General features: G+C 38.6%; 1 protein-coding gene and 1 long non-coding RNA gene across 3 annotated transcripts; one reads left to right on the top strand and one right to left on the bottom strand.

The window, feature by feature from the left end:
- Nucleotides 1–28754: 28754 nt before the first annotated feature.
- Nucleotides 28755–36028, bottom strand: KLF4 (KLF transcription factor 4). Of its 2 annotated transcripts, XM_007424041.4 has the most exons (5): nucleotides 35512–36028; nucleotides 35186–35309; nucleotides 32066–32996; nucleotides 31808–31972; nucleotides 28755–29122 (listed from the first exon to the last, which is right to left on the bottom strand). In XM_007424041.4, exons 1-5 carry the CDS (start codon nucleotides 35514–35516, stop codon nucleotides 28947–28949), a joined length of 1401 nt encoding a protein of 466 aa, XP_007424103.2. In that variant the 5' UTR covers nucleotides 35517–36028; the 3' UTR covers nucleotides 28755–28946. The 2 variants fall into 2 exon arrangements, with proteins under 2 accessions (XP_007424103.2, XP_025019756.2); XM_025163988.2 differs by having other exon boundaries at nucleotides 31808–32996.
- Nucleotides 36029–36371: 343 nt separating this feature from the next.
- Nucleotides 36372–51807, top strand: LOC148213855 (uncharacterized). Its single transcript, XR_015793760.1, has 3 exons — nucleotides 36372–36621; nucleotides 37891–37948; nucleotides 47882–51807. It is a non-coding gene; the product is annotated as an uncharacterized LOC148213855 (long non-coding RNA).
- The last annotated feature ends 20282 nt before the right edge of the window (nucleotides 51808–72089 follow it).

Genomic DNA, 72089 nt, shown 5'->3' with positions numbered 1-72089 from the left:
TGCATATTTTAAAAAACCCTGAAATATGTGTCTTTTTTTCAAATGGATAAACTGGATGACATACACCTTGTTTTGTGCCTATTTCTTCCAACTATGTCAGGAATGTAAAGCCCACCATGGAATGTTCCAAGGTACATATTTCTCTCTCAAGCCAGGAACTAAGGAGATCTGAAGGTGGAAGTAGGGTGCCATATTTAATGAAATGCATGAAAAAATACATCCAAACGACCAGCCAGATGTTTCCAAGAGGTGAAAGATTACTACAATATTTTATTAAAGTCTGGAGGTTGAGTCATGGCAACTCGACTTCTTTTCTTTTTGGTTAGAGATGTTTTGCTATTTGTCCAAGCAGCTTCTTCAGTCTAAAAAAGGTGGTTAGGGGGACCCCATAAAAGTCTTCCAGGGTGGCTGTTATTCTTACTAGCATGATAGGCTTGTTGAAGGGACAATAGGAGATGTGATTAGTAGAGTCTTTGAGATGTAGATGTCTTACTCCTAGTCCCTCACTCATCCCCAGAGGGATGTTAAGTGTTGCCTTCCTAGTGAACTTTGGAACTGTTCTTAATCTTCCTGGGGACTGTTGAAAGGGCAGCCTGGAAAATGGGAGACAAGTTGTGTCTGAGGCCTCCAGCTCTATTGAGGGAAGGATTTTCCACTTTGGCATAAATGGATTCCTTCACTCCTCTCTCAAACCACCTATCTTCTCTGTCCAAAATGTGAACATTATTGTCCTCAAATGAGTGTCCTTTTTCCTTTAGATGAAGGTAAACTGCTGATTCTGTTCCTGTGTTGTTGCTTCTTCTGTGCTGGGCCATCCTCTTGTGTAAAGGCTGTTTGGTTTCCCCAATGTAAAGCTCTGAGCATTCCTCACTGCACTGGATTGCATATACTACATTGCTCTTCTTATGTTTTGGTGTTCAATCTTTAGGGTGTACAAGCCTCTGTCTCAGTGTGTTAGTGGGTTTGAAAAACACAGGTATGTGGTGTTTTCCAAAAATCCGTTTTATCTTTTCTGACACCCCAGCCATGTAAGAAATGACAAGATTCTTCCTTTGACTCTGATTCTCAGCTCTGTCTGCTGTTTTTTTGTTGGATCTAGAAGTAGATTTAATAAAGGCCCAATTTGGATACCCACAGGCTTTAAGGGCTGTCCTCAGGTGTCTGTTTTCTTTCTTTTTGGCATCTATGGTGGTGGGGATGGTTTCTGCCCTGTGGTGTAATGTCCTGATGACTCCTAGTTTGTGCTTCAGTGGATGGTGGGAGTCAAACTGCAGGTATTGGTCTCTGTGTGTGGGTTCCCTGTAAATCCCTATTTCTAGCTTGCCACAGGTCCCAGTTAAAACCTCACAGTCTAGAAATGCCAGCCTGTTGTCCTTGGTGTCCTCTCTAGTGAACTTAATGTTTGGGTCTATGGTGTTGAGTGAGGGACTAGGAGTAAGACATCTACATCTCAAACAGTCTACTAATCACATCTCTTATTGTTCCTTCAATGAGCCTATCATGCTAGTAAGAAGCATAGCCACCCTGGAAGACTTTTATGGGGTCCCCCTAACTTTTTTAGACTGAAGAAGCTGCTTGGACAAGTAACAAAACATCTCTAACCAAAAAGAAAAGTCCAGTTGTCATGACTCAACCTCCAGACAATTCCACCTGGATGACTGAGAATCTTCATAAACATATTTTATTAAAATATATATATACCCTTCTATATTTTTGCCACCATCTTTTGACCAATTTTTTTTTCCTGAAAGTTAAACTTGAAGTTCTTCTGAACACCTCTCTCTCTCTAAACTCAGCTTTTTTGGTACTAGATGGAAAGAAGATGAAATTTCAAAACATTTGAGAAGTTTATATAGAGTTGATTCCTAATTTTAAATACCTACTGTCCCAATTTTTTTTGACAACTTATTTTTCTTAACTCTTACCTTCCAGTTTCCTTCCCAGATAAAGTCTTCTTGAATTCTTATAGAAATGAAAAGGGGGCTTCATTTCTGTCAGTATGCCATGAGTGATCAGACTAAATTTATCACAACAAAACCTTTTCTATATCGCCTGGGATTTGGGATTTCATAGATGGTAAAATGGGAATTTGACTTAAATACAATATCTTCCAGAAGAATTCAGAACATGAGACTCTTTGTGCTCAGATACTCTAAGGTGACTTATAGGCTTTGGTTTTATAAACATCTAAATGAAGTGTTAGGTGGGTTTTCAAAAGTGTTTTTGCATAAGAGAAGAAGCTGTTTGGGATGGAGATGGAGTTTCAATTATATCTTGACCTCTCCAGGTTCCAGATAACTGAATGATAGATTAGGAGGAGGAGGAAGGTTAACTAGTTCAGGAGGTCTCATTCTAGGGTATGAAGAGGGTAGATGTCCCCTTGTCCATTTCAATAAAGGATTTCAGTGAGAAGCTTCCAAGTATAATATGTCTTTCTCCACCTGATCAATTACTATCTCATATAAGTATATCCTCTGGGGAAAAAGACTCTCAGACAATGGTGATACCAGCTTTTATCTCATCAATAAATAAGAGGTAATCTGATGGCCAATTATTTATTGACAGAAAGAGTATGCCACAGCATGGCTATTTTGGTTAGCTTTCATTTTGACCAGTATCCCAATCACCATTGTAATTGCTTGACAGCATTTGCTTACATTCCTCCCACTCCCCACTTCTCAATTTTTTTTTTTTTCAATGAACCTGCAGTGGAGTGTTTATGAATGGAGAACCATGGGCAGGCTGAGCTCCTCTCGCTGCTCCGTGTCCCCATTTCACACACGCAGCATCTCATACCCATGGGAAAGGAGAGTCTGAGGAACAAGAGAGATGCTGCTGCTGCACCACTTTGCAACCTTTCCAGTCTCCTGCCACTCTCTTCAGAGACCACAGAAATGAACCTTAGATTATTTTACTGTGTAGTGTTATTGTTTATTATTTTTCTGTTGCTATCCAAATGCACTGTTGATCTTGCTGTTTGTCACCGAAGACAAATTCCTTGTATATATTTTATACTTGGCCATTAAAGTATTCGTATTCTGTATTAACACATACACACACACACACACACACACACACACACATTGCTACCTTGTCTGGGTTCAGATTACATGTTGGACTGTGGTTTCTGTGAATGTTTTGTGTGTGTATATCTTTGAGTCAGTTTTTGACTCCTGGCAACTGCCTGGACTAATCCCTACAGTTTTCTTGCCGAGGTTTTTTGGAAGTGGTTTGCCCTGGCCTGCTTCCTAGGGCTGAGAGAGCACGACTGGCCCAAGGTCACCCAGCTGGCTTTGTGCCTAAGGCAGGGCTAGAACTCACAGTCTCCTGGTTTCTAGACAAGTGCTTTAACCATTACACCAAACTGGCTGAATTAGCATCCTGCAAACCATAGTTTCAAATTAAGGATGTCACATTTTTAAAACCACAGATTAACCCACAAATTTGCTAGGTGGGGTAATTAAAGAGATACTAAGAAGTCACAGCAGAAAGAAAGAACTTTGTAGGAACAACTGATCTTGTAATTCCTCCACTGCTCCCTCATCTTCTTTTCTTAATCACGCTTGTGGTACCTTTATGTTAAACACGCACCTCTGTTTTAAATAGCACCCTTGAAACACCTTAAAATTGCCTCTTTGCTTAAAACATTAAGGAAATTAAGTGCTGCTGCTTCTTTCCATGTCAGTACTTGATAGTAATGGGAACTTTTCCTTAGAGGGGTGGGTGACTTTCAATTTTTATAGTTTCATGGGATAAGCCTGTTCTGTGTCAAGCCTTTTGCTGGTTTTCCATTCTTGACCTTGTGTTGAGTTATAAAGAAATAAATACATCTCATAAGTCATTTTGTTGAGCTTGTTACAAATGCAAGAACTGGCAATTCTACAAATCTGTCAAAAAATGGAATGAAGTGTCTTTAGCGTAAACTGAGACTCAAGTCTGAACAATGACTTCGAAAAACTGGAAGGAGACTTCTAGGGATCTTTTTTTAAAGTAGCTGATCACGAGATGAATGTTAGTGCTTCTAGCAGCTGAAAAGTATTCATTTATTATGCCACTAAATAAAATCCAGGGAGAATTAAAGGTTGATCATATTCTTGGGAAACATATAGGAACAAGCAAGCCATTTAAAATACCTGGGCACCTTATGTCACTCACTGAAATGTTTTCAACCATTTCTATAAATGTCAGGCTGTAATCCCCGTAGATATCAACCCCCCCCCCCCGCTTTTTCATCTAGCAGTATGTTTCCTTGTTTGTACCTGTTGAATATTGCAGAAACATACAACTGTTGTTTTAAGCAAATATAGTGTCTCCTTGCCAACAGGAAAATCCTGTTTCAGATAGCTTTCTTTTACCAAGATGCCATGATGCATGAAAATGTTTGTGTGTTGCCACATCAGAATAGGGAACTGCTTTTCCAATTCTTTTTTTCCTCCCCCCCGCAACACAATCCTGTCAGTAAGATAGTAGATTAATTGAACAATGTGAGATGGCAATAGCAGTCTATAGTGGCTTCTATGGAAGCCATGTTTATTTCTAATATGTTTGTGGGTCACCTTGGAAGAGAATCAAATTAGACCAGATTTTAACACCCTTCCCCTCCCCTCCCCTCCCACTCCAATTTAGCAATGGCAAGGTGCTGTATGTTGTACATCAGGATCAAGTGCCTGGGTGACAAATCAGCCAGGATATCATGTTATAATGGTTCCTAACTGATCAGAAGTCTACTATTCTGTCCTGTGATAGTCATGGTTTCAGGTCCTGCAGAGTTTTATCTTGTCTCCTATGCCTAACTTCTCTGTGAAACGTCTAGGAGAAATCAGCAAGCTTATAATCAATATTTTGATAGGCTGGGTAGGGGAAAGTAAACATGCTCAGAACAGAAAAGGGGCACGACTTTGGGTTTCTCTGGCTAAAGATTTGAAAATTAGTTACTGTCTGTTCCAAATAGCTATGACTACTGGCTCCTTCCCAAAAGTTGTGGCACAGCAGAGATGGTGCTATTCTACCAAGGATATTATCCTCCATGATAGAAGTTCTCCTTCGTAGATGTCCTCCATGAAGTTCTGAACGTTCTTTCAGAAGTGAGGTATATTATAACTGGTAGTTGCAGAACAGTCTTTGTAACTTTATTTCCAAGTTCTAATACATGTTAGTTCTTCATCCCCAAATTCCTCAGATACCAAGAGAAATTAAATATTGCTATCTCTGTGTTCCTTGTGTTAGTTATCCAGTGAGCATTTTTCAATTTTGTTGTCTTTTAACATTAGAAAAAAAATTTCTATCTGCCAGATTTTCTAGACCTCTGGCTAGGTTGTAATGTTAGGGTTCACCTTACACAAACATTTTAGTGTTTTAACATTGGATTGACATTTAAGATTCCTATAATTTCCTTTACATTTAATTACTTTTTTGCTTTGTGTATTGTGCTTATGCCACAGTCTGCGGAGACAATTATTAACATTATCACTATAACTGGACTTGGAAGATGTGTAGACGTCTGTCTAATGCATAAATATAACTCCATCAACGCTCCCGTAGTTAGGGTGCAGACTTTGGCTTAGACTCTTGGTTTTATCTTTCCATTAGGTTCATATCCCAGCATCTCTAGTTTTAGAAAACAAATTCTCAGGTTCTAACACAACTACAAAAGCAACTGTACTCTGTTTCATTCTCAAGATAGCAACAACAGACAAGTCAAAACCTTTAGGGTCAAATAAAGTGACATTGGAAAGGAATTTGACCAGCAAATTAAAGTGGGAAAACTCTTAAGAAATGCTGAGATAATCTGAAGCAAGATAAATAGGAATAGCCTCGTTTCTCTAGGGGCAGCCCCAGATCTGTAGCAGCTATTAAGTTTATGACAGAGATGTATGTGTGAAGAAATGATTCAAAATTTGGTTTTAAAAATGGTAGAACTCAAATCTAAATATCACTGTCACAAGCACATAAGGAAGCACACAGTTTGGCTTTACGCGGACAACCAGAGTTCATTTCTACTGCAATATATGCATGATTATATGATTCTTTAAAAATTCTGTACACTGCCTTGACCCTTATTTTATTTATTTATTTACCTTTTCCTGAGAGTAAGCTTCATGAACCCCACAAAATCTTGTGTGTGAATAAACATATATAGGATCTTGTAGCAAATCTATTTCCAAACATTACACATTTTTGTCAGCAATTCTCCAGAGGGCAGCACAGAGTTATTTTAATAGTTGGCTATACCAAGTACCCCAGTTCCTTCTTAGCTGGTGATGCTTGGTCTGGAGACCAAAAGTTGAGATGACGACTTTCTTCCTTGTTTCATTGTGATGGGTGCAAAGAGCCTGATGCTGTTGCTTAATTGCAAAGTCACTGGAGGCTCTTAAGTGGCATTGCAGTCTGAAATGATAATAATATGATTGTGATCTCTTCAAGGGATTATTTTTAGATTATTTTTTTCTTTAAATCATGAACACATGTCTGGAAGCCAATGTCAATGTCAACAAAGAACTCTGAAAGCAAACAATTCTGATATGGTTTACAAATTTAATTCTGTATTGCGTAGAAAAACGGCTTTCCTTAGATTCTAATTAAAACCCTTTATATTGTATGATGTCCCTTAGTCTGAGGACTTTACTGGAGACGCAGAAGAGTTACAGCTGCATGCAAAACCATGTATATTTCAACAAATCCATAAGCGAATAGAAGCTGGCAAAACTTTTGCATGGTAGAAAGTTAAACACAACATCTTTCTGCAGATTGGAATCCATACTCTCTGTTTATGTGCAATCGTTTACAGATTCAGAATAAGAAAACAGTGTATGTGGCAGGTCCAAAAGTTTGGGCAGCCTTTTAGAGAGTATTTTGTAACAGCTCCTTTGGCAGAAATAACAGTGACTACACATTCCCTGTAGTTGGCTAAAAGTCCTTCTATTCTCACTTTGGGGATTTTTCTGCATTTGCCCTTGCAAAACTCTACTAACTCAGAAATATTCTTAGGTCTTCTTGTATGTAGTCCATACTGGATCTCTCCTTGCACAGATTTCCATGAATATTCACATCCAGGATCTGTGAAGGTCTTTTCAAAACTTTATTTGTTTACAGTGATGGTGGATTTGGAGACGTGTTTCAGATTTCTTCTGGGCTTCCAATAAAATGCTCTGACTCTGTATTGTGCTGTTTTCCTATTCTTTCATCAAAATTCAGTACTGTCTCCACATATCATGTTAAGCCCCTTTTTTAACCATAGTTTATTGAAGAAGCCAAAATAAACTCAGATTCATGGTTGAGCAATGGAATAATGATTTTCTTGGTCAGTTTCTGATTTGTTCTCCCTCCTTTAATTTTTTTTTTTTTGGTCTCACGACACTCTGGATTGGTTAGAGGTCAAAATGGAATGGATTAAAAAGAGCAAGCTATGTGCCCATGTTCATACATCATATAATCAATAAGCCAACAACAAATTAATATCAAATTTACTGTTCTCCAATATCCCAAAGTTGTTTTGGGACTGACTCACATCCACATATGAAGCTAAGCCAAAATCAAGCCATTTGTTGTGGCTTAGTGTGACATCATAATGGAATATTGTGTTTTCTAGCAAATCAGGAGAAAGTGAGAATGGGTTGGTTTCAGGATGCCTGCTAGGCTGAACCAAGGAGTCCCCAAATTGGAGATACCATTTTCAAGCAAATGCGTTCTAAATAACTATGGTTAAGATCAGGTTGTATTTGGAGTAAGATTAAATAACTATCTGGCATAATCATTTGTGGAACATTTTTTCAGTTTCCCAGATTTTAAAAGGCAAAGGGCTAAGTTTGTGCTTCACTCTGTCTGAATTACACCCTTTCATTAGAGTGGATAAACTCTGCCCCAGCTGAAGATTAGAGAACACATATACAAAGTGGGTTCTCAGCTTGTAATACCATGTTCTTTCTCTTCTGTTTTAACCACAGAGGAATTCAATATTGTATATGGGTATCTCTCTGAATAATGTCTGTAGTTGGGCATTTATGAATGCAGATATATGCCAGGGAAACCTCTGTTATTGGAGGAATCAAGACTCATCACTCTTACAGCTTGTGTAAAGATAAGATGGCATGAAACATCAGCCAGTCTGGTTTTTGGAGTTGGTGATCAGCTCTGTGCACTTTGGGGAAAAGGAGAGAAAGCATGTTTTTTCAGATATGCAAATGTATCTCCAAGAAAGGAAAGGAAAGGAAAGGAAAGGAAAGGAAAGGAAAGGAAAGGAAAGGAAAGGAAAGGAAAGGAAAGGAAAGGAAAGGAAGATACAGGATTCTCCTTATTTTTTCTTCTTATTCCAAACCCAAAGAGAAAGATGTCTAATGTGAAAACCCATATTCCTCCACAAACGTTATCTGTGATGAATAGGCACAATAGCAAAAGTGTTACATGACAGAGCCTTTGTAAGGCCTGGGACCTTAACACAGGTATATCAGTGTGTATGTACGCATGTGTGTGCCTTTGGGTTGGACAGGCAAGATCAGCCTGATCCTGCCATTATAGGGTGATCAAGACAGAACTAACATGATCATATCTGGAAAAATCCAGATGACCATTACAGGGAAGCAAATAGCACTTTTTCTGTCCCACTGCTGTCATCTAGTGGTTATCCAGCTTTTTTGCAGCTGTAAGTCAGGACCATCATTTCCGGTTAAGGGGAAATTAACAAAGATTTGCAATAGTTAAGTTGCCTAATGCCTCTTCAAAGGATAGAGTGTGTTTTAAGCATCTCTCTTGCAGATCCTTTTGGTATTTCCTAAGATCTCAGTTGAGAGTCCTTGGGGGTAGACCATGACTTTTCTATTAACAAAATTAAGTTGTAACCTCAGAGGCAATCTTGGGATCAGTAGTATCAGTTCCTAGCTGCTCCTTCTGGACTCCCAAGCTGTTCTTCCTTGAGGAGTTGAGCTGTGTAGACCTTGCCTTCATAACATAGTGGTCTCCCTTGGAAGCAGTGAATGACACAGTCCCATTCCTAGTGGTGAAATAAGGCTTAGATGCCAGGGTGGCTCACCTCTGATCAAAGAATGGGGAGGAAGTGTCATCTTGGCCTTTACCTTAGGAACTAAATTAACTTGGGATGTAGACTTAAATGGAAGTCTGCAGGTTTGGTAGAAAATCTGCCCTTTCTAATAAGGAACTGTGCATAGTTTAGACTCCCATTCATGTAATGACGCTTATGTGCAGTAGCTTTCTGCTCAGTTCTCCCTACACCTGAACCAAGCTGATGGGTGCAGGGATATTGGCTGAAAGGCCATGAGCTAGGGCTCCCTTCCCCTCCTCCAAGCAGAGAATGAATGAGCACAACTTGTAAAAACAGCTAATGGTGCCAGAACATATACCTGTCCGCCCCATTCTTACAGATACAAAAGGATTTGTATTTTTTTTATAATCATTAGTGTCTGCAAAAGTTTAACTGAATACTATGCTTGTTTTATTTTGCTTGGGGACAGCTATTCTTGTGTCCCTCCCAAATTTCAGAGCAGTTCACAACATCACCACCACAGCTATCTAACAAATCAAGTCCAAAACCCAGATAGCAGTTTTAGTAGTTTAAAACTGTTTAAAATAGTTTTTAACAGTTTTTAAAAAGCAAACAACAGTTTTAATAACCAAACAGCATGAACTAGAACCACCAAGAACCTCAGGACTGGGCAGCATAGAAATAAATAATCATAGTAATTAATAAATAAACCTTGTTAGCATTTGGATGGAGTATCATCAGGAAATTCCAGGGCTGTGGCTGGACTGGGAAGTTGGGGGGAAAAAGAGCATTCTGGAGAAAGGCAAGGGCAAAAAACATGGGGAGACTTTTGTTAATGGACCATTAAGAAATCATTAAAGCAGAAAGAGGAGGTCGCGTAGGCCTCTCTCAGAAAGGAGTTCCAGAGCACCAGGGTTGCTCCATCTCCCAGAGTTTAATTTTTCTTCCCATGAACAGAAATCTGGAGTAGAAAGGACCATGGTTTCAGTGGCATAAATAAAGTCAAGCCAAGCTGTGTTGGGACCCATCGTGCTATGACGATTTGGACATTCTGTATGAGGTGCTGCTGTTTTCCACTTAATCATATTCTTGATTGCTGCAATAATGTTATTCCCTTCTTTTTAAAAGCTGATTTGAAGACTGAATACTAGAATATGATATTTTGGAATATTAGTTTATATTTCAGGTGCAACTCCCTCTCCAGAGCACTGCTAATTAAAGGACAGAAGAGAAATGAAAATGAATTGGCAACTGAAGTAAAGACACTCAAATCCTGTTCACACGTTTATGCAGGGCTACCCGTTTACCAATTCAACAGATTCAAGTGGCAAGTTTGAATATGTGATGAAGCCCATCTGAAAATGGAAGCTTGAATTTGAGAGGAAAAATGGTATTCTGGCTTCAGTGACAATAGTTCTACTAGGAGTTTCTGAAATATGAAGGTTTGTTCAGCCATGGAATCCTCCAGTGTGATCTAAAGGAGCATGACTATTTATTTTATCAAAAATAAGACCCAGACCAGATTAATACAGGCAAGATTTACATTTTGTTTCTGCATCAGTAGTTTTCCAGTTGCAGTTACTATTTGGTGGGGCACATATTAAAAATTGCACCACTTTACCAGATTGATCACATACTTGTATGTTATTCATATGGTGTGACACACACCAGCATAGTATTCTAAATGAGTCAGATGGTCATATTTTATCATTTGAATTGATAGCATAAGAGTGTACCACCTACAACCTATGGCACAGAAATTGAGAAAGAAGATTTCACGCCAGTCTAGAAGAACGTGGTTGGCTTTGTAGGCAATGCAGTTCCTATTTAAATTCAATAAATTCATTTTCCTAATTGCTCATTATTTTAGTTTCCTCTCTAATTCTGCTACTATTCTAGTTGTGTGTGTGTATTTAAAATTCTGATAACTACATGTACAATTTTGCAGCAGGTGTTAAGTATAAATTTAGTGTAATTATTCATAGTCACAATGAAACATAGTTTTGAGGATAATGAAGCCATTGATTTCTTGCCTAAAAACCTGTTTTCCTTGCCTGGGGTAGGGGAAAATTGTAAAACAGGTTCTACACATTTCCAAACACTCCCACTTAGATGAACACATTTAACTTGGGGAACCACATTCACAAAACTGGGATAAATTTAGTTTGGGGAAAAAATGGAAAGAGAAAAATAGCATTGGAAGAACAGATTGGGAATGTGTTGCGTGTCATGTGAGTGAGCCAAACATTATAGTACTGGAATAAACCTCTGATATGGAATTATTCCCAGAAGCTGAATATAAACAACCAGTGCATATAAAACAATTATATGATCAGAAACTTGTGCAGCTATTTAAAAAAAAAAACTCCCCTACCACTGAAGATTTTTCTTTTGCGGAAGCAACAGTAAAAAGTGTGCAGGATAATTAAGATACACTATATGAAGTCTTTATTTTATATGGAGTTTGAATTTGAATTTGGGGGAAATGAGGTTTGCTTCTCATCTTGTGTCTTTTGGGATATCATATCTTAGAGGCAGCAATACTTAAAGGCATACACTTTTAAAATATGCATTTCAATTTAGAAAGAGCAGGGCGAGCACTTTAGAAGATAGGGGTGGAGGGTGGAAGAGAATTTTCAGCCAAACATCTTTGTTGTTTCCTCATTCCAGATCAGGAAGATTCATAAAGAAAATCTGATGGCAAAGAAGCAGATGGAAAATGTTTCCCACCACTTTTAATGAAGATAAGGTTTATCCTTAGATTTATTTTTTCTTTAGGAAAAAAAAAATCTTCAGCCTAATTATACCTAGGATGATTTGTATTTGCGCCATCAGATTCATTTTCCCAGGCGCAAGTCAACCTTAATTTCTAAATTTATTTCAGGTATCAGACTTACCCAAGTAATATAATTTAGCTTAGAAATGAATAATTAAAATAGCCTAGAGCCAAGAGAGGTAAAAAGTCTTTGCTTCTTAAATTAATTGGTTATCTAGATATGAGCCACAACCAGGGTTAAAAATTAAAGATTTGCTGGATCTAATCAAAGATCTACCTCATTCAGCATTCTTTTTCCAGCATTGATTAGGAGAATATCTTTTAGAAGCTTATATGTTTCTTACTCAGTGTCTGTCTCTGCACTTGATGTTCAAAGTTATATTACTTCTCAACATGGGGGTTCAAAGTTGTATGAGGATTCCCTTTCATAACTGATGGTCTGAACTCAGCTTCAAAACTTACTTCAAAATGCAGGCAACATTTCCTTTGCAGAAATATAATCAGCACTTTCCCATCCACAGAAAAATTGAGGAAAGCTGATATGGATCAGAATCCTTTCCTGCCCCACCTGTGACTGCATTTGATTTACGCTCTTCTGATTTTGTCTTATTCACTGTCCCATTGACAATTTGAATTAGATGGGCAAGTAAAAGAGAAATAGTCTTCTCAAATGACATATGAAACCTATGGAATGACCTCACTTTAGAATTTTATCAGGCTCTTTCATCTGTTGGGTTTTAGGCATACTTGATCAAGCAGTCTTATTCTTGACTCTTGGCAAGAAGGCCATTACGTTCAATTAAACATATACTTAAGTATTCATGCTCACCACATCTTATCAAATTATACTCACTTTACTGAATACTTGAACTTAAGGGGACTTACTTCTGAGTGAGTTTATGGAGGATTGTAATATTAAACCCCTACCCCTTTTAATCGCAGGGGCCTATGTTCTTTAATCTGCTACTTGTATTGGATTCTTACAGTGCTATCTGTCTTTTTGAACAGTGATTGACTGATTGATTGTTATACCTCTATACTCCCATGATTCCTGGGGGTTTATAGCATAAAGCACATCAAACTCATATTAAAATTATGTATATCTTAATAACCCTAATTATAATATCATAGGTACCTTCCAAATGATGAGATCTAAACTCTGAAAGCTGTATCGAACAGCTTTGTTTTAACTGCCTTCCTGAGTACCTGGAAAGAAGGTGCTGTATAGGCCTCCAAAGACAGGTAATTCCAGAGAGAGAGGTAGTTATAATTTAAATTTTACGTATCACTTTATATTTAAATAATAATGATCATAATGGACCCAACTGAAAGTTATCTCTCCCCAATGAATTTGCCTAGTTACTAAGATGTTGGTACGCGGCTGCTGTGGACTATGTGTTTTCTTAGGGGGTTACCTTCTGCTATATGAAAAATAGCCCCATTTGATTTCTTGGTATCTGCTTTGATAGTTTTTCTGAGTTTCTGGCCATTTTACTACATTTGTTAATTTTTTTTGTGTTTATCAAGGTTCTCTGTGAGTATGTTCTGCACGGGTTCAGTAGATAAAATTCAGATTACATGTTTAATTGTTTAATCAGTACTCATTCTTCATGCTTCAGAAGCATGGTCTGTTTTAAAAATATTTTCATGAGATGCATATTAAAGCTCCCATGCATTCTTCTTGATTCTGTCTATGTCCCCTGCTGACAACAGGTCCATGTTGAGTGAGATCATGAACATGACTCAATAACTTCCCATCATATCTTTCCTCCATGATGCTGGTAGCATCCAAAAACGCATGTGTGTTTTCTCTGCAGTAGTTTTATCAAAGAACATGTTTTATCTATTTTATATTTCCATACAATTTCACCTTTGGTAATTCTTGGTGTTTAGAAAGCAAATGTGGGGTATCAGGAATAATTCATCTTTCTTCTGAATATGTTTTCCTCAGAGATCTGAATCCAGTTCTAATCAATTTACTTGAAAGTCAGGGAAGTGGAGCAGGGCACGAGAACAATTATGAAAGGTAGCCTTAAGCTAAAAAAAAGTAAGTCATAAAACTTAAGCCACAAATAATTTCTTCCTTCCTTCCTTCCTTCCTCCCTTCCTTCTGCCATGGAACAGAATATGCATTTTATTATTTTCAAAATATTATTCCTATCTCTGCCTCTAAATAACAACACACACACACAAAATTAATAATATTAACAACAATATAGCCTGCACAATGACCACCAAGAAGACAATTTTCAGCTGCACAAAGCATCTTCTGCAGGTTTTATGTTACGAACATGAGAACTTTGTCAAAGCAAATGTTAGTTTAAAAAGCTGTTTACCCAAGGGAAGAAAGTTAAACATCTTATGCAGAAGGCAGTATTGTATTGTGCATCAGTAAAATGAAGAGAACATGGATGGTAGGGAAATTGTAAACATCAAAATGTGAATAGCACCTGAGAGAGGGCACCATTTGGCTTGCTGTTCACATATGATAACCTCAGATGATGATGATGATGATCATCATCTTCTTCTCCTCCTCCTCCTCCTCCTCCTCTCATCATCATCATCATCTAGAAGCAGTGGAATTGATTAAAACACACTGACCACCAAAACGGAAAAGTGCTTTTAATTACTACAATACTACAATATGTAGTAACCAAGTGAAAGGTGAATGATTTTGTGTGAATTTTTGGGAAGGTAGGGGGATATAGGAGGAAAGCATACAATCCTGACAATTATAAAATTCTATTTCCTGCTTAATCAAGACAAATTTTGCATTCCTTAATGCAGAATGATAAATTCTATTAGTGAGGATGTGGGGTGGGGGGAAGAAGCCTCACAAAGTTGTGCCTTTCTCAACCTGATACTAAACAATGAGGAATGGTTGATTCACTAGGGCCCCAGATGGCAAATGAAATTTTGTAGGTCAAGGCAATTTTGGCTAGCCTATTTTTTTTTTATTGTAAATGTTCCTAATGACAGGGATATTAAGTAGACCTCAATTTAGGATATTCCATCTCTTAAGTTAACAAACCAAGTTGTTAACATTTTGTTAACTGCTGAATTGAAATATTTCCTTTTCTTTTCTAATAAACGATTAAGCCCCTTTTCCTCTTTCCTTCTAGACACAATTTCTCTCCCCCAGCTCACACCTCAAACTCACAGTTTAAAAGCATAATAATTTATAAAATAATGTCAGGAATAAATAAAAAATGAAAAAAGTCATTTGGCACAATTTACATATTTGACATGGTTCTTGTCTGATGGTGACAAGGCAAGTGGCCTTTTTATGTACCATTCTACAAGTCCATTGCAAACACTTCCACATTTTCCTCGTTCCTGTTTTATGATGGGACTAAAATAGTTTATGTTAGCATTTATCTATGTTTGCATTTAATGTTTGGTGGAGATTTCACCTTCAGAGCTAAGAACGTAGCAATTTAAATGCCCTCGTTAGTGGATCTTTTCATTACATGCTAGTGTGTAAATCTAAGCTGGATTTGGGGGGGGCATGGCATTGAACATTGTGTATAAATACTCATGTAATATGGAAAGAACAATTTAATGGGCATTTTTTGTTTAATCTTACGTTGTACTTATAAGTATTTACCAATGGGGGAAATAACCATTCATCTAAACTTCAGCTTCAAAGAGGACAAGCCCACTTTGAGTTAACTAGGTATGCTTTGGGGGAGGTACAACTCCAACAGTTATCAATATTGCTATATCCTTGCTTGAAAAAGGGTTCAGCACTCTCTACGCAGCCGTTCTGCTGCTCTTGTGTGAAATGTCATTTCAGCAATGTTGTTAAGTCCTATCTTCAGTGAGCGAACCAGAATCCATTTGCCAGTTAGAAGAAGTTTAAACCAACCTCTCTCCCTTTCCACCAGACTCCAGATGTGGGGGGGGGAGCTCAAATTATTTCTGGAATGTCCAGAGAATTGAAAATGAGTATCAGATGTGGATGAGTAAGAAAAAGAGATGGATCAAAGGAAGAGAGGTCTCTGCAAAGAGAGCAATCTTTAAATGCATTCAAAGATACATTGGGTTCACACTGCCTAACTGATAACCGTATGTATGTTTTCTCCACTTGCTTCATGTATTCCAACACACTGAATATGGATATGAGCTAATAAGAGAAAAAAATACAGTATGTTTTTATTTACTTATGAAGATTTGTAGTCCTCTTCCTCCCCTCCCCCCATGTGGAAGTCTGAAAAGGCTAGCCTTACACAATACAGAAATGCAGCGTTAATAGTGGCAAAATAATAAACATATTAGAAATGACATCAGTTATTAGAACTTAATTATACTTTTTCTTTTAACATAAAAGCATTCCTTTTCCTACAGAAATATTTATCTTCCTTGTAAATGATTGAGTTAGCAGATTTGGGTAGGCCTTGCTTGGAAGAGAGTTCCAAAATGGCGAAGCTGTGATTAAGAAGGTCTCATTGATACATAAACAACTGTCAACCCTTCAAGGCAGACCAGACTAGGAAACCAAAGTCATGCATGTGAATGCTTTTTTATTATAAAGTTATAGAATGTTGCAAGTCTGAATGTGCTTCTCCCCTTCTTCCCTTTATCTTTGTGAGAAATAGGTTGTCTTGTCTGAGACACTTTCTCAGGTTACAGTTCTGGCCTGCACTCAGATTTCTTTTATCTGACTGTTGTCTTGGTTGCATCTCTTCCTCCTGTCCCTCAAGGTTATTCCTTCCTCCCATTATAATAGCAGCATCCACAGACAACCACACTGTCATCAAAGTGCCAGTAGACTGCAGTAACATCATGATGCAAATGCTGTCATTATGCTGTGTGATGACATTATCATACACTTGCTGGCATTTGCTTCCTCTTGCCCCACCTGCAGATGCCTCTGAACATAAAATAATAAGGAAGCTATTGATGGTGGAGCTGGTTCATTTCAGTTACTCACAATCATACTTCCTATATATTCTCATAAATACATCAAGGAAAATCCCTCTTTTCTATAATTTTTCTTTGGTTAATTACTGCTGGGAGAAACTCGGGGAAGTTGTTCAGGATTCAGTCTACCACTGTGAGCCTTGAGAAGTAAAATGGGAGGTGTCAGTGTGGGAGGAGATGTGTGAAGTATATCAAAGTGGCAAGGACCATTCTCCACTTTGTCTCACACCTCAAAAGCCAGTTACTTTGTTTTGGAGGTATGTAGGAGAATTTATTTTGGGGTGGAAAAGAGAGTCAAAACCGTTCCATTTTGTTTTCCAGAAAGACATATCCTGAGGCATTTTTTGAATTTTAGCCTTAATGTTGGTTGCCTTCCCACCCACACCCCTACCTTAGTCATTGAGAGCCATCATTTATAGGGGGGTATCAACAGAAAGCAGAGACTTCAATGGAGTGTGTGTTCTCCAGCACCTTCATTTCATTCAACAGATGCAATATTCCATACTCCTTCAAAACTGCAGAAGGCTCATGAATAAAATCAATAAAAGTACTGTATACTGTTTCATGTAGCCAATATTACTTCTGAATTACTCTTGGGGATTATCTAAAATAAGACACAGCATCTTTGCTTTTACATCAGCAAAGAAGCAGCAGTTGCCCAAGAACTGAATCCAGCAGGAAAATGTGATAGAAAAAGGAGTAAGATTGGGTAATAATCTTTTGCATGGACAGCAATTGCGCCCACAATACTCCTGTGAACTATTGGAGACTTGGCACTTCACCTTTTCAGGAGATTCAATATGCCTGCCATAGCTCTTAGGTCATTTCAAATGCCAGTGCTGGTAACTCCTCACTTACTCTCCACCCATACCTGCTCCCCATTGGCACCAGAATGAAAAGTTATAGTAGCTTCCTTGTTCCTTTCTCCTCCCTGAAGTCAGGTGGTGCAAGAAGACGATTGAACAGGTGGCAGTGATTCTCTTCCTAACAGCAGCTGGAAGGAGCTCTTTGCTCACATAATGCCACTTTGGCTGGTAGAACCAGATGTTAATGCTCCCAGTTGATCATCTCTAGTAATCCTATTCGGGAGAAGGAAATAGGTTTTCTATGTAGCTTGCAACCTGCTGCAAAATTTGTAACTGCATGACGAATAGGAGGGGACTTTGCCATCTGGCAATGCGAAGAGGCTACATTTTCATTGAATGTCTGAAAACTTAATAGCACAGAACTTGAATAACAGGATTTAGCAAGCCTTAGCATGCACCTAGAACAAGCTTGCTGAATCCAAAACAAAATTATGCAGAAAGGGTTTCTCAGTTGCAGCTAGATGGCTCCTTCGATAGAGACCTCTTTTTGTTGTTGTTGTTGTTATCAGCCTCACAATCTGACACAAGTTCTTCCATGAAAAGTGCTTGGGGTTTTTAACTTTAATTGCTTGGTAACCACCACACAAATTCATCGCAGATGGCTGTTTCTGCAATGAAGAGAAGAGCAGAGTTTCCATATGTCTCATCTTCAAGAGTTTGATCACAAGGATCAACCGACTCCTGGAAGGATTTCTGCACAAACATACACAGAATAGCATTTCCTTCAGGTGGCAACCTCTTGAAACTCATCAGGGGAAACGATTCAAGTCTTTCAGGCAGCAGAGGGCAGTTGTCACTAAAAAACAACAACATCCTGTGTATAAGGATGGAATACAACTTGCAGTACTTTTGAAACACACTTATTATTTTTTAATCAGGAATCCAGTTCATGGCTTGATACCATTTCATGAATAAATCATGCTCAGGTTGAGCCTTTAATGTTACATTCATATATTCATTTTCTATTTGTCATGTATTGCAGTCAAAGAGAGAGAATGATGCTTAAGTCCCATTGAAATGAATATCACATTAGCATGCAGATAAGTTCTGGGAATTCACTAAATTTGATTGGATTAAACATAGTTCAGTTTCTCCAGTATGGTTCAGACCTATTATTTAACCTGGTTTGATCATGAAAGATTGGCAGTTATTTTAACCACCTGATTACCTGACATTGATAGGAAGATCTGGTTTACAGAGAGAACATCTGAAAAGCATATCACGTATTAAGGGAGAAGTAGCAAATTTAAAAAGAAAATCAGAATACTGGATATAATGCAGAGGTAACATGCTAATGGGATAGAGAAAAATTTTCTTTAAACATATGGCTTAGTTTGCCTCTTTTTCAGCCACAAACATCTGATTAAAATGGTTAAAATTAAAATAGAAATTCTTGTGGACTAGTAGCTTCCATAAAATTATCTGCTAAGCTGTTTAAGCCAATGAAGTAAGCCATAGTAAGCCTCTTCATTGTAAATCATTACTTTCTTGCTGTACATAATGCTCTGATTCATGGATACGTTCCTCCAACTCTTGAAAAACAGGTCCCTGATTTATACATACCAGAAATGGGAGTGGAAGGTTAAAGGGCTAAAATTAATATCAAAGAATATATAATTTAATTATGGTTTGCTATATATAGAATTTAGAATGCGTTCCCACCAAATCTGCCAAGGTTAACGACGATATATGTCTTTTCTCTTTTTCATAAGAAATAATGTTTTTGACAATTGGAAGAAAAAAGCAAGATAACTATTGGCAGAAAAACATCTTTAAAACTAAAGGCAGAAAAAGTGACAAAATATAGCTTGACGCTCTGGGCTTTAAGAATTTTTAAGATTAACATGAAATGTTAACATGCTTAGTTAAAGAGAACTTTTTTTAGCTCATCACTCTGACTTAAGCTTTGTTCTAAGATGGCCCACCCTCTGATTTCCATATTCTTTGTGAGTTACTAACTTTCTAATGTTAAGACTACCATGCAGCAGGAGATTGCTTGAAATTTCTGAATTAAAATGTGCTTCTTGCATCCCAGTTGGGTGTAATTAACATCTTACGTTCTTAACAGTTAAGATACACTTAACATCTTTTTTCTCCATTTTTTCAACAATAAATGGTGGAAAGTTTACAAATGGCAGACAACAATGTCTAGATCTTCTGCAAAATTCTATAAATCAGAGAAGGCAATTGCACTGTAAAAATCTTACCTTAATCTGATGATCTTTCCAGCTTTGTTTTTGTATTCTCCTCTGTTGCTTAAGATGTTCATCACTGTTTATCATATACATTTCTGCTTGACTACTTGTAGTTCAGTGTAAAATACTACCAGAAGATTTACTAGTTGTGGACCAACTATTTACTCAGCACTTGAACAGAAATGATTGGATGTCATATTGCTTTCTTTTCTACTATTCTCCTGACAAGAAGAGCATATGGGACAATTACCAGATTGCTCTTCACCGTCTAAAATAAAAGCAGCCACACAACTATAGTTATTCCTCACTTAAATGTTAAAGCAAAACAACTGTGCAGAAATTAATGTTAACCCTAGCAATAAATATGCACATATGTGTGTATTTTTATGCTCATGTATTTAAAAAGAAATTCCAACCTTCTGTTGAAGTTGGCATACACAGGATTACAGTAAAACCACAATTTAACACACTGTTTGAGGAAGAAAGGTGTCTATTAAAGCCAAATGTCTGTTAAATCTGACAATTTCTTTCATTGACTGTTCTTTGTGTAATTATGTATTTGACAATTCATGTTCTTTGTGTCAATATATTCCTTTGCATAATTATTTATTCACACAATAATGGCATGAAGATAGTGTAAAATATTAAATATGTGATTACACAAATGGTGTACACTGATGCAAATGAAATAATTGCTCAGATTGCTTCAGAAACAAAAGCAGAATGTTCTCCACTACATCCAAAATTCATTGAATGGGGGTCGAACGGGTCAAGGTTAATCTGTAACTTATTTCGATCTTCATGACAATATTTTGTGAATGTTAAGGACTGGTGGAAACCAGTCCAGGGAGCTTGGAGTGACCATTTAGAGTTAAACCCTTGTGGACACCACAGTTCCATTGTGGTGGAAGTGAAGTAAAGCCCAATTATTTCAGGAAGTCCACAGGTTTGTTAACTCTATAGTAAATAAACTTTTATCCCCATTGGGCGCAGCCAACATCATTGATATTTATGGATAATGGAAGTTATAGTCTAGCAATACCTGGAGTGTCATAGATTCTTTACTTGTTTTCACCTGTATCACTCTTCCCTCCCCCCACCTTGATTTAATTTTATGTGACAATGTACTTTTCAGACAATCACCTGAATATAAAAAAAGTTGCAAAACATGTAGAGTGAGAAGATGTACATGCTGGTTTTGACCAACATATTTTCCCCATTTGTCCATCTTGCCATCTCATTTCCAGACTTTTCTTCACATTCAGGGAATCCATGGAAGCCTAACTCATATTTGAATGAATTTGTTTGAACTTGTTAGTTCAAAAGTACATTCTGGCACCAAAGAGCTGGTGTGGGCACACAGAACGAATGTCGTGTTCCCATCACTGTACTGTATACAATTTGTAACTCTCATGCCTGGAAATAAATACCTACAGAGGACTTTTGAATATAGGTCTGATGGTAGCAAATTCCTTCCTTCTTTAAAGATGTTCTAGAAGAGTGTTTTTCTTTGGCTGTGATTTGTGGATTTAAACAAAAATCCTTCAGCTGATTTGTTTGATTTAATCTATCCATCCAAGCTCATATTTTATTCTTGTGCTGATGCTCTTTTATGTTTTTTACCATGTTAAGCAGAATTAGATACAGTGAGTGATTCATTCTGACTTAATTAGGTATTTTAGTTCACGCAATAGCAGCAACAGTGTATCTTCATTAGAGTAATAGGTCTACTAGAAAAGAAGCTGATTTTATTAAGACTGAAGATTTTGCCCAACAGGGAAGAACTGAAAGTGTTTGTGCTGAGTTACAAATAATTAAATTGTTTTGATACGCATGGGATTCCTCTCCAGGCTTTGTTTCAGACATACAGAAAAGGTTAATGAGGAACAAAGCTCTTCATTACTCTGGGTTTATTTTTGTTTTTTAACTGATTTGCCATAAAAAAGTCAGCACGTTTCAAACAGACATGTATCATCCTGCAGTGAACAATTCATTTGTCCTTGTAAATGAGTTGGGTTTTGTTTTTTGTTTGGTTTTTCAGTGTTTGCTTGGTTGGTATTAAGATTACATTTTCTAATGTAGTCATTTTAAGCAAGTTCAAGATGCCTGAGAATTGTTGAGTAAAGTTAAGTAAGCACCAATCTAGACTGATTTAGAAATGTTCAGAGTTAAATTCTTCAGGTTGCCTAATCAACTAAATTGTATTAATTGGGCTTTTAAAGAGCTCTTTTTTTTAGTATGATAATATATTAGTATCTAGTTATTTTTAATGTAGGTACTGAAAAAGAAAAAGCAGGTCATAAGTCTTATCTTACAAAAGAGTATTTCCCTCCTCTCTCTTCTAAGAACTGTAATTACTAAATTGTATGTGTGCATCCTCTATAAAGTATGCAGTTCATTAGCTGATACGGCCATGTAATTAGTTGTGTAAGATTTATTTAATAGAATGACAGGTCTAATTTTATTTAGACTGGATAATAGAAAACACATACAAGGAAACATAACATCCAGCCAAATTAAAGCTGACTTTCTGCTTGATTATGAGGTATCAGGTAAGCACCTACAAATCTTATAAGATTTGGTAATCTTGTGAGATTTCTGCCATTCTTTTAGTTTATTTATTTATTATTTATTTATTAAATTTCTCCCCCGCCCATCTCCCCCAATGGGAGAGACTGGGCAGTTCACACAAAAAACCATAAATACCTATAAATACATAAAACATAAAAATTAAAAAAAAAACATTACTAAAAAAGAGGAAGAGAGTCCAAGAAGATGAAGGATCTGGGGCTGAAGACAGCAGGCTTCTATGGGGCTAGCCATCCCCACACTTGAAGTATTCCCTCCCCACCCCAGGCCAAGAGGCAGAACCAGGTCTACAAAGCCCTCCGTTGGGTGGTAATGCTGCCTAGGAGTGTTGTGGATAGTATTATACCTACTGGTAGTGCATTTCTAACTCTTGTTTAAACTTTTAGACTCCTACATATATTTGTAATAAGGAATGGGAGATAAGTTTTTTAAACTCACACTTCAATGCAGACATGTCAGATTTCACATTCTTGAACCAGTAAAGGATCCTACACTTAAGTAATTTGCAAACGGAGAAGCTGAAATGGACTAATTCCTGTCTGCAGATTTTAATTCGATCAATTCAATTAAGCTGCTGAGGGGGCATCTGGCCATGCATTTCTTGACACTTCTGCTGGAGCAACTGTTCTGGCTGCCAGTTAGCTTCCATATCATGTTCAAGATTTTGCTTCTGATACCTACAGCCTTAGGACCCAATAATTTGGGTCCAGTGGCTTTCTGGCTGAAGATTGGTGATGATTAAGATGCTGTGAGTACCTTCATGTTAGTCAGGGGAAAGGAGCTTCTATCTGTGGTGCTGACCCTCTGGGATGCTCCCCCCACTGAAATTTGTGAGATGCCTACTATTAAAACATGTATGCTCCTTTTACAATCTTCCCTCTGAATGCCACTCACCTTTTCAATGAATGTGTTTTTATTAGATACAACTCTTCAGATTCAATGCCAGAAAATGCTTTGCAGGTCACAGGGGCGCAAACTCAGCTGCTGCTTGCAACTTGTTAAAGCAGCAGCTACAGCAGCTTTTCCTGGGATCTCAGAGCAGCTGTGAGATCTGGGCAAAAGAAGCAGCTGCTTTAAAGAATTTCAGACAGGTACTACATCTGCCCTCCTGCACACATTGAAGCCCTTTTTAAGCATCAAATCTACACCCTATTTTAAATTGTTTTTACTATTGTAATGCTTTTATTGGAAGCTGCTTCATTGTATGCAAAGCAATTGAGAAATATATTTACAAAAGAAAAAAAGAAATATGTTCCTAGATAGATTGAACAGCATCCTTGTACTTGCCAATGTAGCTTCAGCTGTAGTCCCTGGTTTAATTTGTTGTTGTTGTTGTTATTATTTTCTCAACACATTAGGCTGCATTGAGAAAATAATAATAATAATAATAATAATAATAATAATAATAATAATATCACCATCAGTCAATTACAAAAGGCAGCTTGTGAAGGACTTGATAGGTGGATAAAAATGCCAGATCCAATCTAAACATCTGGCTGACTGTGCAAGCAACCATAATAATAATCTGGAGCACCACTTGAAGATCATCGGCATTGACAAAATCTCTATCAGTCAATTACAAAAGGCAGCTTTACTTGGAACAGCTTCCATCCTGCGACAATACTTTTAACACTATCAGACAACAACATCTGCCTATCCCAAATCCTTGGGAAGGACTCAACAGGTGGATAAAAATGCCAAATCCAGTCTAAACATCTGGCTGACTGTGCAACCAACCGTAATAAAAACTCTCAATGACTCTAGGCAGCTCACAACACTCAACCAAAGAAATTATAATAAAATCAATAAAGCATAAAAAATAAAGATAAAAGATGGCAAGTGCAATGAAGTGAGGGCTCTTACTCTCCCTTACCAAAGGCCTGGGGGCAGATGGGTGAAAGTCTGTTAGAATGGCAAATGGCTTGTTTCATGACACACACTTTTGTCCACGTTGGGTTTCGTCGTACGGTGCCTCATTGTTCAACCCAACCACTCAGCAACATCTGATGTTTGTAGAACTCAGCTGAAGTACAGTAAGTTGGATCCAGAATCTGTCTCCTGTGCATCAAGGCCTAATTTTGTCCACAGGAGACTTCAGATTCAGCAAGAAGGGGGAAAACACTTGTTATTAAGACCTCTTTCCCTTTCAATCCCCTTTCAAAATCTAACTGGAGTCATTCAGCAGTAATCTTTGTGCATGAACTAACCTTTATTTCAAAATCTCTTTAAGTACAGGGAAGCAGGAGTGTATCTGCAGCTCAGAACATTACTGTTTTTAATTCTGTATCAAAATAATTTACTTTCCGCTCCCCCACTCCTGCACGCCACCAACATGCTATAAATTGGTGCAAGTGTTCCTGATGTACTGTATTGTTGTCCTATTGATTTTTTTTTAGCTCCAGGAACCACAGCATATAATGGAACAGGTGGCCAGTGCAGCAAGTTATTTTTAGCTACACCTGCCTTTTAAATTACAATTGCTGATGTTGATATTCTGTTCTCATGCCTGGAGACCACCGAAAGAACAAGGGCTCCAAATGAAGTCTGTCTTACATGCATTAAGGAGTGTTAGCTGGCACTCACCCAGAACAATGGGTGAAATAAAAAAAGTTAAAGGCACAGCGAAGCACTTAACACAGAAAACGTCTTAGAATGGTGTTTCATTTTTATCAAAGTCATACCCTGAGTAAGACATAGCCTTTGGCAGGAAAAAAAAAAGAAGCAAAAACATTTTTAAGCTTGGGAAAAATTCAATAAAAATACTGTCTTTGCACAAATATAAAACTAGGACGCCTCAGCTAGATAACATGCATATTGTTTACATTAATAACCAGCTGTTGTCAAATTTGAAAAAAAAAATCTTGAAGAAAATTGCTTTAATGTCATAAGCAAGAACGCACTTGCAGTTAACAGCATGAAACAAATATATCAGCATTTTATCCTACAATGTATTTGAGCTGTTTTCCCCATCCAGCTGAATTTTAAAAGACCACACATATATTTTATACTGTTCTGTGAAATTAAATTGGTTGTTGCATTGTATATAAGCACATTCTTTTTAATTGAAGGAGATGTTGCAGATTATATAGTTTCATACATGAAGTCCAAGGGGCTGATCTCTAGAAAGCAACATGGGGAACCTGGCAGGCAGAAATTTCAAAGTCCTGCTAAAGTGCTGCAATTCTGTAGACTCTTATAGAAGTAAACTTCACTGAACACAGTGAGACTTCTCAAGCTGTTGAATCAGAGGTAGGTATCTATGGATTAGTCTCTTTTAATAATTAGCCTAGTTCATGGAACTATAATGAGAAGCAAACCAAAAGTTTTAGGCAGAGGAAATAGGGACGTATTGTACAACACAAGGTACAAACTGGGTCAGGGAGTAGCATCAGGGCTGGGTTCAGGATTTGGGAAGCAAATAAGATGCCCTCTATATAGCCATTTTTCTAACCTGTAACTACTGTCTTCCTTCCTTTCTCCAACCCTAATCAGCATAACTAAGAAGAGGAACACAAAGGAAGTGTGAAATATTGTTCCCACCTTTGAAGGTTGAACAACAAAAAAAAAAGGAGCAGAACTCAGAACATTTAGTAATAGTGTTCTTCATGAAGTCCTACAATGCAGAGCTTGACATAAGGCCAGATTAATAGAACTAGGCTTATGGTCAACCAGACAAATGATTGTGAGATTATATACCTTCAGTGCTGGATTTGGACTGGAAGGGAAACAATATGGAATCAGATGCTGAAAGAAAAACACTTCTAATCACAGAATAAATTATCAGTAACTCTAACAGATTAAAGAACTCTACCCAACAGCAGTTCAAACATGTGTTCAGTTTTCTGTCTTCCATGCTCTCCTCAAAATTTATGCTTGAACTTATTATTTTAGTGCTATCTACAGACATTGATTGCAATTCTAGATATGTCTACTAAGAAATAAGTCTCCTTGTTGTCTATGCAAATTTAGTTCACAAATTCAAACTCTGTGGAGGAAGAGCAGGATACAGAAGTAGAAATTAAAATGAACACTGTTCAAAAAGTACATAAATCCTTCCTTGAGTAAGCTACCTTTAAGCCCATATGTTTACTGCAAGAACTGATAATTCAGTTTGAAAAATAAAAACCAAATGCTTTTCTACAACTTCTATGAAAATTAACTCTTCAATCCCACAAAACTATATGACTAAGAAACAAGGGTATTTTCAAACCAAATGCACGTTTGTGAAGGGTACTATGAAATTTGGGTAATCATATTCAAATAAAAGATAAATGTCACACTACAACATTCCTGAAGAACGCTTCAAATGATAGTTTCCACCCTGTTTTGCTTTATTAGCAATCAGGAAACACGATCTGAACGTCAATAAAATGAAACCCCCGCTTATATGTATTTGCAGTTGCAAGCTAAAGAGGCGTCAGCCTTTAGCCTATTTGAACCTATAGCAACACATTCTACACCTGAGCCTAGAAAATACCATAAAAACAATCTTTAATTTGGCAAAAGCTCCTTTTGGGATAACCTTAGATCTAAGAGATACAGTCCCAACTCAAATCATCATTTGAGACACACTCTCCAGGTGACCAACATGCCTCCTTCAAAATATTGTTTAAATAATACGTATATCAAACTCTTAGGATATTGTTCGGACATTACCAGCCACCTCTGATCTTTCTCTCCCTAAACTACTACAAAGTATTATTTGACCGGATACTCAGGATTAAGCTACATTGCAACATGGCTGATCTGCCCCACAAGAGTTTAGCAAACTGAGTTATTTTAGGACAACTGCAGCATGGAAGGAAAAAAAAAATGAAACGATTTTTAAAAATAAAATATGTATTTTTAACTGTTTAAGCTGAGGATATATGGGAGGGCATGGATTCTGGAAAGAAAGGTGAAATTAGAAGGATTTAATGCAAGCCTAATAATAATTAATAAGCACGAATATTGTGTATCACAGTACTTGATAAGTTAGAATCAATGCTGAATTGTTTGGTGCTTACTTCCTGGTAAGTATATTTAGGATTACAGCCCAGAATAATTTATTTTGGGGATAAGCAAAATTGAATTTGATGGGGCTTACATCTGGGTAAATATGACTAGAAGCAGTGCAGAACTTTTTAAAATATGGAGTTAACACAGCTTTTGAACACTATGCCTAAACAAACTGTTCATGAATTTTTTCATTGCATCGTATTAAAGTGGTCTAAGAAAAGTAGAAAAATTCACTCAGATAAAATAGGTTTATTTAAAAGTTATTTTCAGCAAAAATGAATATGCAAAATACAAACTCTGTCAAAAATTTCATTTTTCACTTCATAGTTTACAAAATATACAAAATAGAAGTCTCCTTAAATTTATATTACATATTTATTATGTAAAGACCTATATAGAAAAAAATTTGTTCTGCTTAAGGCATTTTTGTGAATAAACCATTGTACAAATTATTGCACATTGAAACCACAGTGCATAACAGACTGTCTGCATAGAAAATTAAAAGAAACAAACACAAATAAACCAGGTTTATTAACCTGACTTAGGTCATCATTAATTGTAGATCGGAAGACAAATGTATTTCCTTGTCAAATATGCAGCAGTTTGAGAACTTTGGCTTCCTTTTTTGGTACCTTAAGAACCAAAAGTCATTCAGCACCATGAAAATAGACTTTTAACCACAACTCTGTACCTGAATTTCTTCTTCTTCCCCATTTGACATAGTTTAGTAATGGCTTTTGGAAGGTAAAAGAAATTGCAAGATTATAACATGTTTACAATATTGCATTGAAAAGAAATCTTAAGGGAATTTAGGGTGAAGACAGGCATGACATTCAAGGAGAAATCTTAGTGGATTTATCACTATTGCCACGATGTGAGCCAGGCTAGCCCAATGCTTTGGAATTAACATGCCTTTTATGAGATCAAACGGTGCCTCTGGGATCAAGTTTGTACTTCCCCACTTCCTTAAGGGATGCTGCTTTTATACCCCATTTAAGCATGATATGTACATTTGCATGTTCCTTTCTCCCCATAACAATACACCTTTTTAAACTGTTACAAAAGTGCTTTGGGAACTTCTTGACTTCCAAGGAAGAAAAGAAAGCATTTGGCTTGGTTGAGGTAAAGGAGCTTCAGAAGCAAAGTTGCTGTTCTACTAGTGTCATATCTGTCTTCACCAGTTGGTTCCCTACGTAATTTCCCATCCATCCATCCATCCATCCATCCATCCATCCATCCATCCATCCATCCATCCATCCATCCACGCATCCCTCCCTCAACAGTTTGTGTTAACCCTGATATCCTTGACTTCCAGTCAGTCCTTGGCATTCTGTAGTCCAGAAAGATTCAAGTCAGATTAAAAAAAATGGAATGATGATATAAAATCCAGTCATTGTTCCCTTTGTTTATTAAAAAAAAAAATCCACATTTGTTTAAAATTGTTCATTCTTTTCCATGTTTTTTTTTTTTTTTTTTGGAAGACTTCACTGGGATTTTCTGTAGTGCTTTAAAGTGGAGTCCTTCCGTCGTGTGGAAGACAGTCTTTTGTGCTGTCGAATACTGAATCTCTCCAGGCTGTAAAGGTAAAATTCCTTGTGTCCTTTTCAGAAGTGTCTCTTCATGTGTAAGGCGAGGTGGTCAGACCTGGAAAATGCTCTGTCACACCTCTGGCACTGGAAAGGGCGGTGGCCTGTATGTTTTCTGTAGTGACGTGTAAGTTCATCGGAGCGGGCAAATTTCCAGCCACAGCCTTCCCAGTCACAGTGATAGGGCTTCTCACCTTCAGAAATAAAGAGCCACATCAATTATTTCTGCATTTGGGGCAAATATTGGAGCAAGCCTCAATGTATGGCCCAAGAAATAAATACAAGTCTGTTTCGGTTATCATAACAACTTCTCCAGTGACCAGATACCTGTTACTATCCTTGCAGATTCAAGAAAGCTTGGATGCATACACTCTATTGGCTGAGAACGACCCTCTTGTATGAACTGCTACCTTTTTTTTTCCAGAATCCTGAAAGGTGGTTTAATTACAGACATGTTTTCCTATAATGTATAGATACACTTAGCTCACAGCCATTTCTGTTCACTGGGCTTGGAAAAATTAAAAAGAAGCTGTAATAATTAAGTGACTGGAAACAGCTGAATAAAAGAAAATGAAAGGGTATAGCATACTAAACCTGTAACTATGAAAGCCACCTGTGGCTAATGAGAATTGCTTTTGGGCAACCAGGGAGGCACACGTTATGGTTTTTTTTTTTTTTTTACTCTTTTAGCTCCCCCCCAAAAAAAGATTACACTAAGAAAATGTTCGTGGTTGGCCAGGACTTATCTGAAGATCAGTGCTTGCTATAGGTAACATTCAGCTTTATCAACAATTGTTGCAAAATATTATCTGTCAGCAGCCTATATGCACTCAGAAATCAGGACATATATAGAAACATAAAAAGACAATAAACACTTTTACTGATTGTGTGGCAATATGACCTATACACTCCTTTTCTTCAATTCTTCTCTACTACTGGATTAAAGTGGCATGTAACTACTCCTACCATACATGCAGTCTGCATCCTTTGGTTAGAAACAAAACCAACTCAGAAAACAGCACTAAGAAACATCATATTGAAGCTTTCACGTTCAACTGTACGTTTTTCTTTTCATGAAAGTTTCAGCCTATCAACCTCGCTAAGAGGTTTCTTTTAAAGTTCATTTTCCTAAGCCATCTGGAGAACTGAAACAGTTTCATTTCAGTGTCAGAACTCTGCATTTATACCACTGTTACCACAAATGGTCTGATAATCCCCATTATACTTATTTAGAGGAGGAAATGTCACTAAAATCAATGAAAATGTTTCTAAAATCAGTGTTTCAAATTAGGATGTTATCTTGTTTAAAATTTTTACAAGGCAGCCCAAATTGTTTACCTGGAGGTAAATCTGCCTCCAGAATAACTTAGAAAAGATTGGGGGGGAGCGGGTAGGCAGAGTTCACATTCCTGCACTTTTGACACACGGTTAATTGGAAACGACATGCACGTTGCCATTTTAAATATATTGATTTAAAATTAATCTCCTTTGGAAACTAAGGGACTTTCTTCCAAGTCAACATGGTGAGTGTGAGGTAAACTGACAATTTTCAAAATATTTCATAACTCGATGACTATATAAATCTTAGCTGCAAGAGCCAATTAAATTGGTTATTTTGTCACTTTATACAGGTGGCTGGAAAATCCAGAACTGGAGATTTTCCAGATCTAATTATCAAGAGGGCAGTTGACTGGCAATTGCTTTTACGCAGCATGAAAAAAAAAAAAAAAACTCAACAGTTTGTGGGAGGACAGTCTGGTTTTCATAAATTCAAAACAACCCCCAAATATAAGTTGATTTCTAAGATCATAGCCAGTAAACTTTGTTGATTTCTAGCAAATGAGGATGGGGCAGAAATCTTAAACCCAGAGCAAGAGCAAGAAAATAAACAGATGGTGATTATTTGCAACATCCATTCCCCAGCAGAAACATGTCAGTAGTGTTATCAGCGTAAACATGCTTAATTCAGTTTGGATTTGCAGCTACCTTGTAATTAACTAGCCACATGGCCATAGCTAGGCAAGCAGTGCTCAAGCATCTATCTGCAAAACAATTCCTCTGCCAGGGGTGAGTCATTTCGAACCATTTTAACCAACACCTTCAATCTGAAAGCAAATCCATAATTGTAATGGGCTTTTGATAGTTAAACTCCTATGTTAATGGACAGGGCTACAACCCAGTATTTAACAGAGTTGTGAAACGGTGCTATTCTAACTCCTTTTTTTAAAGTGTACTAATAATGGAGTTGTGTTCTAATCCACACAAACTGAACACCGGCAATTTTTTTCTCAGGGACGGATATGGCTTGAGAGCAGAACATGGCTCCTTGTGGTGTGCCGGTTGTCCACTGAACAGGATTTGCAGGTTTCTTTCCAAAGCCCCCCAAACCTGGGAAAGGCAAAAATGTACGCTCATATATGCCACAGATCATGCTGTCCTTCTCAAATAATTTCCAGTTCTCTTAGCTGGAGGTGCAGGAGTTTAAAACTCCTGTAAGCACCCTCACAGAGTGAGATATGTCTTAGAAAACATCCATAGGATGATTGCTAAATAGTAGTTAAAAATGGTGTGAAAGTGGTGTACAGTCTTTTTTTTTTCCCCACCCACTATTATCTTTTATCAGACAGGTTTCACAGGCTTTAAAAACTAGTGTACGGGCTTGACAGAGCGATAATGGCTGGGTCTATTTCTCTGTACTTTGCGCTGAAAAAATAGGATCTTCAGTCATGTGCAACATCTGGCCAGGTGGCAGAGAATGTCCAAAGTTGCTTATACATAGATGTGGCTATCCCAATTGCCTTGCAGTAAAAGGCAGTATTGTCTACCTGAGAGCAGTATTCTTGTACTGTTGGAGCATAGCATTATTAAACTGGCCTTACCTGTATGGGTCCGAAGGTGTGCTTTGAGGTGAGAGCTCTTTGTGTATGTTTTACCACAGCCTGCATACTCGCAGGTGTGCGTTGCGGTCCTTTTCCTGGGCCATGACCTCCGTCCCCTCTTTGGCTTGGTCTCTTCAGAGAGGCAGCTCCCCGAAGGCATTAGCTCTAGAGGTGAAGAGGGCGGAGTCAGCATCATCCCTTGTACCGAGCGAGGCATACTTAAAGGCTCTCCAAAAACATTTAGATAGCAAGACTGACCTTGATACTGGAGGGCGCTGGGTGGCAGCTGCTCTGGAAGAAAAGGAGGGTAGGCTGGGCCAGGATGGTAGCCCGCAGGAAGTGGAAGAGTTGGATGACTTAAGCCCTGGGGAGAAGGGTGGCAGTCTCTAGGAGTCATCATCTCCTCTGGAGTCAAGGGAGGATTAGTCCTACTAGGTAACGACCGACTCAAAGAGAAGTCATGCGGCTGGGCCCTTGGAGTATTCCCATGGGATTGGCCAATGGTGCACGAAGGGACTGCCTCTTGCTTGATTTTGGGGCACATTCTGGACACATGGTTATACACAGAAGGGGGCACAGGTCCATCTGTGCAGGGGGAAGCTGCAGCAGCAGCATTGTTCTTGTTGCTAATGTTGATGTGGTTATTGCATTCTCCCATGTTCACTGTCGCTTTCAACACAAATTTCCCATGAAGGCTGCCCAGCGGAGGGGGTGGTGGTGGAGGTGGCTGCTGCGGCTGCTGTTGCATATAAACAGGGTCCAGATCTGGCCTCATCAGCTCAGCTACAAATCCACCCGAAGGGGACACGTCACTGATGTCAGCCAGGTTGAAAGGGGCAGCTGGAGCATGTTCCCTAGTGTACATTATACCTCCAGGGTGATCTCCCCTTTGCAGCTGGTAGGAGAAGTCACAGGTGGTCACAGGAGGGCAGGTGCTGCTTGTGACAGAGGGCGAAGAACCGGGAGCACTCACAACTGCAGCAGCAGCTGTGGGCTGCTCCTGCGGCATCAGGGAATTCGACAAGATGAAGTCAAAGTCCAGAAGCTCATTCAACTCCTCAGTCTCCCGCCTCGACATAGTCCCACTGCTGCTGTTTGTGGTGTTTTCCAGCTCAGAAGAGAGGTCAAAAGGCCGTCCTGCCAGTACAGGGGGGAACCGCTTGAGGTGAGACAGCTCTTCCCTCCACTTCTGTGGGAAGAAAACAGAAATGGAGCATTAATGGAAAGTCCTTTTCTTGGCTGGAGAAATCAACTAAGATGTCAAGTATACTTTTTCAGTCTGGAAAAGCACAAGAAAAAACACTTGGCTACTAGTTATTTCATAGGCATACAGCAAAAAAAGAAAAAAAAGTCCTTAAGTGCTTAGAATATGACTCTTTGGGTCATATAATTGAGCTGGCAGGTCCACCATAGTGCAGTTGGATTAGTATTCAACTGATTAAAAGGAAAAAAAAAACAAAACCTCTGTGTCCATTTGAAATAGTGGTTGCATAGCCCAGTGAAAACTGCTGAACAGTGGGGCTATGAAATTAAACCTTCAAGATTGTGAGACTACTCTTGAGAAAGACTGACTTAAATAACCTGGTTAGAAAAAAATACATTAGGATTTTTTTTCTTTTTAATCTGCTATATGAGTTTTCAGGGCCAAGTGTAAACAATTTTCAAGCCATGACACGCTAACACAGAACTGCTCATTTTTCCTCTCCATTTTGTGCTATGTGATTTTTAGGGGGACCCAAGATAGTCCTAGTTTATAAGCTTATGCCAGAGTTTTAACTGTCAAGTCTGAAACTACAGGGCTTAAGTAACTCATTTTAAAGCCATAATTATTAGTGTCTAGCATAAGCAGCTCTCTGCTCAAAAGTCACAAGACAAGATAAAAATAAAGGCATCACTTTGCAATTTTGCCATTGGCTTATACTTACTATACTGCCTCTGTATGTAAGTTGTGTATACAATTCCAATACTTTTATCTACTTATCAAAGCTTTCTTCCATACTCCAGTATGATGCAATGAATATACATGACAGAAAAAGAACCCTCCCCCCACCAAAAAGAGTTTTCTGATGTAGTCACAGGGCACAGGAAAATTAATACAAATCAATGAGTTTTGCAATAACTGCACATGCCACATTAATGCATTAGATTGCCCTCATTAATAATTAGACGTACGTAGGCGTTTTCTGAGGCTGCGTGCATTATACAAGAGCAGTCAGAGAAGCAAAGCATCAGCCTGAGATGATAGAAGGAAAAGCTAACCTAGGCACATGAGTAGGTGTATATATTTCCAGAGGCTGCCAATGTATTAAACATCCCCAACCACACCCATTATTTTGGTTTGTGATACACCACATACTTCAATTTCTTATTTACTTCATTGTATTCCTTCTTGGTGTATTTTTCTATCCATGGGTCTTTCCTCTCACTTCCTAAAAAATGCTGAAGTTTAAACTCAAGGCAACATCTATGCCCACAGAAACCGTAAAGAGGTCCCCAGCTTTTGTCACAATGATGAATCCTACCCATGAATTGAAGGAACAGCGGGGGAAAAAAAAAAAAAAAGCAAGCGTCTGCATTCACATGGCACAATGAACCACAACCAGCAAACCATATTTTAGGCAAATGGGTTGGCAAACCCAGCCCATGAGTTTAGCTGATGGTTCCGGGTGTTGGGCAAACTCAGAAAGTTGGAATGAGTACATCATGATTAAGTTAGCCATGGTGCATTTTGTGTAAGTGTGCACACAGCAAGGGGGTGTGTATTACATTTTTAGTAAGACAGTTACTAAACTTTAGTAAGAGTTACCAAACTACTCTGGATTACTTTCGAGAGAATTCTCCTATGCGCATAGATATATGTGCATATAAACTGCACCACAAGAGTTGGAATGAGTCCCTTTATTATTTTTTTTAAAGCCCACTTCCTGTTTTATAGCACAGATACCTGCACCAGAGGAGAACTTTTGTTTCTGGAAATCTCTGACTGGAGCAATGGTCAGAATCCAGTTGCTTTCCAGAGTCATGTTCCTGGGGAGGATTTTCCTTTGGCTCCACCTTGGTCATGAGAGCCTGAAAAAACATTCTCTTTCCCCCAACTTGTTCATCATCAAATGCTCAACTGCTTTAAAAAGAAACAAAAATCCTCCTCTAATCCGAGAGCTCTTTTTCAGCAAGGCAAGGGAGGATTCGCTGTACAGTGCTTTCTCGGGGTGGCAAAAGAACTGAATTCTACACCTGTTCAAGCCCCCTCCCCTGCAGCCCCAGCCAAGATAATCCCATTTTCCCCCCTTAAAGCGAGGTTGGGGCTGATCCCAGGTAAATTCTTCCGCGCTCCGCGGAATTTCTCCGGTGCACCCAGCAACCCCAGCGAATACTTACGTTGTGGCCACCTGCTTGCCTCAAGGCTTTTTCCCTGCCGGCCGTGCCCGCTGTGGCGAAGGTGGAGATGGAAGGGAGGAGGGTGCCGCTGAGTGCCATGTCAAACTCGCCGGGGGGCGGCTGCCTGCAAAAATGTCAGAGGAGAGTAAAGCAACCGGCGGGGGAAGGCTGCATCCAGAGGGAGGGAGGGAGGCAGGGAGGAGGCAGGGAGGGAGGAGAAAGAGAAACTCAGCCGTTGGATTGTGCACGCTTAAACTTTAATTCCGAGCTTCGTCGAGGAAGGAAAAGGAGGAGAAGAAAGGGGAGGGAGGAGGAATGCCACCCACCTCATTAATGTGTCAAGAGCCGCTGCGTGGTCGGAAGGCACTGAAAACGGCAATCTAATTCAATCTATCTATCTATCTATGGAGAAATATATAGATACACACAGTATATTGCAAGTGGAATATTCACTTTGAAAAAAAAAAGTCCTTTGGATGCAAGATTGCGGAGATGGGTTGGAGCTACTCCTACGAGGAGGAGCAGCCCCGCCAGGGAGTAGCAGCAGCAGCAGCAGCAGCCCAAGCCGCTCCGCAAGTCGGCGGCAGTGTCAGCAGCAACACCAACAGCTGGAAGGCGCGAGACAATTCCTGGGGATTCCCTGCTCGCGCCGCTGCCATGAGGGGACTTCTGGAGTTTCCCACAGCCGCCGCGCGTCCCTGGCTGGCTAACTGGCGGGCGGGGCTGGCGCTTTCTCTCCCTCTCTCTCTCTCTCTCTCTCTCTCTCTCGTGCGCGCGCGCTCCGGCGTTCCCCCCTTTTCGGCGGAGAAGGGATGCCCGCGCAGCTCGAACCGTCTTGCTTTTCCGAACTGTCAAGCCGCGCGCCCGCTGTTGCCTTACTTATAAACTCCAAACCCACACCGCTCCGCCCTCTTCGCCGGAGCCCCGCCCATTTGCGGGGGCTGGGGATGCCGTCGCCCTGACGACGGGAAACAACAAACTTTACTCTCTCCAACACGTGGGGAGGGGGAAGAGGAAGGAGGAGGGAGGGGGAGGGAGAGACGCGCGCACACACAGAGAGAAATCAGGGTTGGGCCGTGACGTCAGCGGAGCAGCTGGCTGGCAACTCGCGCGCGCTGCTGACGCCAGCGAGGAGGAGCGCGCGAGGCCCTCACCGGTCTTCGGCGGCGCCCCCCCCCCCGTTTTCTTCCTCCCGGCGGGCAGCGCTCGGGCGGCTCTGGAGCCGCGGATGGGCTGGCGGTTGTGGCGGGGGTGAAGTCGAAGGGAGTTTCAGAGAGCCAAAGCTTGACCCCCCCCTCGCACAGTTTGGGAACCCACCTGCCCAGGCCACGAGGGAGGACCGATCCAGACGCCTCAGGGCTGGGGTGCCTGATGGCCGTGAGGGTGCCTCATTCCTGAGGAATGAACCAGCAGTGCCCGGCTTGCAGTCCATTAGGGTTGTTGTTTTCGGTGTTGGGGGGGTCACGACTCCGAGAAGCTCACAGCTCCATGACAGGGAGAGCAGGACGCTTCTCAGGCGTCCTCGGCGGGAGGGAAAGTTAGCTGAGGCATTTGCCCATGGTTACAGTTCATTGGGGATTTGTAGTCAGTCATCCTGCTCGTGGAAGTCCATCATGCTAACTGGGACCTCACTGTGTATTCAGGTTTTTTCCCCTTCTTGCCAGGACATACCCTATAAGGCAGGGTTCCTCAACCTCAGCAACTTTAAGATGGGTGGACTTCAACTCCCAGAATTGCTGGCTGGCTGGGGAATTCTGGGAGTCGATGTCCACCCATCTTAAAGTTGCTGAGGTTGAGGAACCCTGCTATAAAGTATAAACAACCTACCTCTGAATAGGACTGAAAACCAGAACCAAAAATACACTATTGACCTATTACAAAATGTGTGGGGTGTGAGACGGTCGCCCCTAATTATTTGATATTCCATATTGACCAGTCTCCTTCAGTATATAAGGGGCAGACAGCCCTTTTGGACTCGTGTCAAGCCTGCACAACTCCAGAGCTAATTGGGTTCAAATTAAAGTCGCTGATGAAAGCTTATGCTGCATTTGATCATGCTCTAATGAGAACTGTAATAGAATTTCTCACAATTCAGGCAATTTCAACCGGGGAGAGGGAACCCTGTTTCTTCATTATGTTTTCTATTCAGAACACAGGAAAGGTCATGGAAGATATCTCTAGTTTTATGGCTGCCACCTGAATTTAGGTCAGAGTCTTCTTGATTGGCAGCAAAGTCTAGTAGAGATAAAATTCTTGCAAGTGACGATATCAGTCAAGACTCCATTTCTGTTTGAGATTGTAAGGCAGAAAAGTAAAATGTATTAATTTTATTAACAGCATGTCTAGCCCATCTTAATCCAAAGGATTCTGAAGAAGAGAAGAGTAGGAATTGATTAAAGATGAGGGAGGGGAAGTGAAAATTATATTTGAGTGAGGGAATAACAGGGCTGATCTTTTGTGCAGAAGTTACAACAGCTTTAAGATCATTCATCTGTGTCACAAGTTTTGATGTGTCACTTGGTTGCGATTCTACTGTCCTTGCTTTAGCTGCTGAAAGGAAGAAGGAACATTTTGTCTCTCCATCTGACAGTCCGTTATTTTATAAGAAAAGTCTACTTTTTAAATTGACAGCATCTTCCAAAAATATGTTTAAATGGAATATACTGCTCCTTTTGTCATTGACAAGATTCTTTTTTATTTTGCAGTTGCTGGGATATGAAAAGTAACTGTGACACTAACCAGAATAAATAAATAAATAAATAAGTAAGTAAGTAAGTAAGTAAGTAAGTAAGTAGTGTGTGTGTGTGTAACTGCACTTGACTATGCTCTAATTATTATCTATAACTTGATACCTATGTCTGGGCATGCTTGTGAGAAACTAAGTAGCTTCCCAATCACATACCTGAGCACAAGTCTTGAATTTTATGGATTTATTTCAAAGTTGACTAATGTAGGTCTTTTGATAATATAAATTCCATACAGTGAAGTGCAATTATTTGCACCATATTTAAGAAAATGATGGTTTCCTGCCCTGTACATACACCTCATAAAATTTTATACACCTCATAAAAATTTAGATATATTAATAATTTTGCTGTTCTTTCTTGTACCATTTTATCACACTTTGAAGTACCTGAAGAATGTCAGTATCATTCATTTATACTGAAGAATTGGGCTGTAACCTTGGTATCCACTGTTTGAGATTGTACAAGTAATTCTACTTAGATAAAAGAGACTGGATCAGTGCTTCTCCCAGGATCTCTGTTTATGGAAATTTGTACTTTTTTCTGTGCTACCTATCCACAGAAATACACAGAGGAAATCTAGTGAAAGAATTAGGAAAAGGATGGATAAGGTCATGCTGTAAGAAACTTTAGAAAAACAACAGCCTAATAAAATATTTACCATCATACTGTAAGTGCAAATTAGAAATCATAATAGGTGAATTGGGGCTGCTTCCAGATGAGGCTTCTTATTTGCAGACTTTTTCATTAAAAAATGTATGGAGGATCCCAGGGTGTCTTTCCTTCCAAATGTTCCAATCAATTCATTTTTTCCCCCCTACCATAGCAAGTCCTTTAATCGGAGAAAGATGGGATAGCTGCACAATGCACTTAGTTTTGGAAATACTCTCAAGAAGTTTGTTTAGCAATAAATGTCACTAAATTAAGATTTCTTTCTAAATATCCATGTTTAGGATTGAAGCTCTGAAAACATATATATGTAGCAGAGAGCATCCATCTTGTTAATAATCAGGTACATCTGATGTTACCTCCTTCACCCCCATTTGATTAGGTGTTTTCCATCTGTTGAAATTGCTAGCAATGTTTCCATACTTTCTTTTGAGATAGGACAAAGATATTCTGCACTCACGACATCCCTCTCTTGAATTTTATCATAGGTATGCCTGAGTACATGTATTTTACATATGCAAAGTCCATTATTCCCTGATTTCATCAGATTTATGATTACAATTCCTCAGAATATGTGAGGAGTTCCATCTGCATAATAACTACACTTGAATCTTCCAGCCCACTTTGTGAAAAGGAGGTGGGCTTCATATGGCGCTCTTGTGTTTGTAGGGGACTGTCTGCCATGACCCCCACTACCCAGTTGGTGTTCAGCCCAAACTGGCAAGGTATGACTTGAAAACTGAGTAGATGGTGATATGGCAGGGGTCTATAAATGCCCTGCAGCTTAAGAGTTTCTTTATCCATGGAACTCAGGTAGATATATATCATTTCACATATTAAGATCTCCCAAGATTCATGTGGCTTACAGCCTATTTCTTACTATATGTGCAGTTATATACATTGGCAGACTACATTTTTAGACTTGTTTGAGGTCCTGTATGAGGGCACTTTTAACAAGGCAATTGGAACTGTGGCATTTGTTTCATATTTCATTGTATTTTATAATGGACAAATTGGGAGCCTAAGACGTTGTTCTAAGATTTTTCAAGATTTCAGTACAAATGATAGATATGGCTTAGCTTCTCTTCCTTTCTTCTACAATATTTGTTTTATATAATTTTCCTCAGAGTAGGATGATTCCAACAGGAATTCTTGCTTTAAGGGTCTGTAGTACGAATTCTATTTTTAACAATATTCCGTAGCTTGTTGTTGGCTTTAAGATAATTAATAATAGCTGATACTGTACAGCCATTTGGTTTTCCCTGCGTCATCTTTAACCCAAGAATCAAACTTGTATCACATAGATGATTTTGGCCTGTTTCAAGATAATATGATAAATTACATAGAGAGCTAGAGTGATTCTAATATTTTGAACTATGTATACTGTAACCTGCGCCTGCTCTAAATTTTGAAGTATCCATGACTTACTATGCAAGAGCCCTTATTCTGAAGCAAGGTAAACATATCTTTTGTTCATTTAAAATCTCTCTAGATCTAACTCTTCTGTTCAATCCCTCCCAGTGAAATTTACTTTGAATAGCCTGCCAACCTAATACTTGGACTCTTCTGTATTAGCTAATAATCATTTAAGACTTTATGAAAAAATAAAAACAATTGTCTCTTTATTTTATCGAGGTACAGCATAGGATCTAAAGCACCACGTTTCTGTGAAAATTCCCAACACCCCTGATTTATTCATATACTGTATACATGCAAGTACATACAGTAACTGAGATTACTAATGGGTGGAATGATAGCCTCCAAGAAAAAAAAATGTTTTTGCTTTTTATGTTATAAAATTAAATTCTATTCTCAGCTACAAATTCTTGAAAGAATGAAGCCTTGAGCTGTAAATCCTTTTTGGTGATTTGATTCCAGATACATAAAGTTTACTACCCTCCCATCTCATAATCTGTTATTTTTAAACAGGTTAATCTGGGGAAGTTGAATTCTGCAGTATATAATTTATAAACATGATGGTGAGTAACCTTTGATGACTACATTAAACCGTGAAATAATAAAATACGCAGGTTTCTTTCAGCTATCCTGTATTTCAAGTTTTGCCATATTAATAGTTAATTTTTGAGGTTGTTGAGAACCAAATGTTTCCTGTGTTAAGGTCATTTCTTGACAGAAGATGTGCTGAGAACCATTAATATCAAATGATTAATGCAGACACATGAGAAATAAAACAAGGTGGAGATTGTTTTCCTTCATTAAGAATCTGCTTTTGTGCATAAGCTGTATAGCCAATACTAATTTTAAGGAAATAGTGTTCCATGAACTGTTAGTCAAAATTGTTCATGGAATTGTTGGAGACCACACTATATCTCAGGCTTTCGCACTGCTGATATATTTCCTTTCTTTCTATCCTCCATGGAAATTGTTGAACCTTATTATGGGGGTCCAGTGATTTCACATGATTCCCATAACAATTAAAAACAGCTTTTTAAAACTGCAAACAGTTAAAAAATGAATTCGCATCATTATACGTATCTGGTATTTGCCTGTTCTTGCATTTCATCTGTTAATGGCTCGCAGAAACTACTGTAAACTAAACCTGGCTACTTCCTTATCTCAAACAAAATTCATCACTCATTGCAGGCTTTCTTTTTATTTGCCAACAAGTCACATTCATTACACATTCAGTATAGTTACCTGCACATATACTATGCATTTATTAGAGTCCATGATGCATATATGCATGGAAAGGAGTTAGGGAACGTCTTGTCGAGTAAATGGGATGTCCTGTACTTTTGTTTGTGTGTATGCTGAGACCTGGGGACAGGCTAAGAGTCAGAAGCTAGGCCAGCTGTCACCACTTATGTCTATAATAGTTAAGCAGAGGAGCAGAAGAAACCTCTTCCTCTTTGGTTGTTCTCGATCTTCCCGTGATGCTGTACAAATACCAGCCCTTTTGAAAGAAAAGTGAGCAGTTACTCGGTGAAGTATACAGCAGTAAAGGAAGCTGTCATTACTAAGTCGGACTACGGTCAGCAGTGCAGCACTTCTCTCATCCTATCTGTTCAGTCAATCCAGGGTTTACTGTGAGCTACAGTGGTAGTTTGTGAGAGAGACAAAGTACATTGATATAGAAATGGGTATATAAAGCTTCAACAATTTTTTTTTAAATGAAAGTTAAGGCTTTAATGTTTTCTGTTTTGAGAGAGTGAGGAGATGGGAGAAAATGCTTAATACTTCCTCTGCTATTTCTTTCAGAATAGAATCATGACCTTCTGATTTCAAGTCTTTATTTACTCTTATAAATATACATTTTAAGCTTATGGATGGAACATCTGGAAAAAAGGCCTCTGAGTGGGAAAATGGACTATCAGTAAAAGACCAAATGGGTACTTTGTTCAAAAGTACCGAATCCTAAGACTGGTTTTCATTAAAATAATGTAAAGCCCTTTACAGATAAAATGTAACTTGCTCTTGAAGGGCACCTGTAGAGGAATTTGATAGATATGATGGCAGTAAACGTATTGTCTGTAATATGGTAAAAAATAGTATTCCATGAAAAGGAATAACCAGTGGGACAGCATAAAGTCAAATAAAGGCAAAGATTTTTGAAAAATAATTTTTGATAGAACGTATAGACATCAAGATATATTACTCAGTGCCAGGAATTAGCAGGAAGGATATTGGATGGCATATTTTGCAATTGTGGTTAAATGTTAAATGTTAAAGTATTTTTAGAATAGATGGTAGAGGATTTTAAAGTATGCCCTTTATTGTTTTATCATAATAATATTTCCTATGGTATTCACTCATCCACTCAAATCAGAACCTGTTAAAGAACTATGATTCAACAAGTTGACACTGTAAATTACAGTGTAAATTACAGTCACTGTAATCTATATTGCAGTTATAATACTGCAGATACTGTTTCCCTTTCTTCCAAGTTCTGAAATCTCCTGATGACAGCTTGCTCTTCCTTACACAAAGGAGTCAGATTTTCAGAGAACTATTCTAAAAATTATGGAATAGTTTGTGGGGGGTGGGGGCAGGTTGACCAGCAGCTTGCAAACAAATGGATTGTAACTTTATGGCCTTGTTGAGGGTGACAAAAGCTACTGTTAAAGGTTGGTAGTATTTACGTATTTAATGAACTGACATTCCACCTCTCCAATAAAAAATAGCCCCACAGACGATTAATCCTTGGTTCTTCTCAAGAGCTACAGCCCCATCGCTTGAGTTTTCCGGCTGGCTGCTTCTCATTTAATTGGGAGAGGAGTGTTTAGAAGGAACAACATCTTCTGTACATCTTGTCCTCCGCTTCTGAGTCAGGGGTGGCAAACCTTTGGCTTTCAGGGGCTGCATTTTGAAAAATTATTATTATTATTTTGAGAGCTAAGCACTGTGGTAGTTTTTGTTGGGAAAGATAGAATTGATACCGTGGTATATTCTTTTCCACCCCCTTCCTCCTTTTTCAAAAGGTCTATGTAGATTTTTGAGGCATAACACAATACAGTAGGCACTGAAGATATTACCTAGCCGGGTAATGAAATGTTTGCAAGAAAAGAACCAAGCTCAGAGAACCCCAAGGACTCCACAGTACAGTAGTGTTGTTTTTACTTCTGGATGACAATGGGGCTCTAGATGAGAGGCATATAAATGAGTGGGGACGGTACTGGTAAGGATGTGAGAGTGCTCTAATAGGAGGACCCGCTGGCCAAGGGCACTCTAGATCCTAGAACTGTTGTAGAATGAGGCCAGGGGATTACAGGGGTCTTTTCATAACAGGATCAAGGATGTTATCCTCACCACTTAATCTTATCAATCAGAAATAAAACTGCATTCACCCAAAGACTGTTTTACACAGTTAGTTGGTGATCTAGGTTAATTCCATAGAGTGGTTTATTCAGTGATTTTCTAACATAACGTTTTGTTTCGTTTTCCTCTGTCCTTTTTCCCTTGTCCTGTTATGGGCTAGATATATTATATGTTGAATTATCAAGTCTTTGATTACATTGTCAAGTAATACTTGTACGGAAGTATTGATGTATTATTTTTTCATTTTCGTATGTTTATTGAAAAAAACGGGAACTTTTATTTAATGATTAGAAACCTATCTTCTTCTGTGTTTTATACCTTACGAAGGTATAAAATGCCATGGAGAGCTTTCAGATAGACTGCTCCTTAAGGGACCTATTAAAATGCATTATGAAGCTATGACGTTATTTTGTTTTTTTCACCTTAACATTTTTTTCTAGTATGAAAAAAACAGGTTATAAATGGATGATGAGAACACCTGGATATCCTTAAAAACTCTGAGTTCAATTGTATGATAAAATCTTGTCTGGAGCATGCTATGTTACAAATCATCCTGAAAAATGCTTATAAATGCACTAGAAAAAAATGTTTACAGAAATAAGGTTGATAGCTTTGCACTATTTAATCTGCATGCAGTTTTGCAAATATTGAAATTATACATCTGGTGTTATGATACATGCATAGATATAGCACATTTCTTAAAGTACTTATATGTAGGTCAGTAGATCTGATTTATCTGAAAGATTCGGCCCATATTTAGAAATTGGCTTGATCAATTCAAATTTCCATTTAAATCAGAGAATATTAATTCCAAATGCATGCCTTTAGAATAATACAGTTTTGAGAAATTGAATAATATTTCTTGATAAACTGAAGAATTCCAGACCCATTATTTTTTATGTGGTTCTCTTGCATGTGATCTGTTTGGGAGTTGGGACTTGGAAGAGTAAAATTATGTTTCTGTTCTAACAGTAAATATTTTGCTTCAAGAGTTTCCCTTAAATGTCTCCAGCTTTGCTTTGGCATTTATGTAGCAGCAGGATACCATTATCCTATGATAAAAGTCTTTTGCACAGACATGATAGTTTAATTAGAGCAATATGGAAACAACTTTAGTATCTTTGACATAGACTCTGCATAGTGAGTCATTGATATTATAACCAAAGACAGATTTTTGGCATTGTTAAGGACAGTAGGAAAAGGATTTGGAAATATAAAATTCGCCTCTATTGGAATGGCAATCTTCTAAACAGATTCTAAACAGATAGAAAAGGTCAGGCATTTGTCAGGGCCCCTAACAATGGCCACAGGTGAAATCCTCAATAATACTGCCATTTCACCACTCAAGTATATGATTGTGAGATTACAGTATTCTTGGTTTCAATAAGAATAATGTTTTTTCTGTTTGGCCTGGTAGATGTAGTTGTATAGTCTCCCCAGTTCCTTGAATTGGCAGGACTACTATTGTACTTCATAAATTCCCCCTTTTTGGTTTGTCTTGCTATTGGATAGGTCTTAGGCTTTGGGTGTATAAAAATACAGTTCTCCAAGAACTCTTCCTGTGCCAGTACCAACGAAACTGAGCTTATGAAACAAACAAACAAACAAAACCCTGCATTATGGAAGATTGATCTGTGAGTTAGAAAAAAAAAGATGGAGTTGTGATGTTTTCAAAACAGCTTATTTATGTATTTATATTTCAAATTTAGTCACCGCCCATCTCACTCACTTAGTAGTAGTTAGCTTTGAGTATTTTAGGTAGAGATCATTCTGAATCTTATTTTAGGGGTGGGGAATCTATCCTCCTCTAGATTTAGTTGCATGTTAATTATCAGCGGTCCTCAAAACATGGCCAATGGCAAGGAATGGAATGAATTGTAATCAAATAATATTTTGGGAATGTTTGGGCGAGTGAATTAACTTTTAGTCCATTTGGGGAAATTCAGTTAAAAGGGCTGCTAGTTATGTACTCATGCTCTAAGCAATGGTGTGATTGCTTGTAATATGCAAAAATGGAACAGTGGAAATGCTGGTAGGACAGGCACTCTTTTCACCATTTACCCACTGTAGGAATAACTTGGTAAGTGGCAAGTAGCTTTCTAAAATTACAGGACTGCAATGTAGAACATTGAAGCTGAATAGTATTCCCCCAATGTAAGTCCAAGAGAGCATATACAGTAGCAGCCCAATTTACTTGTTAATGTACAAATAAATCTTCCTGGTTTTAATAGAACAATCTTTCCTCCCGCTCCTCCTCCTCCTCCTCCTGTTGTTGTTGTTGTCACCTCTTCTATTATTCTGGTATTAAGTATTACAGTCCAAGATTGACAGGATATGTGAATATAGATGCCAATATGATCTCTTATTCATGTAATATACTTGATTATTTTACACTAACACTGGAAAAATGTTTTCAATTTGTATGCAGCTACAGGATGTGTTATTACAATTATACCCTTTATAATAAATGCTATACCAAAGGATAAAAATATAAACCAGACACATGTTGAAAGGATAACAAGAAAAGGATGAATAGATAATTCAGCATTCATCTTGGTTAATAATTACAGGAACACATTGGAGAATTCCTGCATGCAGCCACACATTATATCGGAGGGAAATGTGACTTTTTCCCCCAAACTGAAACTTAATTGTCAAAGGATGTTTTCAATTGTCTGTAAATGCATCAGTCTTTGACTGCCTTATAAAATATCATCTTGTTAATATGTCACAAAATTGTCAGCACTGGTAATCTTGAGCATGAGAATTGCTTTTTTTGTTTGCAAGTATGAGACATTTCAAAGTACATCTCAGCAGCCAAGTATGTTAGCTTTACAAATTGATCTGAAGAATCTTATTCTGAGTCTCATCTACTGGCATGCATTTACTGTAGTTATTACAATTATTTATATTCTGTCCTTCAGGATAAAAATCTCCCCAAATAGAAAATGTGGCTACTTATATATTATAATTATTATTTGCTTGATTCTAATTTATTTCTTAATAATAGGAAATGGCACAGTAATTGGTGGTAGTGGCTAGGGGGATGGGTGAAGGAAGAATCCAGTTGAGTAGAATTCTATGGTGTTGATTATAGGCCTTCCTACCTCTCTCTTCACTATCTAACAAAACTAATTTCACATTGATGTGATAGAAAATTAAGCAATCCTGTTAGTTACTCCCATTATAAGTTACAATGTGTTATAAACTACCCTAAAATGAATCCAGGTTAATAGTGACATTCTTGTTTAACATTTACTCCTGAAATTCTCTATATGTAGTAAGCCCCTTGATTTCAGTGAAATGCCTACTGTTTGAATGTTGAAGACATTGGCTGATCTCAAAAAGCAGACTCAGATCTGGTTAATACTTAGATGAAAGACTACCAGGAAATAACAGGATTAATTACTTCCATATTGCTCTCCAAAAACAAAAGAAAACAGAAGCCCACCATGGACATGTCCATAAAGTCACCAGGAGATGAGCTTGATTTGAAGATTTTATTGTCTTATTTTATATCTATAGAACCTGCAGTTACATTTACTTCTTTGTGGCTATATATTTGTGTAATGATGAACCTGTTGTGTGTTTGGCAAATGGGTGTTAATGAACTGATGCTTTCCCTGCATAGATTCACTTCCAACGTAACTTTTCTAACTCAATCAACTTAGCCAATTCTCAGTTAATTGTTCTAACCAGTGTTTCTCAACCCCGGCAACTTTAAGATGGGTGGACTTAAAGTCTTGAAGATGGCTGGATTCAGCCAGCATGGCTGGCTGGGGAATTCTGGGAGTTGAAGTCCACCCATCTTAAGTTGCTGAGATTGAGAAACACTGTTCTAAACTAATGCAACCACAGGGGATGTATTTGATCAGAACAGTGCTCAGGGTGGTAGATTATTTCTTCTTGGGTTGTTTTTCTAATCAAAATTGTCCCCAAGTTGTTTTTTCCATCTGATGGGAAAAGGATAACTCTTATTTGCTATTTTAGAAGAAAAACTACAGCAAGGGTCTCAAACTCAAGCGCTGCCTGAGGTTGAAGGCCCTAGCTCTGAAGCCTTTTCATAAATTGTTACAAAAGTCTCCAGTGAATCCAGTGAAGATGATCACAGTATTTAATTAAACATAAACATAAAAGTCCTTAACTACTTTTTCACCATTTCACTTTGGCCACTTACTGTATATGGCAACACTTTTCATTAACTGGAATCCTAACATTTGGTTTGGTTATTATGGAATAACAACACAAAGCCCTTGAACCTCATCATCTAAAACTTGGCGGGATTTATCCCCTCAGAAGAAGCATCTATGCCTAAGATTATTTCCAATTCTACCAGGCAATAAGAATTGCATTGGCACTTCTCAAAGAGGAAAAAAAAAAGTGTTTTCTCTTCAATTTGGCATATGTCACTTTCATAGTAATTTCTGGAAATTTAGCTCAATTTCAAAGCTCAATTTTAATGGAAAGCAGGCTAAAATTAATTACATAAATATATTTTATCACACAGGAAAAAAATCAGTGGCAGCTGTGAAGCACAAAGAAGGCATACGTGAAGCTGGCCTTGCCTGCCCGTGTTTCTATCACTTCTTCTCCAGCTGGAGTGCAATGGGTAGAGCTTCTGTCTGTTGCCCAAATGGCAAAATGACAAATTTTGTGGGAGGGGAAACTTCTCTGAAATACACTCCATACTGCCCTTAAAGTGTCATTCCGTTTCACAGAGTGAGGAATGGGGTGATGAAGTTCCTATCCCCAAAACAATATTCTTTCTCCAGGGTCTGGATGATTAACATCTGGCTAATGGGAGCTGACTCCCTTCAAGTCCTGTTGTGCTTCCTCATTGTGATGGTGGTGGAGTGTTCCTCGGAGGAGTGTGTGAAGAACACTGGGGGTGTGTGCCAGAGTATGTGCTCCCAGCAGAGTCACCCAAAGTATTAAAGTCATTGCAAGCAGGCACTCATATTGGGCAGCAATGATATAGGATGATGTTGGAGGCATCTACCTTGTGGGGCTAACAGCTGGAAACATTAAGAAGGAAAATATAGTTGAACTATATGGCCTAGGAAACAAAATGAAGCAGGAGAATGATTTATTGATTTCTGTCAATCCAGTGATTTTTTTCATTGCTAACAGTCCAACAATCATTGCTTCCAACAATCAAAATGACACCTATATATGCAGACATCATCAGATAGAAGACATCAGATTGACTATATTAAAGGTACTTAGAGATAGATGAACTCAGTTGAAACAGACATGTCCAAGGACTGACTGTGCACAGATCAAGAACTGCTCATGTCCAAGTTCCAAGTCAACTAAAGAAAGCCAACCAATTTCCATGACATAATCAAGGAGAACATTTTCAAGGACAACATCAGGAATTGCTTTAAATTCTGAACCTCATTGATAGGAAACCAGAGAGTTGTGGAATGAAATCAAGAAGTTGTTAAGGTTGAATGATGAAAAGAGACTGCCAAAGACCAAGAAACAGAAGAAAGCAAATGATTGTCAGAACAAATACTAGAAATAGCCAAGAACAGAAGAGAAGCCAAAGCCAAAAAAGATAAAGACCTAAGGAAGGAACTCAACAAAGAAATTCAGAGAGCTATTAGAAGAGACTAGAAGCAGTATTACCATGACATCTGTAAAGATACTGAGGATGTAAACAGACACAGAAAAACAAGGAAAGTCTTCCAAAAGATCTCTGAACTCAGAAGGTTTGAACCTTGAATTGGTGTGTTAAAGGACACCAATGGATAGATAGTAACTGATTCAAAGATCAAACAAAGAGGGAAGGAGTACACTGAAATTCTGTACAGTAGGGATGTTAGCATCCAAGATACCTTAGAAGGTATTCTCTATGTACAATAACTTCTAGTACTAGAAGGTGAAGTTAGATCAGCACTTTGGTCAGAAGACTACAGGGATTGATGGAATATCTACAGAAATATAGCAAGCAACAGAAGAAGCTCTAGAGGTTCTAACTATACTATATCGGTAAATCTCAAGAATGACACAATGGCCAACAGATTGGAAGAGGTCAGTCTACTTACCAATACTGAAGAAAGAAGACTTAACCAAGTGTGCAATCTGTTGAAGAAGCAGAGTAGAAAAAATATTGATGTTTTTGAACTTTGGCGTTAGAGAAGACTCTTGAGAATACCATGGATCAAGCCAGAGTTCTCACTTGGAGGCACAAATGGCCAAGCTCAGCTTATAGTACTTTGAACATATTATGTAAAGACCAAGCTCTTTTGAGATGGCTCTAATGCTGGTAAAGGTGGCAGGAAATAAAAGAGGATGACTAGCAGCAAAGTGGATGGACTCGATTACAGTGGTGAAAGGTGCAGGACCACATTGGGGACAGATCATCCTGGAAAAAAATCTAGGTATGTGATATCTAGGAGATGACATTGACATGATGGCACATCATTATAATTCCCAGCCAGCTAGTCTACACATCTGGAGGGCACCAAGGATGGAGAAGGCTAGTTAAAGCTAAATGTGTGTAAATTTGGTGACTATGTTGAGAACAAGAGCCAATTCATACTTTCAGTTGTTTTTGTTCATACATTTCTCTCCTTCAACATCATTCTGATCTTGTTATATTCAAGTAAAATAGGGCAATAAATTATTGCTTTCCTATTTATCCATGTCATTCTCATTTGCAGAGAGAAATGGAAAAGCTGGGCACTAGGTCAAAAGTTCAAAGGAATATTTGCTCCTAGTATGTCAGACTAGATCAAAGACAACCAGAAGCCCAGCAAAGTAACAAGCAAAGGTGGTCCTGATTCATCCTAGTATGAAGATTGCAGGTCTCTATAGATGCAAAAATATAGCTTGGATATGAATTTGTATATATCTACAGTATACTATTAATTATCATCTAATGCTGTAGATTGTCTTACATAACTTCTCCATACTTTTCTCTTTCTTTTGCTACACACCCATGCATGTTTTATTGTTTCCTACTTCATATTTTGGGGGAAACAAAGACAGCAAAATAATTTACCACTACTGAAACCCCCTTGCCAGAGGGTTAATAGCCATCAGTCCTTTTTCCCAAGACATTAAAAATAAAGCTCTACTCTTTGGTTGGCTCTTAAGGAGGATTGACTCAGAGAAGTCACATTATATCTCAACTTACAGAAATACTGAGGATATTGGTTACCCAAGTCCATATTTCATAGTGAAAATAATGACAATCCTTGAAACAGTAATAAAATGGATTAATTGAAGCAATCTGTGGTTACATTTTGTTCTGGAATGTTGACTATGATAAACTTGAAGTTTAGCACTAGTATTTCCTAAATGTTACTTCCAGAGAGCACTGATGGGGGAGGTCAGTGTGTGAACTTTTGTCAGTAGAAATCAAGGGCAGTTTTCTTAGCTGTACTGCTGTGCCTCATGAATGACAGTTAAAGTTTGCTGCAACTCACAGAAAGTATCTAGAGATATCATTTGTCATCCTTTGTCAACACTGCTCTTCCGTGTTGTGTAAACATAAGGCGATATGTCATCTGTTGGACAAAGTCTGTGTTATAAAGTTCATCAGCCTTGCAACTTTTACTCATAACGTTTCCATCATAATTTAAAAGATATCCATTGGACTAGGTAATGCTGAGTTATCAATCCTTCCTTTCCAGTTTCATGTATGTGTTAAAATTTGCATCTGATCCACAGTGTGGTGGCATGAATCAGGCTTACTTGTAGCTGCTTGTCCCTAACTTTTAAAAGAATCTCTTATTAAAGGCATATATTTATACTTACTCAAAGTTATGCAAAAATGTTAAAGGGGGTTTGTAATTCTTTTTAAAGTGGAAGGCAATGAATAGTATCTTATTAAACCAACAGTTTAAAAAGAATTACTTAGGCAAAGGCTCCTAACCTTACTTATGAAGTAAGATTAACATTAGTTATTCTTCTCCTGTGTTCTTAAGCAAGCAACCTCTTCCAATCTATTTTGGTGGCATGCCTTGACCAGCCTTGTCCAACTTACTGGCCTGCAATCTGTTGGAACTATCAATCACTTTATTCCCAACCAAAATGGTGATTGTCAACTGTGAATTTGTTAAGTCAAACATATATTATATTACATCTTGTTTGGATACCCTTTTTTTTTAAATAACATCCTGGAAGTCACACTCCAAAAAGTAGTCTGATGTAGGACAAAAACTAAATCTGATTAAATTGAAATTAAATTATATTTAAAACTAAATTAACATGATTATTCTGGAATATCCTTAATAATCATCTTGCACCACATTACAAAATACACGTGATACATTTTCTGAGCCTGGGAACCAAAACGGCTGTTTCTAAAATATTGTAGTACAAGAGGAGATGGATGTTTTTGTGGAATCAAAGAAACAATTTACCTTCTCCCCATTAGAAAGAGGATCATATACAGTTAGGAGGCCCCACCTGAACGCATTCACTGATAAATGAGAGCTGAGGTACAGATATCCAGTTTCCAATATTCTGTAACCTAACCCTTTGTGCCCAAATCACAATCATGTGACTGTAGGGACACTACAATGGCTGCAACTTTGAGGACCAGTCATAAGTCTCCTCATTCAGTGCCATCATAACTTTGAATGGTCGCTGAATGAATGGTCATTAAGTGAGGACTACTGTATACATCCACAAACTTCAGACTGATCATGCTTCACACTAAGTTCTTTGTAAACATTGCTTCAAATCTCACTACGCATTTCCATTTTGTATTTCTCTTCTATCTGATTGTCTTTTTCCCTCAGAATTTCATTTCAGTGCCAACTTATATTCATTCAAAGTTCGTTGCTGTTTTGAGTTCTCCCTTAAGGGTCATGATCAAATAGTTACGAAGTATAAGAATTACCATAGGTCCAGTGGCAAGAGCAGCTTTTATTGTCTAAAGGTGATTTTCATCTGCTAGACTCGAAGCATTTGGTGTGAATAAACTTGGTTCCTTTACAACAGGGCTGGGCAATCTCAATGAAAAGCTTTCACATACCATTTTTGTGAAGTTATGAATTACAAAGAATCTGCCTGTCCTATGCATTTGACTCGTGAAAGCCTGCTATGTATCCTACCCCATGTGAAGCTAAGGAGGCAGGAAGCAGGTTGCCTGACTTCTCTGTGGTGGCCCTAGCTTTAGACCACCTACTTCCCCCCCACAGAGATGTCCCCAACCCTGTTATCATTTTGGAGGGAAGTGAAGGCAACCCTCTTTCACTGGGCTGTTGGATCTTAATTTGGGGGGGGGTGCTATGGCCACATTGAGGTGGTCGTTATTATTGGCAGTAGTATGGCTCTACGTTATTGTGGTTTTATGGTGGTGTTCATGTCAGATTCAGCCGGCATGGAACGGCAGGGTGAATGCGCTGCTCAGCTTCGCCTAGTCAATTTCACCGCCCAGGCGCTAGTAGAGAAAAAGGGGAAGTGAAACTGCGAACTGACTGCTGACAGGTGGCTCAAACCGCAAGCGCAGCTTCCCCTCGGGCGCTGCAAACAAAGGAGAGCGCAGAGGCTCAGAAGCGAAGCAGTCAAGAACTCCCAGGCAAACCCAACAAAGGCAACAACTGCACAACCCATAGACGGCAACCAGAAAGACAAAAGCACCGGACTGAATCTGCCATTTGGGCGAGGGGGGATTACTGTGGGTCATCTGGAACTAAGCAACGGGTAAAGCGCGGGAACGGGGAAGCTATAAAATACCATGTAAGCTATGCCAAGCCAACCCTGGCTTAGTCTGTACTTACCTACGCTACGCTTGAGTAAACTGCTTTGCTGGACACACGTGTCCCAAGAGTTTCTCTGAGATGAACGGGGTAAACCCTACAGTTCATTGGTGAGCCACCCAGAGATTTGTTATAAGGCAGCAAATAAATTAAGTACAAAAACAAACAAACAAACAAACAAACAAACACACATCATATATGAGAGAGGGCCTGGATATTTGGGGGTAGTTTCGGTGATAGGGAGGGCATTTAGAAAAAAAAAAATACAATGTGCTTATATGTGGGTTTTTGCAATAGTTTTGATTACTTCCATCTCAAATGAGCAGCTAATGATGGTGGTCCTCACCAGTGTCTGCCGAGGGTATGAAAATCAACAAGGACATACGCGGCAGCAAGATCGAAGCTTCACCCCTTTTGTATGTTTGTCGACATCACACACATAAACAAAGGGGGTGGGCTTTGATTGCACTGCCCTTTTGCTTTTTCTGAACCCCCCTCCCCCACAGCTGCTGCTGCTGATAGTTTTCATCACTCATGATGAGAGGGGACTTCAAGGCTGTACAGAGGGAACTTGGGGGTTGCTGGTGCCCATTCCACTTTTCAGAGCATAAACATCTTTTCATTTACATATAGATTTAAGTTCCTCAGTGGACACATCTTTTTCATGCAGTGTATGTATTTCTAGAAAACATATTTGTATTTTGCTCACTTCTTATGGCTGCATTAGAGATGGAAGTGAAGATCATGAGAGTTTCTGATTAGGAAAATATATAAAGCAATGGGCAGAGAAAATGATAAGTGGGTGATCCCCTCTTTTGCTCTACGTACATTGAACCCAAACCTAGTAATATTGAGAAAGCCCACTCCCATCCATTCTCTGTATTTGATCAAACGAAGGAATATAACTCTGGTTTCTATTCTGTGCCTTTGCTTGAAGGGGGCTTCTTCAGTGAGGGGGAAAACTTTGAATAATGTTTTCAAGATCAGTTGGCTACAGCCCTTTCAAGCTGATATTTAGGAATGGATGGTATATGTGTAGGTATATATTGCTGAGAACCAGGTTTTCAAATATATAGGAAGAATCTAGGAATACTTCATTGAACTCAGTTTCTATTAAGAATGAAAAATGTTTTTTAACTTGCATTAACTTTAACTTTCATCATTTACTTGCAACCACCTGCTATATAAGTCTTTGTGTTCAAGATCGTAGTCACAATTACAAATGTTTGGGAGCTCAGAAATATTTCTCACCTATTTTGCAACAATCCTTTATTGCAACATACAGATCTACTTTCTTCTTGTTTTTGCAATATTGATGTAAATTGTTTTTGGACTATATACACATGTGCTTATGCCAACTCATTCTGGTAAAGTCTTCTTTCATGGCTGCTTCTTAAAAATTATCTAACGATAACATATTTTCTCAAGACATTTGAATAATTTGTAACTATTACTATGGACAGGAAGAATTTCATTTAAAAATTATGTAATCCTTCCATTCTTTTTAATTGAACAGGTCACAGAAATCAGGTTTTGTTGCTTCAGACTATTTCATGAAACAGTTGATTTCTGTGGCCTTTAAAATTAGTCTAATTTATATAAGTTTTCTGTTTTTGCCTAATTTATTCTGTAACTTGCTCTGTTTTTCTGAATAAACAATGAAGTTCGTGAGACAAATCCATAACTGGACCTTCTATTTCTATGTAGGTTATTTGCTCTAGGTATTTAAAATTAAGTAGTGTTTAATGATGGGAGCAAAGTAATGCTGGAAGGTAATGCTTAATGATGGGAAAACTTCAAAATGATGGATTTGGTAATTGGTGAATTGGCAGTTCATCAGAAAGCAGAAATGTAATTAAAGCAACAGCTGTCTGGGTTTTGGAACAAAATCTCATGATTACAGAGAAAAGGCAGAAAGTAATATTTACTAAAACTGAAAAACTGAAGAGATGCTCTTCTGAAGGAGAATTGGAAGAATTAGTTATTTCTCATGTAAGCAAAGCTTTAGTAAAAATTATTACATATACTTAGAGGTTACATTACATGCTTGACTGGGTCAAGACAGGGGTCAGTGTGTTATATGAACACCAAACCCTAATCAGAAGTGGGATAGGAGAGTATTGAGGCAACCTGGGCTATTGTGCGTTAGCCATGTCTCAAATACCAAATCCAATTAACTGGGGGATAATTTCCAAAGTCACAAAGTCAATCCTCCAAGAAAAATAAGAGAAACCAGGCAGCTATAAAATAAGTATTTCCATTACAAAACTCTGTGCCAAAGCTTGATTGCACAGAATATACCTCCCAAACACTGACTGGTTGTAATGATCAAGCCAGGCCTACTGCTGCCTGCCTGGCCAATGGGGATCTTAATGAAGCCTTGCCAGTCTTCTCCTGGTACACACAGCCTTGGACACCTGACTGGGCTGCAGGAAGTGAACAGGGAATTTATATTCCCCAAAAGTTGTCTATTGACATGGTTAATATGATTGAGTTTTATCAGAATCACTGGTAAAGACTCAGTCAGCGGCTGACTGTTTTAAGTATATGTGGAAACTCAGTCTCAGAGCAAGAGAAAGGAATTTACCAAATACAATTTGCTCCCTCAGTGAGTTATAGGGAAATCTTGTTGAAGTATTTTATAGAAAGGGCACAGAATTGGCTCATTGTTCAATCACCATTGCCGGGACATATGGTTATGTTTACATGATTTTACAAATGCCAACTATTAAACCCTTCTTGCTCCAGTTTTGCCAGTTACTGATCTCTTATGTCTTTCTAAGTTTGGTAGTGCTATTGGCTATCTCTGAAGATTTCACAGAACTGTGACATCTGAATGTCTTATTGACAAGTGTTAAGTTTTTGTTGATTTTTTTTTACACAGGAGATCCTGCAGATGTGTATTAAAGTTGCCAAAGACCAGAATGCCAGTTCTTAATGATTCACAACCATCTGACCATTATTGTAACAGAGGAAAAAAGAACTTTAAAGACATAAAAACAGCACTGCTGGATCAGGTCTATCATTTTGTTTCTCACAGTGACCAACCAGATGTTTTTGGGTTGCTTGCAAGCAGGAAATGGAGTTAAACTACTCTCCCATTGTTTTTCCCCACAACCCTCAGAGAATACAGGATCATCAAGACCAACAGCCCTTGCTAGATCTGTCCTCCATGAATTTATCCAATACAATTATGAACAATTTCCAAAAAGGTTCACCGCATCCACAGAATTAGACCTGCCAATGGAACTTTTAAGACGAGTCCCATCTTAGTACTTTCTCATTTTCATGATTAGTGGTTAATAAACTTTAAAACTTCCAGCTCAAGTTTGTTATCAAAATAAATGCACATGACTTGTAAAGAACATGAAGTTCTGGGGCTGGCTCACAGGATTTTAAAGACAGGCTGGATCAATAAAAGTTCTAACTTGTTAATTATTAAATAATGTATGCCTGATATCAGTAGATCAGTTCACAAATGTATTCGTTCTTGATACCAAAAGAAGAGAATACTGTATATGTAGCTCAAGGCTGAACTGTGGAGTTCTTGATGCTGAGCTTGGTTGTTTCATTACCCAACTCAGTAGGTAACAAGTCCAGTAGTGCATGCCACACTTTTTTAGCAATCTTATTTTTTTGTTGAGGGCAATTTTCCTGGCATAAACATGGTATTCGTCTAAAGAACAAAAGAGGGACCTGCTGGAAGAGAAGATTTCTCTTTTTATGTCAGGCAGTAAAAAGTTGGATGTAAAACCCACTATGTACTCGATGCATATGAAGAAAGCTGGGTTAAAATTTTGAGAATGTTACTCTGAACGCAGTTAAATAGCTGAATTATATAGATATCTTGGACACTCTAACCTTGAAGTATCTGTAAATCAGAAATGAGTGTCTGTGATAAAACGTGATGTCTTCTTCCACCCTTGTTGAGGATTGCTAACTAAGCTAGCAAAAATGCAAATGTCTGTTGCATGCTTTATTAGATGCAGAAAGCCTGAGTGCCGATCAAGGAGGTGGTATTTTTGCAGTATTTTCAAAAATGAATCTTTCTCTCCACCAAAACAACTTGCCAGTCCTATATTCAGTGCAGAAAAATGTTTGTTTTCATCTAATGTTAACATATGGTTGACATTATAAAATATTTTTCTTTGCTCCGGAAGATCTTTAATATTTAGTTTTAATCAGGCAATGGAGAGCAATAGAATTTTCCTGGCAAACAAAAATAGAAGTATAAATTGAAAGAAAAGGATAGGATCTAACAGCGGCTTGTATTCAGGCAGGAGTGAATTCTTGAATACAGCCAGGAATCAACTATAGCAGAAAAATAAAGACTATAAATCCAGAACAGGAAAACAATATTCGTGATGTACATGTGAAACCACTGTTAAAGGAACAAGAAATATTCGCAGTAAGACCATAATATACAGCATACTTATATTTTGCCTTCTCCCCATGAAGATCAGATCCTTATATTACTCCTCATACATTCTTCATGTTTTATACCTTCATACATTTATTAGGAGAATTCTGTAAGGCCCAACGATAAGAATATGCATCAACCATAAGATTTGGTTCAGACCCCATCTCGTACTTTGGAAGGCAAACTGATTTAACTTCAGAATGCATTTAGGAACCTAAAGGTTTATACCTTCCATAATTACCATGGGAAATCAATAAATGGTTCTAATTTTTTTTAAAACTTTATAATAGAACTGGATGAACTTTGCAGTCTGTATAAATCTTGCCAAGAGGATGAGTTAAAGTTTCCTTGCCAAGTTTCTTTACATGTTGATTTTTTTTAAAACTTAGACATGTATCTCTAACTTGTTTTCTTTTGTCAAAATTAGATGTCACTTGAAGGCATGGCAGCCAGTTACATAAAAATACATCTTTAAACAATTAAGTGCTTGTATTTCTATGTATGTACTGTAAAACTGCTTTTGGTAAGAAATGTGCCAAATATGTACAATATTTTGTGACTGGTTGATTTTGTGCCATCAAGTCAGTGTTGACTTTTAGTGACCAGATAGATATTCTCTAGGATGATCTGAGCCCAACCTGGCCCTTCAGGTCTCCCAACAGTGTACCCATCGTTGAACCCAATGAATCCATCCGCCTTGCTGCTGGTCATCCTCTTCTTTTCTTTCCTCCCATCTTTCCCAGCATTATGGACTTCTCAAGGGAGCTGAGTCAAACATAATGTGTCCAAAATATGACAATTTGAGCCTTGTCATTTGTGTATCAAGTGAAAACTCTGATTGATTTGTTCTGTGATCTATTTGTTTGTTCTCTTGACTGTTCATAGTATGCTCAAAAGCCCTCCAACACTAAATGTTTTAATTGTTTTTATGATTGTTCACTGCCCAGAGTCACTGGTTTGAGATGGGTGGCTACACAAATTGAATTAAATAATTAAATAAATAAATGTCCCAAAGCAACATTATTTCCTCTGAACAAACAGAGGCCAAAGCCTTCAGTGCCTTTCTCATTCCCACCTGAAAGCTGGACAAGATCATGTCATCTACATATATGAAAAGCTAGAACCACTTGGCCTGTTAATATAGGGGGGGAGGTGATGAGTGGGGATAAAGAGGTCCTGGATTATTGGGTGATATGCATGTTAAAAAGTAGAGGGGCTAGGATGTTTTCTATCTTACCTCTCTATGGGTAGTGACAGCTCCAGAGAAATGTCTCCAGGGAGAGCATCTGGCTCTCAAAGTGGTGCTGGAACAGAGGGACTGAATGATGAGAAGCAACCTTTTATCTGTTGATGATACCTTTCATTTTTTCTACAGCCACTTCCTTGGAATTAAATCAAAGGCAACCTCTGATCTTTTTCTGTGCTAAATGATGGAGAACTTTAACTAAGACCAAGTGTAATATCTGCTCTAGCAAAGTCCTTCACTGATCTCTTCCAGTACCGGAGCGGCCGCTTGCAGGAATTCACTTCTGCTCCTTTTTGCCTTTTCTATTAAGAGACATCTTTTTGCAATGAAAATCAGTTGGTTACTACCAGCAGCATCTTCATAACTGAAATGAAACTGCCATGTCTGATCCAAAATACTGCTCTTGTTTGCCAACTTGGGACATTAGTTGTGGTCACAGTTGGCTAAGAGATGGACAATGCCAGCAACAAATCTGCCTCTACTTGTGCACAATCACAGTGAGCTAAATATAATTCACAACAAGGTGAAAGGTCACATGCCATAAAAAAAACACAGTGAGAAGAGCACTGGAATTTGTAATAGTAGTGGAAACAAATTAATGACAACATACACATTAAAATTTTAAAATCCCCCAATTAACTCAGAATTTGATTCAAATTCAAAATGAGGCTAAACTTTATTAACTACAGCACAAATGGGAAAAAGGAGGAAGGGAAAGGATAGTACCCATATAACTCCATTCTAACAAATTAGGGAGAGAGGAGCACCAAAACATGAAAGCTAAGAATCAAGGTATGAATGAATGTGTTGGGACTGAAGAGGAAAGATTTTCAGAAAAGTTCTGAAAAGCTGGAGAGTAGTTGGAAGAATGATGGTTGGTTAAAATACTAAAAACAAAAACAAAAAACCAAAACCAAAACCCAAGAAACAAAGAAACAGCTCCTCTCACTGTTTCCACCAAAACTCTTTAAACATAGGCATGTTTAAAGAGCCTATGTTTAAAGCCTATACTCGGATGAGAGAAATAACAAACATTGAAGATCAGAGTAGAGCGAAGCTTCATACAAGATCCAACAACCCTCCACAAAAGCAGTGTGACTGGAAAACTCTTGGAAACCTATCATCTTTGTTTAGAAGGTGAGCCTTCCATCCATTCAACACTTTCCTCTTCCCTCTTCTCCTGACTTTGTCACTTTCCATAGATGCAAGAAAATAGCAATCTTGCAGTCCTTCAAAGTGATGAATTTCTCACAAAGTTTCAGGAAAATCCAGGTTTAATTCCTTTCCTTCACATCATTTCTTGACATTTGGGGTTTGAAGGATCTGATGGTTGTCCAACAGGGTAGAACACATTAACGATTGGGAGGTCCTCAGTTAGTGAGTTTCATAGCTGTGCTGTGGATATGAATCTAGTTCTTTCTCGTCCAAGATGAACATATTGTCCAACTACACTGCAATGGCTTAGTGAACATTGTTTGGAAGGGAATGATCCCTGCATTCAGATAACAATAATTTTCAACAAGAAAATGTCTAGTTATTTGGATTCCGGATCCGTTTTTGGTTATACTTTCAGTTAGAATTTGAAGTTTGCAAACTTTTTCAACAGGAACAACTTTCTACCTCATAATAATATTGAATGATATATCTCCTCTGTCACTGACATTATTGATTACTCATTAATACTTACAAATGTATGAGTTGCTCCTTTCAAACTGGTAAAGAATGGAAATTGGGTGTCTTTCCAGTTGCACCTAGCCCCAGCATGTTCTGCTGTACTACAACCTTGTCTTCATGTTGTCCTCAGCCCATAAAAAAGATAATCCTAAGAGGTTCCTAAGAAATTCTTAGCTGCAGCCCCTTATTTTGTCTATCCAAGGGCAGTTTCAAGGGATATAAAACCTATTAAGCTATGGGGAAAAGTCAAATAACTGCAGTGACTCCATTCACTGAGAAGTCCCTCAATGTCTCTCAACTCTTTCACAGGAGGGGTAGGCAGCTTAATGTCTGTTTGGTGTCAAGGTGCCCATCAGTCATTTCCTTGGTGTGTGCCAAGCTCTCTGAGCAATTTAATTTTTTTCTTAATGGTTCTTTTCATTTTTTTTTTAATTGAGAAGTTACATCATTTTTATTTTACAAGAATGTCTCTGGGTCCTGTGTCAGTTTCATAGGCACCTTGTTGAAGTTTAAAAAGCTGGGTGGCTTTGTTTGGAAACCTTTGTGTTGTTTGTGTGAAAAAAAGAGGAAAGCCAACCGGTAGGGTAGACAGTCATCTTAAAGGCAGGCAGCAATCTTACCTGTTGGCATGTTATGACTAGGTATGCGCGCTATGGCAGCTGATGGGTAAGGAGCAAGCTGCCATCACAGCCATTTTGGCAGAATACCCATACAGGCTTTCAAAATTCTCAATATGCTTCTTGGCCTACCCCAAAGTTTGGGGAACACATTTTGTTTCCAGGTTCTGATGGAACCATTGTCACCTAACAAAGCTAGAAGTAATCTAGCATTAACAGAACATTTTTTTTCCACTGTAGCTAAGGAAAAGCAGTGCCCCATTTCCCCCCATAACCCCTTTATTTACCTTCCTTTCCCCCTCTGGTTTCATTGTACTTGTTGGATAATTAGGCCTAGTAAAGTGAGGTGAAAAATCTGGATCTGCATCTCAGTTAGGAGCCCAGCTTGCTCCTCTGTCCTTAAGTCACCCTGTTGCTGCTGGGCATCGCAGGAGACTCTCAGCTGAAGTCAAAACTTGAACCACCGCCAAGTACAGCATGTCATTTTAAACATGAGGAGAATATGGAAAAAGAATACAAGCCTGTTCCTGTAGTGTTTCCTCACACAATGCTCCTTCTGAACTTGGTTGGATTTTTGCGTGAGGCAGGCTCTTAAAAATAGGATTGGGTTAGTGTCTTCCTACCCTAAACCATCTAGAGAATGCTGCAAATGCTGTCTGACTTCCAGGATGAATCTACCCCATTTCCTTTTGTTCTCTTCAACATGCCAAAAGAGTTGCTCGTGTTCTTTCAAACAGAAAGCTGATTAGATGATTTTTCTTTTCCTCAAAAAACTTGCATAACTTATTTAAAGAGAAAGCTAACCAACCCTGGAAGAAGAAACAACTTCTGAGGCCATAAACTGAATTCCAAAAAACAGTGCATGTTTGCACAAGTGAGGCAAGTTGGTTTGAAAATCTGTTGTACTCAGAGTGTCTGTTGTTAAGGCAAAGAGTATTTTGGGCAAGCAAGGTTTTATAGTCATAGTCCAAAGAAGAAGGAAAGCTGCTTCAGTTCTTACAGATCAAAACCTCACTGTAGCAAAACAGTCTGCTGGAGTGTTTACTTAAAAGTCCCACTGCTGGGTTTTATTCCCCAGGAAGTGAATTATAGCCTAGGAAGATTTTAGAACAGAAATGTAGAAAATCTTGGAGTTCATAAAAGAAGTTGGAGATTGCCAGAAGTCATCTGCTTCTCCACTGAGAACATCTACAGCCGGGGGTGACTATGAGAAGGGGGAAAGGGGAGGGAGAGGGGGAGGAGAGGTGTCAAAAAGGTCAAGATGGCAGCCACTCCACTTTACAACAAGGTGTGTTACCTTGTTGTAACAGTGATTTTTTTATTTCAGACAGTTCCACGACTTGGGCCACCAGGTTGTTTAAAAAGCTTGTTTATGTGCTCCTGTTTTCTTTAGCAAAACAACTGTGCATAAATGCACAAATTGCTACTATATGTGAATCCCTTACAGCATATAAAGAAACCTTCAGGTCACTGCCAGATATAAGACAGCAATGTGGAAATATTCCATTTGTGATTGTTCTATGTGAGGGCCGTAGAACATATCAATGCCCACCACGGAATAGCGTAGGGACTATCATAGTGTGAGCCCAGTCAATACTGTGTGTAAATCAGTTTTTGTGACTTAACCCCATATATAAAACCAGTCACTCTGATTTGTTCACAAGCAATGGCTTTAACAAACCATGGTTTAGCACAGTGTATGAACTCCGCCACAGAATAGTGTCTCAAATTATGGCCCTCTCATGGAAAATCACAAATGGAAACCTTTTTAGGAGGGCTTCATATAGCTGGATAATAAGATATTGACCAACAGTGCAATGATGTATCTTCATAAAATTAGCAATGGGTAATTGCTTCCTATCTAAACTTCCTTGTTTCCTCTACTGCATAGACAGAGAAGCAATCGGGTGTTGTCAATATTACCACTGTTTGCTCTGAGAGAGAGAGAGAGAGAGAGAGAGAGAGAGAGAGAGAGAGAGAGAGATATCCCTTAATTGAATTTTGTATCTTATTTATTGTTTGGAAATATAAACAAGGTACTATTGGCTTGTGGTCCCCCATTTATGAATAATGTTTTAGTCAATTGAATAACAAAAATGAAAACCCATATTATGGTTTTAAAACTCATATTAATTCCAACTATACTTGTTCCTCTAAATCAGTGGTTCTTAAACTGGGGGTAAATTTGGGCACATCCTGGGGGTAATGGAGCAATTTGGAACTGCTTGTTTGTGAGTTGAGGGTTCAGTTTGGACTGCTGTTGCCATGCTGCTTGTGTAAAACAAAAGAGTATGGGTTTTTTGCGGGGGTAAAGGTATTATTTGAGACTGGGAAAAGGGGTAATTGGGTCAAACAGTTTAAGAACCAGTGCTTTAAATTAATTATGGGAAAATGTACTTAACCAAAAGAAATGGTAAGGGTAGTTATGTACCTTGTTGGAATAATTATACTGGTTTGATTTATGGGATTAGAAACATTTCTAAGAAAAAAACATGTTATTGATTAGCGAGTAGTTAAATGCCATCAAATAAATCCCATCGGTTGGTGACAGAACGGATACGTGTTTGCTGCCCTGACTTGTCCCCCACATTACACTGCAGCTCTTCCAAAGCCATTTCTTTAATCCTGTCTATTCACATTATCCACTGTCTTGCCCTTCTTCCGTTCTCTTAACCTGGCCAAAGGCAGTATTTTTTCTAATCCTTCATCCACTTCCATCACTTGCCCAACATGTGCGAGTTTCTCAAGGGAGCAGTCAACTTTATTTGGTCTAAGACTGATTGGATGTTTCTTCTGTACTTTCTTGTTCACTGCGAAGATTTCTCAGAAGGATAATCAGGTATTCTAGTATACACGTTAGCTTTAATGTTTTCCATATTTTGGCTTTCCTGTAGCTAATGATGCAAAAATAATGTTCTTAGTCTCTTCATTATCCATCCTATGTTAGCTATGTGAGCTCACATCCCTCTGTCTTTTCTGAAAGTTGCCTCTATGTAGCTTTCAGAAAAGGCAGAGGAATATGAGATCACATAGTTAACATGTGTGCATGTATGTGTATATGTACACACACACACAAATTCTCTCTCCAGGTATCTATTCTTCTTATATAGCAGATGAAGCAAAACTTTAAAACAGTTCACTAATGTTTGCTTTTGCATCTCCCTTCTTCATTCTGGGTATATTCAACAATTTTTTGACCCAGAACTGTTAGCATTTTAACTGTTTCTGCTCCTGCAGTTTGAAAGAATGGAATAAATATATCTCATCTGGAGATTTCCTATTTGACTGCTGGTTTATAATGGGTTTCAGTACACTCTTTCTCTCTTCCTTTGACCGCATATGCCTTTATTCAGACCTCTTGCCATGATTATTTCTGAACAGAGGTGTGCAACATTTTGAAACTCAGCTCACTCTATTTTCAGCTAGAAACAGGTATTTCAAGTTTTAAACGTGTTGTTTTGACCACCCAGAAGTGTTCTGAGCTCAAACATCTGTGTACCTGAGCTCGAAGTAGGTTTTTTAAGTTTGAAATTGAGCTTAAGTTTGGAATACCTCCTGCAAGGTTGGAATAGTTATGTCAAGCTCAGAACAGGGCATTTCAAGCTTGAAATGCTTCAAATTCAAAATGTTTTGCATAGGTGGTTTGAGAGAGGAGTGAAGGAATCCATTTATGCCAAAGTGGAAAATCCTTCCCTCAATAGAGCTGGAGGCCTCAGACACAACTTGTCTCCCATTTTCCAGGCTGCCCTTTCAACAGTCCCCAGGAAGATTAAGAACAGTTCCAAAGTTCACCAGGAAGGCAACACTTAACATCCCCCTGGGGATGAGTGAGGGACTAGGAGTAAGACATCTACATCTCAAAGACTCTACTAATCACATCTCCTATTGTCCCTTCAACAAGCCTATCATGCTAGTAAGAATAACAGCCACCCTGGAAGACTTTTATGGGGTCCCCCTAACCACCTTTTTTAGACTGAAGAAGCTGCTTGGACAAATAGCAAAACGTCTCTAACCAAAAAGAAAAGAAGTCCAGTTGCCATTACTCAACCTCCAGACAATTCCACCTGCATGACTGAGAATCTTCATAAACATACTGTTACTCAAGAGTAACAACATGCAAAACATTTTGAATTTGAAGCATTTCTTCTCTTGTCCTTTCCTTTCTTGGCATTGAAAGTCTGTGTTAAGCATCTTACTTCCTTGTTACTGAAGGCTTTTATCCTGACTATCATGATAGCCTGTTCTAAAAGTTACTCGGATCTTTTCCTCTTTGAAATTTTGATTTCCACCCCCCTCCCTTATGTTGGTGTTTTTTTCCCCCCTTGTTGTTTTTTTTCCCTCAGGTACTCTTTCACATAAGTTAAATGTACTGTTTCTATTTCTTACATTGTACATTCTATTTCTTACTTATACTCTGACTGTATTCTCTATACCCCGTTGATATACCTGGTTGCTTTCAATTTTCTAAGTTTAATCTGTATATTCAACATCAGTAATTCATGGTTCCATAATCTGCCTCCAGAAATTTTCTGGTTTGCTGATTTCACTTCTCCATCTTCTGTTTCCCTATTAAGGGATTTATTTAATTCCAATCCTGGCCATCCAAAGATGTCTGCACACGGACTTTGTATTCAAGTTGCTTGAGGCAGGCGTTCGCCATAAACAAAGATTACTCCTTGCAAAACATATTAACCTTTGTATTACTACGATTACCAAAATGTTCCTGTAATTCTAGGTCCCACCATTGCAATTTTCATTTTCATTGCAATCACACACTAGTAGTCCTTGTATCCTTCCTGGGTGTAGCATAAACACCTCACCAGATAGTACCAAAGCGAGGCACAGATGGTGAGAATGCTGAATTAAAAATGTTGTGCAAATAAGTTGTCAGAGACCCCATTCAATATGTGCCTGAATTGCGAATTATACTGGCCATTCCCAGAGATTAGAATCTCTTCATACTTACGTTATTCCTCAGATAGATTTTTATCTTCCCTTTTTCTCACACCTTCCTTATCTTGGGATTTAAATCCTGTGGTTGTGGCATTAGTGCAATCTTCTTTTGTGCTCTAAGTATCCACCTCTCTTGTTATAGTCACTTTGGGATTGGGAAATGATCAGTGTAATGGCCCAATCTTTACCCTTTGTTCCAAGCAGACAAAAGTTTATACCTCCCTCAATCATAAAAATGATTGTTAACACAGAATGGATGTTTCTATCATGCCCCACCGTCGTAAAAACATTTGCATTGGCTGTTTTCCCCAGGTTCCTTACTATGTTTTCTGTTTCATTTCCTTGGGCTGACTACAGGTTCTAACCACAGCTACATTTCCAGGGGAAAAAGATCCAAAATATTTCTTTTAAACAACAAGAAAGCAGAGTTGGTCTGTCTGTCTACCGACAGTACAAAGTCTCATTCTGCTTCTCCTTGTCATAACTTCTGAAAAATCAGATTGTGGACTTCCTTCAGAAAGAAAAAGTACCTAAAGGAAAAGTCTGACTGGATGTGTCTTCCCAACTTGTCAGAGTTGGGAAGGAGGCAATTGCACCATTCATTGTTATAAATACCTGGGCCCTCCCCCAGTTGTATTTTGAAAGTGGTTTTGTTTGTCTAAAGTGAAGGACAACTGAGGGCTCTGACTTCACCCAAAACAATAAAAGGAAAGTGCTAAACCTTGGGAACAAAATGTATAAATAGCACCGAACTACAATGCCTTGCTAGAAAGCCAGACAGAACCCTTTTGGTACTATGCTCAAACCGCGCAGTTAGATTCTCCCAGTCTCTTTCACATGCTGGAAGCACATAAGTGAATTTGGTGGCCAGGAGTAAGGAGTTGTTTGAATGGACAGCAGTATTTATTTCTTTGTGCAGATGTATAGGCTGACTAATCACCAGATTCTAGGCAGCTTACAATATTAAAACATAAAACAAAATTCAGTAGAAACATCAAGAGAATATCCATATGTGTTGCTGTAGTATTCAAGGGCAGCCCCGTGTGGATTGAATTGCAATAGTTTAACCAGGAAAGGATACAGGTGGCAAATCAACACTGCTTTGAATTTCCACCACAACTTCTGCTCAGCCTGGGGTGGAGATCTGAAATTGATACATGGAGAACATTTTTAGAAAATGGTGAAATAATCATGGATAGTTTGCCTAAGTGCTCAAACTAGTTTCATGCCTTCATGACACATGAAGTTTTCACGTTAGGTACTTTGGTACCAAACTTTTCCAGTAACTCTGAGTTACTGGGTAAGCTGACATATGAATTCCTATCAGTGATCCCAGTGATTCCTGTAACCCAGACTTAAGCAATACAAACCTGAGCTGGTTAGAAGTCTGTTGCTAATGAGACAGATGGCATTATTTAATTGCTTCACTCTCTCTATACCAGTGTTGTCCAAACCTGGCCACTTTAAAATGAGTGGACTTCAACTCCTAGAATTCCCCAGCCAGCATGGCTGGCTGGGGAATTCTGGGAGTTGAAGTCCACTCATCTTAAAATGGCCAAGTTTGGACAACACTGCTCTATACAGTTCATGTACTGTATTTGAGAAACATTGGTGTTCAGCATACTAGCTTAAACTTCCCAATGGCCTGCAATAGTCTGAAAGACCACAGTATTGTAGCATAGCTCACTCAGAGAATGTTCTGGTATGTTTTGGAATCTCTTATCTTCGTTACTCCTTTGTGACAATAAAAGATGGCGTGAATGTAGGGGACAGGGGGCTCGACTTGAGCAGAACATTCTAAGTTGCCCAACCACCACGTTCTCAAGGTGAACTTTGAACTTGAGTCTTCACCATTTCTCTGTCTTAATTTACTTTGCTGGTCCACTGTGAGGACTTACTTGGATAGGAAGCACTATCTATGCCATCCTGCATATAAGAGGAGCTGGAAAGTATACCATGATGTTTTTGAAAGGAAGGATGGCATAGGTGGTAATCTGATATACCTGCGTTTTAGTGTGAGGTTTATTTAACATTTGTTAAGTAATTCACAGTATGTAAGACAAAGTCTCTGACCAAGCCTTGCAACTTGGATACATTACTATGATAAACATACACAATGGACCTGCCGTAATATTTTCCCCTTCCGTTGGTAATAATGAAAGAGATTTGGGTCAAGAGGGAGGCTAATCTCAACCTCCTCACGTCTGCCTTGATAAACATAAGTTGATAGCACTTAGACAATCTACCTCCTTCTCTCATGCCTCCCTATGATTGCTCTATCAAATATGCAATGTATATTGTAAAGAGACAGTGTGGGGTAGTGGTTAGGATGCTGGACCAAGACCAAGTTTAAATCAGCCTGGGACTGACTTTGGGCCAGTTCCTCTATTTCAGACCATCCTTCTCCGCAGAGTTGTTGTTTTGAGGATAAAATGAAGGCATATTCTAATGTCAGGCTCCTAGAGAAAAGACATATAGATTTAAAAAGCAAATGCAAAGCGTCAATGCATTCATTATACTGCACAATTATAATTACAAAATAGTGGCAGGTCCTCCTTTTTCTGGAAATGCTTTTAGTAAGAGTATTCATGGCATGTACAAATGCCAGCAATCGTTCCAAGCAAACGATTGCGTGTTCCTCAGTTGCCTGCCTCAGTATCCAAGGGTACCATATATTTGCATAGTTTATCTTCAACTGGCAGATAGTCATCGGAAACTATTCTATGGAATGGCCCTAGCTAGAATTGCCAAACTAGAATCTTAATCATAGAAAGAACCAATTCAGCAGGGCTGAATTTTAACTGTATACTTTGGTATCATAAATAAATGATCTCGATCCTGGGTTGGGTAATATTTGTTTTGAAGGAGCACCTACACAAGATTACAGAGTTTTTATAGAGAATGAGACTCGTTTTATATTTAATGTAAAATGGTTTCTGCCCTGTGAAGTTTTCATATGTTTCCCAAGTTAAATCTGGCAAGTCACAAAAATCTACTATGCTCTCTGCTTTTCCATAGAATTACCCTACTTAAGGCTTGGAGTTCATCTAGAACCCCCTGCCCAGTGCAGGAATCTACTACTACATCCATAAATCTGCTATTCCCTCAATTTGAATCCTGTCTATTCAGAGGATTTGGAAAGAATTAAAAGTAAATAATCATGTTTCTGTTCAATCATCCAGTGCTGGGTGTACAGTGAATCTTCATTTTTGAAACAAGCAGTATGGCTTTGAGTTTGCTTACACGTACACCTGTTGTTCTACATGCTTTGCTCCCTAGTCCAAGGTATTTGGTGACAGCTGTGGACAACTGCAGGGACATCTGCAGAGGGGATCAAACAAACCAAGATGGTGGGTGCAGCTGGGTGATCAAATCACTTTCCATTTAAATGTGTGTTGCAGGCATATAAAAGAGCCCAAATGTGTGGCCACCTCCGCCATCTTGAATTTTTTTTACCACCCTGCAGTTCCCCCAGGCAAGCGGGATGATGAATGGCACTCTACACATTTTCTGAGCCCTCTCTCAATTTTCACTTGTTCCTATTATTCCAGATCGGTTTTATGGCTGATCTTTGGACTTTAACTCCAGCTATAAAAAAGTCTGAATTTCTCTTCTATAGCAGCACAATACATATAATGAATACGAATCTACATAAAGCTGACCTGTATAATTTTCCCACAGAGTAATGCATAAGTTATTATTGACAGTAAGTCATTGCATATTTCTTAGTTCCTGATTTTAAAAAAGGTTTAATGCAGTTTTTCTCTTGCATGAGATGCATATTTTGATACTGCTTCTATAGAACAGCAAGACTAGGAGCTTCATAGCTTAAAGTATGCAGTGATGACAGGACAGTTTCTGAGCAGAACGTGCTTTGCGTTCTTGTAACCTGGATCATTTGTTGAGGATCTAAGAAGGAGATTGTGTTTAAACTAATCTATTTAGCCCAAATAATTTTGGGTATTATAGGGCAAAGCAACTACTTTGAACTCTGCCTAGGAGGCTACAGAGAACCAGAGCAGATGCTGATGTAATTTGCTCTTGGATATGCAATGCTGTTGGGGGTCAGCTGTTCTCTTCTTTGCCAGCTGCAACTTCTTACAGACATCAAAGACAACTGTGCATTACACTAGTCTGTACTTGAAATAAGAAATGGAGATGGGACTCTCTCAAGCTCTTGATCTAAAGAAAAAAGGCTCAGAAGAGGGAATGTATGGAAAGGACTCCTGGGCTTAGAGAAAATAGGAAAAGAAAGAAGATGCCCTGGGACTGAGAGTCCTCTTGGCACATCCCAGTAGGCAATTTGAGTTATAGTCTATCTGTGGCTAACCTTGGCATCTGTTTTCAGTGCCAGGCCTCAACTTTGGAACCTGTCAGAGCAATAGTATTATATTGAGCTCCATCTATTTGAATCAGAACAGGTGAATGCACCCATTTTTAGGTGGAAGGCAGCAATGAACTTCTGGGGAATATACTGAGGATGGGGCCAGATCAGAGTAAATTGTACTAAATAAATAATTAGTAATGATTCCTGTCCCTTCATGGATCAGCTCCATGTCGTGGCGAAGGGGCTTGCATAACTCAATGAAGCCATGAGCTATGCTATGCAGGGCCACCCAAGATGGACAGGTCATGGTGGAGAGTTCTGACAAAATGTGATCCACTGGAGAAGGAAATGGGAACCCACTCCAGTATCCTTGCCAAGAAAATCCCATGGACAACGTCAAAAGGCTAAAACATACGATGCTGGAAGATGAGCCCCTGGAAGGTGTCCAGTATGCTACTGGGGAAGAGCAGAGGGCAATCCCAAGTAGCTCCAGAAAGAGTGAAGTGGCTGGGCCGATGTGATGGAATGGTGTTATGAAGGCCACGCTCAGGGAGATAAGCATTTCCTTAGCCCTCAACAGGAGCGTGGGAAGTTTAAGAAGATAAGACTGGCACCACCCTAAGGAATTCACGGTGTTGTGGCTTGCTGGCTTGGGAACTTATGTTCAGTCTGGAGAGATTTCTGTCTTGGGGTGGAAGCTAATAAATGCAACAGAACTATATTTGCACTGTCTCGTGGAGTTCTTTGGGCTGAACCTGACAGCCAAAGTCGAAAGGACGCTCAGTCATGGATGTACCTGGAAGTGAAAAGAAGGTCCAATGCTGTAAAGAACAATATTACATAGGAACCTGGAATGTAAGATCTATGAATCAAGGCAAGCTGGATGTGGTCAAACATGAGATGACAAGATTGAACATCGACATCTTGGGAATCAGCGAATTAAAATGGATGGAAATGGGTGAATTTAATTCAGGTGACCATTATATCTACTACTGTGGGCAAGAAACCCTTAGAAGAAATGGAGTAGCACTCATAGTCAATAAGAGAGTGGGAAAGGCAGTAATGGGGTACAACCTCAAAAATGACAGAATGATCTCAGTGCGAATCCAAGGCAAACCATTCAACATCACAGTAATCCATGTCTATGCCCCAACCACTGATGCCAAAGAAGCTGAAGTTGACCAGTTCTATGAAGACCTACAGCACCTTCTAGAACTAGCACCAAAAAAAGATGTCCTTTTCATCATGGGGGATTGGAATGCTAAAGTAGGAAGTCAAGGAATAATCGGAATAACAGGCCCATTTGGCCTTGGAGTACAAAATGAAGCAGGGCAAAGGCTAATAGAGTTCTGTCAAGAGAACAAGCTGGTCATAGAAAACACTCTTTTCCAACAACACAAGAGACGACTCTAGACATGGACATCACCAGATGGTCAATACCGAAACCAGATTGATTATATACTTTGCAGCCAAAGATGGAGAAGCTCTATACAGACCGCAAAAACAAGACCAGGAGCTGACTGTGGCTCAGATCATGAGCTTCTTACTGCAAAATTTAGGCTTAAATTGAAGAACGTAGGGAAAACCATTAGACTACTCAGGTATGACTTAGATCATATCCCTTGTGAGTACACAGTGAAGGTGATGAATAGTTTTAGGGGATTAGATTTGGTAGACAGAGTGCCTGAAGAACTATGGACGGAGGTCCGTAACATTGTACAGGAGGCAGCAAGTAAAACCATCCCAAAGAAAAAGAAAT

Source organism: Python bivittatus, unplaced genomic scaffold (assembly GCF_059951505.1).
Source record: "Python bivittatus isolate LINGU-HERP-01145 unplaced genomic scaffold, Pbiv_v1 ctg000850_np1212, whole genome shotgun sequence".
NCBI classification, from domain to species: domain Eukaryota; kingdom Metazoa; phylum Chordata; class Lepidosauria; order Squamata; family Pythonidae; genus Python; species Python bivittatus.
The sequence above is the reverse complement of the archived record's forward strand: the minus strand, read 5'-3'. Positions and strand labels throughout refer to the sequence as shown.

Bases quoted from the DNA above. Each gene is read 5' to 3' on its own strand.
- KLF4 (XM_025163988.2), bottom strand. The intron at 32,997-35,185 runs GTAAGTATTCGC...TTCTTCCCACAG, and splicing joins GGCAAGCAGGTGGCCACAAC to AAGTGGAGGGAAGAGCTGTC. The intron at 29,123-31,807 runs GTAAGGCCAGTT...TTATTTCTGAAG, and splicing joins ACACCTTCGGACCCATACAG to GTGAGAAGCCCTATCACTGT.